The sequence below is a fragment of the Capricornis sumatraensis genome, chromosome 8, assembly GCF_032405125.1.
Source record: "Capricornis sumatraensis isolate serow.1 chromosome 8, serow.2, whole genome shotgun sequence".
Classification (NCBI taxonomy): domain Eukaryota; kingdom Metazoa; phylum Chordata; class Mammalia; order Artiodactyla; family Bovidae; genus Capricornis; species Capricornis sumatraensis.
Window position 1 is genome coordinate 76344492 of NC_091076.1, and position 70698 is coordinate 76415189.

Consider the following 70698-nt stretch of genomic DNA (forward strand, 5'->3'; position numbering starts at 1 on the left):
AATCACACATTCAGGGTATTCACTTACATCAGTTTCCTATTACTGATATGGACATGAATTTGAGACAACTCCAGGAGATCGTGGAGGACAGAGTAGCCTGGTGTGCTGCAGTCCATGTGGTTGCAAAGAATCAGACCCAACTTAGTGACTGAACAACAGCAACATTACTGCTATAACAAATTAGCATAAACTTCATGGCTTGAAGCAACCCAAATTTATGATCTTCCAGTTCTGGGGGGTCAGAATTCAAAATGGGTCTCCTGGGCGAAAGTAGGGGTGCCAGCAAGTCTGCATTTTTCCTGGAAGCTCCAAGGGTGTTTCTGTCACCTCGCTGCCTAAATGAACTTTTAAGGTGCCCCAGTTACCTCCAAGACACTATGATTTCTTGTACATCCTATGGACATAGGTGATGAGAGCTACCTTTGGGGTTCTTAGTCCATTCGATGAGAAACTAGGACTCGATTTTCAAGAAGTGTTCCTATATTTTTAGAACCTGCTTTTACCAGGAAGAAGCTAAAAGAGGAAGAGTCAAAAGTCTCAGAGTGTTTTTGCACAGCTTGTGTGATTCATTTAGAGCAACGGTGATAAATGAGGGAAAGTGGTAGAAGCTGAAGAAAGGCAGCAAATTCCTGCTTCGGGTTGAGGGAGTGGGGAGCAAGGCAGCATTGTTTGCACTGGATTGCTGGGGGACATGCTCCTCGCTGGTGAGTCGTTTGTAATTAACTCAACCTGGGATGAAAAATGTTGTGTATATGAAAATGTTATACTATCCGTGTAATAAATAGTTAGCAGATGCTGCCAGGACAAAGATTGTTATTAATGACTTTGGGGAGAAGAGGGGTTGTGGGAAATGTTTTATATACAGGGAAGTCATGGTTGCTTCCAGCTCAACTCCTGGCTGGCTGGCTGGCTGGCCCAGCATTGGAGGTTTAGAATATGGCACAGGAACCTGATCTGGTTTATTCAAGCTCATGGGAACGCTCCTCCCAGGATGGGGCAGTCTGGAGCTCACCTGTGCTCCTCCCACAGAGGATCTGCCTCCAGACTTCCTTTTCCAGGACTAAGTCCCCAGTCCTTGAAGACCTGAGACCTCTCTCCTGTTCTGAGCACTTGAAAGGCATCTTATCTGGGTGTAAGTGGGGCTCAGCCAGGAGGAACCACAGTATGATGGTTAACGCAACAGTGGAGGAGAGCCTGGTGGGTAAGCCCACAGCTTATTTATATTTGGCTGCATCAGGTCTTAGCTGCAGCATGTGGGATCTTTCACTGTGGTGCACACGCTCTTTGTCATGGTGTGTGGGCTCAGTTGCCCGGTGGCATGTGTGATCTTAGGTCTCCTACCAGGGACTGAACCCCCTCCCCTTACATTGGCAGGCGAATTCTTAACCATTGGACCACCAGGGAAGCCCCCAGGACCCTGTTTGCCTGTGGCTTCAGCGTGTGTTAGTGGCATGGTATGGTTTTAAGCAAATAGATGACTTCTCTGGTCCTCAGTTTCCTGATCTCTAAAATGGGTGACACCAATGGGTATCATCTCCGAGTACTTTTGAAGATTAATTAAAATACATAAAATACATAATGCATACATAATACATATAACACTTAGACCAATTCTTGGCTGGTAGTAATAAGCCCCCACATGTTTACAACAGTGAAGCTTCAAACTCACCATGACTATCTCCATGTTCAGACACTCCATCTCCCACTACCCTTACCTCTGGCACACCTGCTCCCTCCATAAGGCAGTGTAGCCAAGAACTTGCAAACACAAACTTGGGGCCCCACAGCACCGCCTCCAAGCTCTGCTCCTCCTCTCACTTTGTGATTATGAAGCACGTTACCTAATCCTCTGGCTGCCATGGCCCCACGTATAGAATGAAGTAATAGCAGTACCTATCACGTTAGTACTGTTGTGGGGGTTGAGATGAAGGCTCATAAGCCTCCACACAGCACCTAGCACACAGGGACTCTCTCTCCCTCAGTGCTAGGTGTTATTACCCTGCCAGATGCTGCCAGGCGGGGAGCTGAGCAGAAAGTGGCCACAGTCCCCAGAAACTCACCATCCAGGACTCTGTGCTGGCAGTGAGCTTCTACATCCAGGCTCTCTCTGCCTAGCACAGAGGTGATGATGCTACAGACCTCTGCGTTCTAGCACCGCTTACTCCACTGCCCTGCTCTCTCACTGCCATCCTGCCTCCGCCAAAAGCTGGTCTCTTGTCCTTTGACCCATATCCTGTTTCAGACCACTGAGCCTTGCTGGAAATTAAATAAGCATCATGTGCCACCCTTTCCCAGGCATATATTCTGCAAATATTTACTGAATACAGATGATATGGAATGCACAGGTTGACCAGAAATTAATCAAACGTAATTCCTGCTTTCTAAGCTCTCAGTCTAACAGGAGATCCATACCGTAAGCAAATAACATCAACACAGCATAAGTGACGCAGGATACAGCATGCTTGGGGCTGGTGCATGGGGATGACCCACAGAGATGTTATGGGGAGGGAGGTGGGAGGGGGGTTCATGTTTGGGAACACATGTAAGAATTAAAGATTTTAAAATAAAATAAAATAAATAAATAAATTAAAAAAAAAAAAAACACAGCATAAGAAGCCCTATGTCTAAAACCAATGGAGAACTACCCACTAGGAAAAGTGCCCAGAATTGGTGACTGCTGAGTTCACTCTTGAGGAATGAATAAGAATTTTAAGACTAAGGATATTCTAAGCAGAAAGTAAATGCACAGTCACTAGTCACTCAAAATGCAATAAATATTTATTGAACATCTACTAAGTTTCATGTGCCATGACAAGCATGGAGGAGATTCAACAAACGAAATTCTGCATGTTTATGTCCCTTCCCAGACAAGCCTCTAATCTTCCCCTTAACATAGTATGAAAAACCATGGCACATAGAGAGAGCTGTTTGACACCTTAGTCATCTGTGGATATTCCTTCTTTTCTCCCTCACCCTAGCCATTGATTCACAGACCTTTATATTAGCCACACTTCAAATGCATCCATGATATTAAGGGTCATCTTGTTAATTTCAGGCAATTCTGCCAATCTATCAAGATCTCTTCAAATGCCGAATAATCACTGGATGTGTTCACTGTCACTTCCCAGGTTTGCATTCCCTGCCATCAGCAAAGCATTTGCCCCTGGCACTTTCATCCACGCCCCTCCAAGAAGTATTAGGCACATCGTGCTGGAAATCATAAACCTCATTGGCCAGACGCACTGGGCTGACCAAGCACAGCTGTTCCCCCATCGACATCAAACCATTCTCTCACTTAAGAGCCCCAAGCTCTGACTATGTGCTTGACATTGTTTCATGGCTAGATATGAAGACATAACTAACTCTGCCCTTCAAGAGTTCAACATCCAGCCAGACTTACAAAGAAGCAGCTACTAACCCTGACAGGGGATAGAGGGAAATATTTCTGAGAGAAGGGGACATTTGGGATGGCTCTTAGCAGACACTAGGAATTGCAGGGTGGATAGGCAGAAAAGAACAGCCATACTGAACAGTACGTGCAAATAATGATTCATTCAACATTTGCAGCAATGTGGACCTAGAGATTGTCATATGTGTGAAGTCAGAGAAGGGGAAATATCCAAAGACATCCCCTATATGTGGAATCTAAAAAGAAATGATGTAAATGAACTTATTTACAAAGCAGAAAGAGACTCACAGGCTTAGAAAATGAACATACGGTTGCCAGAGGGAAGGATAGTTAGGAAGTTTGTGATGGTCATGTACACACTGCTATATTCAAAATGGATAACCAACAGGGACCTATTGTATAGCACATGGAACTCGGCTCAATGCTATGTGCCAGCCTGGAGGAGAATGGATACGTGTATACATTTGGCTGAGTCATAGTTTACCTGAAACTACCGCAAATTTGTTAATCAGCTATACCTCAATATGAAATAAAAAGTTTAAGGTTTGAAAAAAATTATGATACATTCAGGAATGTGTGAGTAGTGGGGTGTGGCTACAGCTTGGGGCATATGGGGGTTAGAAAGGTGGGTAGGGACCAGATGGTAAGGGTCCCCTGTATGGTTCTTTAACCCATGTCACCATTCGTCAGGGCCCCAAAAACATTTCGAGAAGCAACCCAGTTTTGTCATGGGGCTGAGTGTGCCTGAGGCTCCAAGTAGCATCCCTTCTTGATAAATAATTCAAAGCCCTGTCTTCATGGGTCCACACACATCTTCTCATTCAAGGAGCAGTGATTTATGGACATGGCTTTCAAACACAAAAGGCTCTGATTCCATTTTGTTAAAAAAAAAAAAAAAAAAAAAAGCAGAAGCACTCAGGATTCACTACACTGACAGGCATGTACAGAAAATGAGAGCCAGAAGGCACTGTGGGCTATTTGATAGACATATACAGAGATGCTAAAGTAGTCTACCTGGAGAGGAACTATCTTACCAGCTGCCTCCCAGTTACTCCATTCTTTCTGTCAGCCCCAGTGCTTCCCTAAAGTAACCCTGCTTCTCTGCCTCACAGATGGAAAAATCATCTAAATTTTACAGGAAGCACGACAAAAACTGAACCATTCAGAGCTCTGCAGCCTAGCCCAGTGCCATTTGACCTTCTTGGAGGCCTTGTTGGTTTCTTCAAGTCCAAAATATTTGTTTCTGTAAACCTCTACAAGCTGGCAGGGTGGTCGAACAAACAGAGCAGATCTTGACTTCAGGGAGACCTGAGTTCAGCTTCCAAGTTCTGCCACTCAACCAGCTGCCTGATCTTAGGCAAGTCATTACTCGATCCCTCAGTGCCTCAGTTTCTCATCTCTAAAATAGGGGACTATTATCCAGAGTGAAGTAACCCAGAAAGAAAAACACCAATACGGTATACTAACGCATATATATGGAATTTAGAAAGATGGTAATGATAACCCTGTATGCGAGACAGCAAAAGAAACACAGGTGTATAGAACAGTCTTTTGCACTCTGTGGGAGAGGGAGAGGGTGGGATGATTTGGGAGAATGGCACTGAAACCTGTAAAATAGCATATGTGAAATGAATTGCCAGTCCAGGTTCGATGCATGATACAGGGTGCTCGGGGCTGGTGCACTGGGATGACCCAGAGGGATGGTATGGGGAGGGAGGTGGGAGGAGGGTTCAGGACGGGGAACATGTGTGCACCTGTGGTGGATTCATGCTGATGTATGGCAAAACCAATACAGTATTGTAAAGGAAAAAAATAAAATGAAATGGGAGATACAGACTTCCCTGGTAGTCCAGTGGCTAAGACTGCATGCTCCTGAGACAGGAGATGGTGGGCCTCTGGGCCAGACACCTGGTGCTTGTCAAGTGGAGTAAAAGTCAAGTTTTGTTCTCACCCAGACACTCCAAGGACAAAGCTAGTGGTAAAACCTGAGCTTTGCTAAAGCAAAGAGAGAAAGTGACCACTCCTGAGGTCAAGGGAGACTTCCTTGTCTGCACATGCGCAGGAAGGCTTCTTGGCGATGAAAAATGGAGGGGACTCCACCCCATAATAAGTGTGGATATGCACCCATAGGCCTCTGCGGGGTGGGGGGGGGGTCACCTTAGCAAAAAGCTGTGCATGCATCTTGGGGCGCATCCTTGGACCAGGTGTGAACAAAGAAACAAGATAACTGGCCAAAGGTAAACAAACACCCAGAAGGACTGTCCTGTGTAAGTGACTGACATCACCTCCCGCCTGCGCTCCTCCTCGCTCCTCTCGGGTGTGTGTCTTGCCTAGTTTCTGACCTCCTGTGCTCCTCCTCGTTAGAGAGGATGTCCATACCCTTTCTCTCTGAGTGTGTATCCCTGCTCTGCTTCTGAGTTGGCTAAACACACTGTTTTCCTGGGTGCCCTCCCATCCATTGTGCTGTGTCTCTAACGATAAACTTTGTACCTGTTTTAACAGTTTTTGCCTCCTTGAAACATTCTTGCTTTCTAACAAGGGCAAGAGGAAGGGCTACTTTGCTTCTATTCTCTAGCCCCTGATGGTCTGGGGGCAAGGACTCCTACTTCTCATTCGGGTTACCCAAGTTTAATTCCTGGGCAGGAAACTAAGATCTCTCTTCAGGACCTCAGTGCTCTCCCTCCCAATGCAGGGAGTTGGGCGGGGGAGGGGGGGGGGCCTCTCTTTATTATGGAGAAAATTAGTTGACTATTTCTTTAATCCAGCAGTTATGAGTAAATTTAGTGTTGGTTAGGTTCAAACAGGTTTTCTAATCACTCTGTCAGTGAAAATATATTAATAATTGGCAATGTATTTTGGCAAAAATTTGTAAATTATATATATATACCATATACATAAATATATATATATATTTCCTAAAAAATCCTATGACTTCACCTCTTGAATGTGTATCTTACAAAAGCTCAAACTTGTAAACTTGTTTGTAAAAACAAAAGAAAAAGTGGAAATGATTTAAGCGTCTGTCCATATCTGAATGAATAGATTACTTCCATACAAATAAAATTCTACACAACCATTTTTGAAAGTGCCATATGTACAGACTTGGCACAAAGTCCACAACATATTGTAAAGTGAAAAGGGAAGTTTCAGCACAATATGTGTAGTGTTAATACTCATTTTTTATTTTAAAAGTCATATATAATAAAAATAGCTAATGATTTATCAAACACTTATTCTTTGCCAGGCACCTATCTAAATATTTAATCCTTAAACAAACTTATGAGTACCATTACACAATTTTTCAGAAGAAATTGAGTCATCAGGAAGTTAGGCAACTTCAGTAAGTGAAGTTAACTCCACCAGTGGAAGTTAGTAAGGGATGGAGTCCAGAGTCGACCACGACTCTACGTGTCATAAACATAAAAAGAGTCTTAAACCAGGGGGGAGGGAGAAGAGGGGCCTTTCTCCACACGTTTTATCCACTTTTGTGTTGTTTGGATTTGTTACAATGACCATGTAATTGAAAAATAAAAATTTTATAAAAGCACCTAACCATGTGGAACTCTTGCCTGGGACGGGAGCCAAGAGGGGATGGATGGAGGGAACCACAAACACTTTTCTCAGGCTGGGCTGAACTCCAACCTGATTTTACAGGACTTCCCTGGCAGTTCAGGGGTTAAGACTCCCCACTCCCACTGCAGGGGGCACAGGTTCCATTCCAGGTCAAGGAGCTAGGATTCCACATAGGGAGTTCTCTGGAGGTCCAGGGGTTAAGAACCTGCCTGCAAATGCAGGGGACATGGTTTCCTTCCCTGGTCTGGGAAGATTCCACATGCTGCAAGCAACTAAGGGCGTGAGCCACAACTACTGAGCCCACACACTGCAGCTACTGAAGCCCACATGCTCTAGAGCCTGTGCTCCGCAACAAGAGAAGCCGCCGCAGTAAGAAGCCTGGGCACTGCGACTAGAGAGTAACCCCCGCTCATCTCCAACTAGAGAGAGCCTGCACAAAGCAATGCAGACCCAGCGCAGCCAAAAATAAACAAACAGAAGGAGCCAAGCTAACAAGAGTGAGTTTCCCATTTAAATAAAGATTCTGCATGCAATGCAGCCAAAAAAAAAATTTTTTTAACTGACTTTACATGAACTCTTCTTACATACCTTCCTCATCAGCAAGGACAGATACAGGGTTGGAGGGACCAGCTTCAACATAAGACAACCTGAGTTCAAGTCAATTGAGTGGACTTGGTCAAGCATCTTTACCTCTCTGAGCCTCCTCGTCTCACCTGCAAAGTCCTAACTGCTACTTCTTTACAGGTTTGCTGTGAGGGCCAGAGGGAGCATGAAAGGTGCGTGCAGTGGTGGCTGCATCCCAGGCTCCTGGAAACCTTACATCGCTTTGGGCTGACATCATCTGGGAAGGTTTTCTTGTACCATGTCATCCACATCCAACTCTGGGTCCAAACTCAACTCAGAAAGAAAGAATTTCACAACAGTACAATGAATTTAAAAGCCCAATGGCTGCCCAGTAAAAGTCGCTCAGTCGTGTCTGACTCTTTGCAACCCTCTGGACTGTAGCCCACCAGGCTCTTCTGTCCATGGAATTCTTCAGACAAGAATACTGGAGTGGATAGCCGTTCCCTTCTCCAGGGAATCTTTCCAACCCAGGGATCGAACCCAGGTCTCCCACCTTGCAGGCAGACTCTTCACTGTCTGAGCCACCAGGGAAGCCCAATGACTGCCCAAGTCTCCCCCTAATTTCAAACCCAACCCATTCCAAAGAACAAATGAAATAGGAAGAGAGATTTCTATTCCCATCCTATCCCTTGATCTGGTCTCAGCCCTTGGTTTTCCAAGTCTGATCTCACGTTGGGAAGAAGTAACATCTCAAGGTTCCCTCCCAGTAGGTCTGGGAACCACAAGGACAATCTGAGGCAAAGCTGAGTCATGGAAAGAAACAAAAACCACAACACTCAGGTGCTGCCTTTAGAAACCCAGACTAGAGATTGCACTAGCGAATGGGGGACAGAAGGGCTGGGAGGTGGTCTGGCCCCTTTGAGGTCTCTGCTTCAACTTGACTTTGATATGACTTTACTATTAGCCCTCTAAATATGATTCATTATTACCTGCTTGAGTTGGATAATCCAGCTAATTGTTCCGGTTTCCAGCACCCCTCCCCCACCCCTTAGCTGCATACTGACTTCACAGCCTCAATTCTGAAGGTCCCTCTGAAGTCTGCGTGATTTCCCTGCAATCTCCCAAGCAGCTTCGTTTATCGCCATTGTGCATTCCTACAGATTCTTAGTTTAATGACACCCTTTCTGAAGCAGCAGCGATGGTGCCAAATGGCACTTGCATTTCCAGGAAAGCAGCCAAACTCATTACGTTAATAAAGGAATTTAGCTGTATAGAGAAGCCTCCTTCACATCCATTCCCGAAAAACCCGCACTCTCACCACTCATCAGCCGCTATTAAACCTCCGTCTCCACCTGCAAAGCACTCGCCCCACGGAGTCACAGCAGGTCAGACCCATGTCGACAGAGGAGGACAGAGCGCTCTGTGCACGGTCTTGGATGCACATCTCAGAGGCCTGGCCAGCCCTCACATTTCTTCCACTTCTGCCCTCAAAGCCGTTTTCCTCTCCCCAAGCCTGTATGAGCCCCATTAGAGTCTCATGGATGCTGCTCAGAGATAGGACCAGACCAAACCTTCCATTAGACTAGATTCTCATCACAATCAGCACCTGTTTGGTCTCCCTGCTTCAGTCAGACCCTTTGCAGCCAGGGTCACCCCTCTAAACCACGATCGGGGTCTATCACCCTTCTGCCATATTCTTATATCAGTTTATTGCTCACAGGAGAACAGTCCTCCAAACTCCTGGAGTAGCATCAGGCTTTTCTCTTTTATAATATTTATTTATTTATTTGGCTGTACCCGGTCTTAGTTGCAGCACACAGAATCTTTGATTTTCTTTGAGGGATGCAGGATCTTTAGTTGTGGCATGTGGGATCTAGTTCCCTGACCAGGGATGGAACTCAGGCCACCTGCATTGGAAGTGTGGAATCTTAGCCACTGGACCACCACGGAAGTCCTGCATCAGACTTTTCAAGACATACTCCACCATCACTTAGCTCTTCACTTCACGGGCTCCCCATCACCACTCAACCACCCACCTCCCTGCTCCACATTCCAGCTCCCCAAACTGGCCCTGCTCTCTCGCTCACTCCAAGCCTTTGAGTACCATTCTCCAGTTGCCTTCAACACCTTTCCCCACTCTCACTGCTTCCTCGCTTCCTGAATCACTGGAACTCATCCTTAAAGACTCCACCCAGAAGTCCCTTCCTCCTAGAAGCTTTCTCTGACTTCCCACATTAGCCTGGGTAGATGCCTGGGGAGTTCTTCCAACTTGTGTAGCAACAGGCATGCCAAGCATGAGAGTAATGCAATTATGACCATCTTTTTTATTATCCGTCTCCACAACTAGAGAGTGAGTGAGGAACTATGTCTCTTTCACCTCTTCATTCCCACATACCGGGCCTATGGTGGTCCCAAAAGATTCTGGGCTGTAGCATGGTCATCAGCGTTGAGTTCCAGTCTTTCCCGGAAAACACTCTCCACAGTGACCCTGGCAGAAATTTCCTTACCTTTTCTGGCCTCCATATCACTCGTCTCCACCTTCTCTGTGCTCTTTCTCTCTTCTGATCTCCTTACCCCATGAAGATCACGCTGACTTGTCAAACTGAAGCCTTCAGTATTTACACTTCTCCCCGCCTGCCAATGCAGGAGACTGTAAGAGATGCAGGTTTGGTCCCTGGGTTGGGAAGAGCCCCTGGAGGAAGGCATGGCAACCCACTTCAATATTCTTGCCTGGAGAATCCCATGGACAGAGGAGCCTGGCAGGCTACAGTCCATGGGGTTGCTAATTGTAGGGCACGACTGAAGTAACTTAGCGCACACTCCAAGAGAAGCTTGCATCTGGTCCCATCCACTTCTTTCAAGTGCCCCATCCTCTCCTCTCCAGCTCCACTATTCTTCTCTCAATCACATCTTTAACTCCCCTAAGGGTTGAAAGACTCTCTTCCCCTCCTGCTGTCTTGCAAAGGAGGGTGGGAACTGCCTACAACATCAGCCTTGGGTCCATTCATCTCAGGTCCTGGCTCCAGTGGGGTTCCCTACAACACATTACCACTGTTCCACAGCAAGGATACCACACGACAAGTTCATTCCCCTGATAATTCTACATAGATCAACTATTGAGTTCAGCCAGTCCTCTCAGGAAGGGTTTTCTGTTTTTGGTTTTTGTCTTGGGCGGGGGGTTTGACTGTGTGGAGTGTTCATTGCTGTGCGTGGGCTTTCTCTAGTTGTGACGAGTAGGGGCTACTCTCTAGTTGCAAAACATGGGCTTCTCATTGCGGTGGCTTCTCTTGTTGCAGAGCAGTCTCTATAGTTGCAGTGCAAGGGCTTAGCTGCTCTGTGGCACATGGGATCTTCCCAGACCAGGGATCGAACCCCTATCCCCTGCATTGGCAGATGGGCTCTTAACCACTGCACCATCAGCGAAGTCCCAGGAAGAGTTTTAGATATCAACATCGGCTCTTGGCATAATGAATTCCAGAAGTTTACTACCCTCTGAATGTATTTCAAAAAGTTTTCTTCCAAGTGTCAAGACACAGAAGGATATTAGCTTCCCAAAAGTAGGGGCTACTTTTGGGTTGTGATCTTTTTTTTTTTTTTTTTTCACTTTACAATACTGTATTGGTTTTGCCATACATCAACATGAATCCACCACGGGGTTGTGATCTTGTACCACCACCCCTACCGCATTCTTCCAGGGTCCAAGATCCTCCCTCATAGGAACCGAAAAGCATGGAAAAATTGGTTCAACCAAAGATCAGCTCTCCAAAATCACCCAAAGGGATTCATCAGGCATAGGACAGCCAGGCACTATTTTGGCTCTTATATGGGGACTAAAGGCTGCCTTCCAGGAACACTGCAGTCAAGACAAGGGACCCTTGTGAGTAGAAGCAAGGACAGAGGCTGGTTCAGGAACCCCAGAACTGAAGCTTCACCTGGTCTAAGTAAGACTTCAATGGACAGGGTGCAGTCAAGAAAACTGAAACCACTCTAGTATTTCAAACACAGAGAATTTTATACAGAGGATGGGCCACAGTGGGGTGAAAAGGCTAAAAAGCCAAACAGGAATGAGGAAGCCACTCCCAAAATTAACAAGAACAGGAAGCCAGCATCTTTCCAGAGCTGCAGGACCCAGGGGGATGATGGTGTCACCAAAAGCCAGAAGCCAAGCCATCTGGCCTGAGCCAGGACCACAGCAGAGTCTGCCCAGCAGGAGGTGAGACCACGGAGGAAGGAATGTCCATACCGGATGCGAACAGCCACGCAAATGGAGCCGTGGCCGGAAATGCCCTCCTCTGCCCACAGCTGAGAGAAAGGGAAATGCTCTGACTTCTCGCTTCCCCTCAGGCTCCAACCTTCTGCCAAAAATAGAAAGCAGTGCCAAGGGGCCTGAGAAACAGCCACAGGAGAAAAGCAGGTGTGGATCTGAAACCAAGAGACAGTGACCAGCCCAGGGACCAAGGGGCAGACGCAGCCCAGTAGTTCATGTAGCCCTCCCTTCTGTTCTCCTTAGAGTTTCACTGCTTTCGCTTGTGTCCTTTCTCAGCTTCTGTCCTTTTAGATGGAAAAATCTGTCCCCACAGGGCAGTCTCTTTGTCCATCCTATGGGCTCAGCTAATTCTCCAAATACTTATTATGCACCAAATATGTGCCAGGCACTCTTCAGGGCAGTGGAAGGAATTGAATACAAAAAGAAAAAAGATACAATTCTTGTTTTCAAGGAGCTCATGGTCTGACGGAGGGGATACAGAGGAGAGCACAGCTCTCTATAACAGGGAATGATTTATGTGAGACCTAAGGAGAAACTGTGCTTTCCTGGTAGCTCAACTGGTAAAGAATCCACCTGCAATGTGGGAGACCTAGGTTTGATCCCTAGGTCGGGAAGATCCCCTGGAGAAGGGAATGGCTACCCACTCCAGTATTCCAGGGCTTCCTCGGTGACTCATATGGTAAAGAATTCACCTGCAATGTGGGAGAACTGTGTTCAATCCTTGGGTTGGGAAGATCCCCTGGAGAAGGGAACAGCTACCCACTCCAGTATTCTTGCCCGGAGAATTCCATGGACAGAGGAGCATGACAGGCTACAGTCTATGGTGTCACAAAGACTGAGCAACTTTCACTTTTAAGAAGAAACTGTGCTTAGGAAAATAGAAGGTTTCCAGGAAGAGGTGTCATCTGACCTGGACCTTAGATGAGAATGTCACCAAGTAGAAGAAAGGCATCTCGGGTAGACAGCAGAGTCTGATCAAAGGTACCAAGTGGATGACAGAACATGGTGGCTTGAAGGACACCAAGAAGGTGAGGTTGGAGTGGAGAGCTCATGTGGAGAAGACACGGGTAAGACCAGAATTGCAGACCAAGATCAGAAGACCTGGAACACCACCCGCCAATGGGGAGCCATCAGAGGGGTTTATCCAGGGGTGTGGCATGATCAAGTTTGTGTCCTATAAGAATCTCTCTGGGTGCCTACATGGAGGATGAGTTGGGAGTAGGGAGATCAGAGGCACAGACAAGAGTTTGAGAGGTGACTATCACAGGAATACAGGTCAAAAGACCTTGATCTGCTGGCTCCAGGCCACACCTCCTTGAGAAAGTGGACCCCCCTCATCTGCTGCAGACCCACTGAGCAGCAGGGCCCTGTCCTGTGAGCTGACCGAACATGATCAGAGTAGGAGTCCAGGAGCTCCTTGGGAAGTGGGTGAGATGTCCCATGAATGGCATCTGCTTCCTCCTCCAAGTTTTTTATCACCCAGCATCTCTCTCTAGGACCTGAACTTGAATACCTACCAAGTTGCTTGTCAACCAGCACGCTCCACAGACCCACAGAAAGGTCTCCCTGTCTTGGTTTCAGAGCCTCCCAAACTGCCCTTGGTGCTTTCTCTCTCGTGGCTCAAAGAAGTCCTGTACAGTCTTATTTCTGTCAAACTATCACCACCTGTTGGCCAAGAAAAATTTTGTCAAGGAAAGAGAGCCTTGAGAAATGGAGTTTAATGACCAGTTGACATAGCAGATTTGTAGTTTTCTAAGGAGGCTTAGCAGGGCTGTCACAAGGGGCCTCATTAATTCTCCATGCTTAGCCCCAGATGGCTGAGGATTTGACCTGTTCTTAAAGGCTCCTAGAAGGAAATTCCATGCTTCCCTCCCATAACTTGTTCCTGCACTTAGCACCTCCCACTGGACAGAAGTCCTACCCCAGAGCTCATCCCAGGTCCTCCTCCCCCAGCTAAAGCCCCTTTGCTTTGATCGACATCAGTGAAGCTGCATCAGCTGCATTTCCAGTCAAAACTCCAGGGACAGGGAGGAAGTGACAGTCCACTTAATGTAATGAACACTGGTGTGTTCTGAGAGATTGAGGCTGCCCCAGTGGAGAGGACCAGAATTAGCTCAAGATGCACAGCCAGGGGACCTCCTTGGTGGTCCAGTGGTTAAGAACTTGCCTTCCAGTGCAGGGGATGTAGGTTCGATCCCTCGTCAGGGAACTAAAATCCTACATGTCTCAGGGTAACTAAACCTACGTGCAAGAAAGATCCAACACAGCCAAAATTTAAATAAATACATAGAAGTAATTTTTAAAAAATTAAGATATACAGCCAAGCTGTATCCCAATTGGCTTTTAGAAGCAGCCTTGGGACTGCTGAGCAGATAAGCTTGTTGGAGATGGATATACTCACCCATCACCTCTCAGCACACTGGAGGCAGCAAAGGGCATGGAGATGAAGACGCGGGTTTTGGAGTCTCTCGGGCCTGGTCTCATCTGCAAAAAAAGAACAATGATGCTCAATGATCCAGTTTTCATCTTAGAAAACTGCTGGGAAGATGAAGGGAGCTAGCTCCTCGAAGTGCCAGGCATGAAACGGATGCCATTCAATAGGTCCTGTCTCCCCACTCCCAGGACAGTTGTTAAAAAAACATCTATTCAACCACTTTATGTGCTCACAGCGCATCTTGTTCTGGAAGGACTCACTGTACAAATTTATACTCATATAAACTAAAATAGAATTGTATGAAGTCGCTACATCTATCAAGTGAAGTTACAATGAGAGCAGGGAGGGGATAAAATGAAATGAAAAGTGAAGGTGGTACAGGAAACATGGATTTTCAGTTATATTTTGGTTATGGATTTGAGCGATGGGTCAAATGTTTGACTCAAAAACTTCCCAGAGGACAAACCAAAGAGGCCCTATAGCTAGTTGCTAGACGGAGTGCTTGAAAGAGAAAACTAAGTGAGTTCCCAAGAAAAGCACATTTCTGAACCAAAATTTTTTTAACATATATTCCCTTTGATTCAGAAATGGCTTTCCTAGCAATCTATCCCTTAGAGGTTCTCATGTGTACACAAAAACATACGTGTGTATAAAGCAAAATGCAAATGAAAACCAGCTAAAATTCCCATCAGATTGGACTGATTAGATCAGTTGTTCCAAACTATGGACTACCATACAACTACAAAGCAGAAAAAGAATGATGGATTCCTGTATGCTAACATGGATGGAACTGTCTTGCTCAAAGTCTTCTGTTCCACTCTCCATCTTGGCTGTGCCGAGGAGAATTGGGGAGGGCCTGTCCCACCTTTCAGGAGTGGCCAGGGGAAGAGCAGTGCCCCTAGAACTTACAGGTCAGAGAAGACTCCTGGGCCCAGCATCTCAGACTGTGAAAGCAACAGAAGGTAGTAAGACAGGAGGGCAGGAAGGAAACTGAGGACCAGTTTCACAACCCCTGTGCGTCATCAGCTGGAACACTTTCAGACATAGCTGCGAGGAGGAAGATTTTAAGGAGGCCAGTTTTCAAAAGTTATCTGGCTTTGGGGTCAAGTCTTAGTAATTTGAATATAAAAAAGAAAGGTCACTTAACCCTAGTGGAGTGAGACGTATGATTACCTTCACACATTAAGTTTTAATAGCACCTAGTATTATTTGAGTGAAGTGGGTTTTTTAACATGCTCCTAAAAGGCCCTGAAGCATCAGGAAGGGAGCAAAGATCCAACGCACTGCAAACAGATAACTTTGAAAATTCAAACCTCAGAAGGAGTGCGTCTATGGGTTCTCTGCTAACCAAACAGGATGTTGTTTCAACACACAGAAAGTATTTGAGTGCCATCTAATGGCCAGAGAGAGCAGCTGCTTAGGAAAATAAAAGATACGCATTCCGTGTTTGTTATTGTTTAGTCACTAAGTCACATCCGATTCTGTTGTAACCCCATGGACTATAGCTCTCCAGGCTTCTCTGTCCATGGGATTTCCCAGGCAAGAATACTAGGTTGCCATTTTCTTCTCCAAGGGATCTTCCCAACCCAGGGATCGAATCTGCTTTTTCTGCATTGGCAGGTGGATTCTTTACCCCTGAGCCACCAGAGAAGTCCACTATTTATGACTACCAATGCCAAAGATGGAGAAGCTCTATACAGTCAACAAAAACAAGACCGGGAGCTGACTGTGGCTCAGATCATGAACTCCTTATTACCAAATTCAGACTCAAATTGAAGAAAGTAGGGAAAACCACTAGACCATTCAGGTATGACCTAAATCAAATCCCTTATGATTATACAGTGGAAGTGAGAAATAGATTTAAGGGACTAGATCTGATAGATAGAGTGCCTGATGAACTATGGAATGAGGTTCATGACATTGTACAGGAGACAGGGATCAAGACCATCCCCATGGAAAAGAAATCCAAAAAAGCAAAATGGCTGTCTGGGGAGGCCTTACAAATAGCTGTGAAAAGAAGAGAGGCAAAAAGCAAAGGAGAAAAGGAAAGATATAAGCATCTGAATGCAGAGTTCCAAAGAACAGCAAGAAGAGATAAGAAAGCCTTCTTCAGCAATCAATGCAAAGAAATAGAGGAAAACAACAGAATGGGAAAGACTAGAGATCTCTTCAAGAAAATTAGAGATACCAAGGGAACATTTCATACAAAGACGGGCTCGATAAAGGACAGAAATGGTCTGGACCTAACAGAAGCAGAAGATATTAAGAAGAGGTGGTAAGAATACACGGAAGAACTGTACAAAAAAGGTCTTCACGACCAAGATAATCGGGATGATGTGATCACTAATCTATAGCCAGACATCTTGGAATGTGAAGCCAAGTGGGCCTTAGAAAGCATCACTGTGAACAAAGCTAGTGGAGGTGATGGAATTCCAGTTGAGCTGTTTCAAATCCTGAAAGATGATGCTGTGAAAGTGCTGCACTCAATATGCCAGCAAATTTGGAAAACTCAGCAGTGGCCACAGGACTGGAAAAAGTCAGTTTTCATTCCAATCCCAAAGAAAGGCAATGCCAAAGAATGCTCAAATTACCGCACACTTGCACTCATCTCACATGCTAGTAAAGTAATGCTCAAAATTCTCCAAGCCAGGCGTCAGCAATACGTGAACCGTGAACTCCCTGATGTTCAAGCTGGTTTTAGAAAAGGCAGAGGAACCAGAGATCAAATTGCCAACATCCGCTGGATCATGGAAAAAGCAAGAGAGTTCCAGAAAAACATCTATTTCTGCTTTATTGACTATGCCAAAGCCTTTGACTTGGAGGATCACAATAAACTGTGGAAAATTCTGAAAGAGATGGGAATACCAGACCACCTAACCTGCCTCTTGAGAAATCTGTATGCAGGTCAGGAAGCAACAGTTAGAACTGGACATGGAACAACAGACTGGTTCCAAATAACAAAAGGAGTACGTCAAGGCTGTATATTGTCACCCTGCTTATTTAACTTCTATGCAGAGTACATCATGAGAAATGCTGGGCTGGAAGAAATACAAGCTGGAATCAAGATTGCCGGGAGAAATATCAATAACCTCAGATATGCAGATGACACCACCCTTATGGCACAAAGTGAAGAGGAGCTAAAAAGCCTCTTGATGAAAGTGAAAGAAGAGAGTGAAAAAGTTGGCTTAAAGCTCAACATTCAGAAAATGAAGATCATGGCATCTGGTCCCATCACTTCATGGGAAATAGATGGGGAAACAGTGTCAGACTTTATTTTTGGGGGCTCCAAAATCACTGCAGATGATGACTGCAGCCATGAAATTAAAAGACGCTTACTCCTTGGAAGAAAAGTTATCACCAACCTAGAGAGTATACTCAAAAGCAGAGACATTACTTTGCTGACTAAGGTCCGTCTAGCCAAGGCTATGGTTTTTCCTGTGGTTATGTATGGATGTGAGAGTTGGACTGTGAAGAAAGCTGAGCGCCAAAGAATTGATGCTTTTGAACTGTGATGTTGGAGAAGACTCTTGAGAGTCCCTTGGACTGCAAGGAGATCCAACCAGTCCATTCTGAAGGAGATCAGCCCTGGGATTTCTTTGGAAGGAATGATGCTAAAGCTGAAGCTCCAGTACTTTGGCCACCTCATGAGAAGAGTTGACTCATTGGAAAAGACTCTGATGCTGGGAGGGATTGGGGGCAGGAGGAGAAGGGGACAACCGAGGATGAGATGGCTGGATGGCATTACGGACTCAATGGACGTGAGTCTGAGTGAACTCCGGGAGTTGGTGATGGACAGGGAGGCCTGGCGTGCTGCGATTCATGGAGTCACAAAGAGTCAGACAAGACTCAGTGACTGAACTGAACTGAACTGAACCAATGCTACACAACGCATTGAGCTGCTTTTCTAGATACAAAAAAGACAAGACTCAGTTACTTCCTTTCAAGGAACGAATGATCTTAAGGAGAAGGGACACAGTTCTCTACCCTATGCTGTCCCAGGTCCTGTGCTCAGCACGTTCACTTTTGTTCATTTAACCATCACAGTACATTGAGACTTAGCTGTCCTTTCCTCACTTTACATACAGGATTCAGAGACAGGCATTGCCCGAGGTCACAGTCAGGTAGAAACCGAGCCAGCCTCAGGACCCAGACCCAGAAGGCACCGGAAGAGGAAAAATCCTTGGGCTGGGTATCCAGAGACCTGGCCCCCACCCCCAGCTTACCCACTGACCTGCTGTGTGATTTGAATTCTTCCTCTGCTGGCCTCCCATATCCCATCTGCTGGCCTTGTCAATCTGCTAGACCTTAAGGATGAGCCCAGGATTCTCAGCTTCACATCTGACAGCTTGGGGGTGCTAAAGCTCATGTGCTCACACCCCAAGACACATGCCCTGGCAGCCAAGGGGAGGTAACTGGTGCACTGAGAAAGTACCTAACTCTGTTCTGCTCCATCATCAATCACCCTCCCTCTGCCTGGCCTTGGCCTCCAAGACCTGGAGTCTCACATGTTACCCAGAATTCTAGAAGCCCTCCCATGATATAATAATAAAGATAAAAGATAACTAATAGTACTTGCCTGGTGGGCCAGTGGTTAAGAATCTGCCTGCCAATGCAGGGAACACGAGTTCAATCCCTGGTTTGGGAAGATTCCATATGCCTCGGGCAAGTAAGTCCCTGCCCTACAACTAGGGAACCTGCCCTCTAGAGCCTGTGCTCTGCAACAAGAGAAGCCACCACAATGAGAGGCCTGCACACTGCAACTAGAGAGGAGCCCCACTTGCCACAACTAGAGAAAGTCTGCAGGCAGCATCAAAGAACTGGCACAGTCAAAATAAATTAAAGCAAATAAATATTTTGAAAGGTAACTAATAAGGACCTACTGCATAGCAAGCACATGGAACTCTACTCAGTATTCTGTAATGGCCTATATGGGAAAAGAATCTTAAAAAGAGCAGGCATGCGAATATGTATAACATTCACTGCTGTACAACAGAAACTTATGCCACATTGTCTGTCAATTATACTACAATTTAAAAAAATTTTTTACTCCATTGTATATTCTTGCCTCCTTTGTCAAAGATAAGTTGTCCATATGTGTGTGGATTTATCTCCGGGCTTTCTATTTTGCTCCATTGATCTATATTTCTATCTTTGTGCCAGTACCATACTGTCTTGATGACTGTAACTTTGTAGTAGAGCCTAAAGTCAGGCAAGTTGATTCCTCCAGTTCCATTCTTCTTTCTCAAGATTGCTTTGGCTATTCGAGGTTTTTTTGTATTTCCATACAAATCTTGAAATTATTTGTTCTAGTTCTGTGAAAAACATCGCTGGTAGCTTGATAGGGATTGCATTGAATTTGTAGATTGCTTTGGGTAGTATACTCATTTTGACTATATTGATTCTTCCGATCCATGAACATGGTATATTTCTCCATCTATTAGTGTCCTCTTTGATTTCTTTCATCAGTGTTTTATAGTTTTCTATATATAGGTCTTTAGTTTCTTTAGGTAGATATATTCCTAAGTATTTTATTCTTTTCATTGCAATGGTGAATGGAATTGTTTCCTTAATTTTAAATCCACACACATATGGACACCTTATCTTGACAAAGGAGGCAAGAATATACAATGGTAAAGACAATCTCTTTAACAAGTGGTGCTGGGAAAACTGGTCAACCACTTGTAAAAGAATGAAACTAGATCACTTTCTAACACCACACACAAAAATAAACTCAAAATGGATTAAAGATCTAAATGTAAGACCAGAAACTATAAAACTCCTAGAGGAAAACTTAGGCAAAACACTCTCAGACATAAATCACAGCAGGATCCTCTATGATCCACCTCCCAGAATTCTGGAAATAAAAGCGAAAATAAACAAATGGGATCTAATTAAAATTAAAAGCTTCTGCACAGCAAAGGAAAATATAAGCAAGGTGAAAAGACAGCCTTCCAAATGGGAGAAAATAATAGCAAATGAAGCAACTGACAAACAACTCATCTCAAAAATATACAAGCAACTTATGCAGCTCAATTCCAGAAAAATAAACGACCCAATCAAAAAATGGGCCAAAGAACCAAATAGACATTTCTCCAAAGAAGACATACATATGGCTAACAAACACATGAAAAGATGCTCAACATCACTCATTATTAGAGAAATGCAAATCAAAACCACAATGAGGTACCACTACACAACAGTCAGAATGTCTGTGATCCAAAAGTCTGCAAGCAATAAATGCTGGAGAGGGTGTGGAGAAAAGGGAACCCTCCTACACTGTTGGTGGGAATGCAAACTAGTACAGCCACTATGGAGAACAGTGTAGAGATTCCTTAAAAAATTGCAAATAGAACTGCCTTATGACCCAGCAATCCCACTGCTGGGCATACACACCGAGGAAACCAGAATTGAAAGAGACACATGTACCCCAATGTTCATTGCAGCACTGTTTATAATAGCCAGGACATGGAAACAACCTAGATGTCCATCAGCAGATGAATGGATAAGAAAGCTGTGGTACATATACACAGTGGAGTATTACTCAGCCATTAAAAAGAATACATTTGAATCAGTTCTAATGAGATGGATGACACTGGAGCAGATTATACAGAGTGAAGTAAGCCAGAAAGAAAAACACCAATACAGTATACTAACACATATATATGGAATTTAGAAAGATGGCAATGATGACCTTGTATGAGAGACAGCAAAAGAGACACAGATGTGTAGAGCGGACTTTTGAACTCTGAGGGAGAGGGAGAGGGTGGGATGATTTGGGAGAATGGCATTGAAACATGCATACTATCATGTAAGAAATGAATCGCCAGTCTATGTCCGATGCAGGATACAGGATGCTTGGGGCTGGTGCACGGGGATGACCCAGAGAGATGTTGTGGGGAGGGAGGTGGGAGGGGGGTTCATGTTTGGGAACGCATGTACACCTGTGGTGGATTCATGTCAATGTATGGCAAAACAAATACAGTATTGTAAAGTAAAATAAAGTAAAAATAAAAAATTTAAGAAAAAAAATTTTTAACTGAAAAATAAATAAATATTTGGTGTTTGAATCTAGTTCTCAGCACACGGATCCTAAAACCCTTGGAACCTCTGTGTGATGTGTGTTTTTCATGCTAGTGAGGTGACTGGGGTGGAGGCCCTTTGATCACTTCAGAATGAGGGCTGGTCCCAGCACATGTAAGAATTAAAGATTTTAAAATTAAAAAAAAAAAAAAAGAATAGTAAATAGGTCTCCAGGGATAAAGGCTGAAGATTGAATTAACCTCCAAGGCCAATGACTTAATCAGTCATGCCTACATAATGAAACCTCTCTAAAAACCTGTCAACCCAGATGAATGGATAAAGAAGCTGTGGTACATATTCCATTGTATTGATGGAATATTACTAAGCTATGAAAAGGTATGCATTTGTGTCAGGTAAACTGAGTTGGATGAATCCAGAGACTGTTATACAAAGTAAGTCAGAAAGAGATAAACAAATATTGTTGATTAATGTATATGGAGCCTATTATACAGAGTTAAGTAAGTCAGAAAGAGAAATATTGTTTATTAACAGATATATATGAAATCCAGAAAAAGGTACTGACAAACCTATTTGCAGGGCAGGAATAGAGATGCAGACATAAAGAAGGGACTTGTGGACACTCAGTAGAAGGAGAGGGTAGGAAGAATTGAGAGAGCAGCATTGAAACATATTACCATGTGTAAAATAGATGGTGAGTGAGAAATTGCTGTGTAACACAAGGAGATCAACCCAGCACTCTGTGACAACCTCGAGGGGTGGGGTGGCAAGGAGGTTCAAGAGGGAGGGGATACATGTATACTTATGTCTGATTCATGTTGCTGTACGACAGAAACCAACACAACATTGTAAAGCAATTCTCCTGCAATTAAAAATAAATTTTTAAAAAAATGTCAACTTTACCATGTGTATCACTAATTGGCTATTCCCCACTTGTATCCTTTACAAGAAACTGGTAACTAAATTGTTTTCCTGAGTTCTATGAGTTGTTCTAACAAATGATCAAACCTGGGGAATCTCTTCAAACAGAAAAGTAGAGAACCCAGGAAACCCCATTTGCAACTGGTGTATGAAGCGGGGGGTGGTCTTGTGGGACTGAGCCCCATCAACCATGGCGTCTTCACTTACTCTGGGTAGTTAGGGTCAGAAGTGAACTGAGGACTTCCCTGGTGGCACAGTGTATAAAAATCTGCCTGCTAATGCACGCAACAGGAGTTCAGTCCCTGGTCCAGGAGGATCTCAGATGCCTCAGGGCAACTAAGCCCATGTGTGCCACAACTACTGAGCCTGTGTTCTAGAGCCTGGGAGCCACAGCTACTGAAGCTCATGTGCCTAGAGACCAGGCTCTGCAACAAGAGATGCCACAGCAATGAAAAACTCAGGCACAGCAATGAAGACCCTGGGCTGCCAAAATAAATTTTTTAAATCTTGAAAAACAAACAAAGAAAGGAAGAAGTGAGTTGAGTTGGAGGAATCCTAGCTGGTACCCAGAGCATTGGTGTTGGGGGGTGGGAAAAAGAAAACTCTTCTCTCTGGCTATACCTCTTGCCATAGAGTCCTCCACTGTGCTTATTAACCATTAAAAAAAAAAACTAACACTTATATATAACATTTTTAAAGGTTACTAAAAGCATCAAGGCTGTATATTGTCACCCTGCTTATTTAACTTCTATGCAGAGTAAGTACATCATGAAAAACACTGGGCTGCAAGAAGCACAAGCTGGAATCAAGATTGCTGGGAGAAATATCAATAACCTCAGATATGCAGATGACACCACCCTTATGGAACAAAGTGAAGAGGAGCTAAAAAGCCTCTTGATGAAAGTGAAAGTGGAGAGTGAAAAAGTTGGCTTAAAGCTCAACATTCAGAAAACTAAGATCGTGACATCTGATCCCATCACTTCATGGGAAACAGATGGGGAAACAGTGGAAACAGTGTCAGACTTTATTTTGGGGGGCTCCAAAATCACAACAGATGGTGACTGCAGCCATGAAATTAAAAGACGCTTACTCCTTGGAAGGAAAGTTATGACCCACCTAAGATAGCATATTGAAAAGCAGAGACATTCCTTTGCCAACAAAGGTCTGTCTAGTCAAGACTACGGTTTTTCCAGTAGTCACGTATGGATGTGAGAGTTGGACTGTGAAGAAAGCTGAGTGCCGAAGAATTGATGCTTTTGAACTGTGGTGTTGGAGAAGACTCTTGAGAGTCCCTTGGACTGCAAGGAGATCCAACCAGTCCATTCTGAAGGAGATCAGTCCTGGGTGTTCTTTGGAGGGAATGATGCTGAAGCTGAAACTCCAGTACTTTGGCCATCTCATGCGAAGAGTTGACTCATTGGAGAAGACTCTGATGCTGGGAGGGATTGGGGGCAGAAGGAGAAGGGGACGACAGAGGATGAGATGGCTGGATGGCACTACTGACTCGATGGACATGAGTCTGAGTGAACTCCGGGAGATGGTGATGGACAGGGAGGCCTGGCGTGCTGCGATTCATGGGGTCGCAAAGAGTAGGACACGACTGAGCGACTAAACTGAAATGATTGTGACAAAACCGCTTACGCCAGAACTCGGTAGCTTAAAACAACAGATATTTGTCCCTTTACAGTTTCTGTGAGTCAGGAATCTGGCGGCTGTTTAGCTGTCTCTGACTCAGTATCTCACAAGCTGTAGCAACTGTATCAGCTGGTGCTGAAGTCGTCTGGAGCTCCCCTGAGGCTGGAGGATTTACTTCCAACTTACTCTTGTGACTGTAGGAAGGAAGCTTCGGTTCCTCTTCTCACAGACTCCTGTATCAAGACACTGACAACTCGGCAACTGGTTCCTCCCAGCATGAGTAAGCCAGGAGAGACAGGGGCCTCAGTATGGAAGCCATCGTTGTCTTTATGAATCCTTTTATAATCTGAATTTAGAAGTGACAGACCATCATTACCTCCAAAATAGTCTCTTGGCCATACAGTCTAATCCTTGTACTACATAGGAAGGGGCGTGAAGAGTCACAAAGAGTCGGACACGACTGAGTGACTGAACTGAACTGAACTGAACTGAACTGAAGAGCTTTGGGGCTTCCCTTGTGGTTCAACTGGTAAAGAATCCACCTACATTGCGGGAGACCTGGGTTCAATCCCTGGGTTGGGAAGATCCCCTGGAGAAGGGAAAGGCTACCTACTCCAGTATTTAATTGGAGCCTCTTTGCAAACCTATGATGTCCTATTTGATAGATGAGCAAATTGAGGTTCAGAGAAAGGTATCAGTCACACGAGGAGTCAGTGAAGCACCTTAGGCCTGGTCGCCTCCAGCCCAGGGCCAGTTAAGGCCAGAAACCATTACACAACAGGAACTGAGTTAGGTAACATCGTGCCTCTGCCAGGAGTCTCCAACCCTGAGGATTCTACAAAAAAGGAAGAAAGTCCATGCCTACTCCCCAGAGGCCTGGATTTGCTGAGATGCGGCAGGGTTGTTCCGCTTTCAAGCAGAAATGTTTACTAGCTGCGTGCCAAGCTGTTCACAAAGCAGGCAGCCCCCTGGTCCTGGAACACACACCCTGGTGCCCCTCCTAGCGTGGCAGGATGTGCAGTGGGGTTCAGGAAGCCCTGAAAACTGAGAGGCTGCAGAAGATGCCTGTCCTGACCCCCCTCTCTCAGGCTGCACTCTCAAGTGGGTCCTTTTGGTGACTCCCATGCCTGCTCTGACATGGTGAGGACTGTTCTCCCAGGTCAGTGACCCAGGGCCAGGAGAGATCTGAGGAGACTTGAGGGCAGACAGCTCTGAACTCAACCCTTGGCTCTGAAAGCCCCTACCTCCTGTCCACATCAAGGCTTGGTCCCACGTGTCCAAGTCCCAGGAGAAGGAAGACTCCGAGGGACACAGAACAGTAAGTGCCCAGCGCATCTCACCCACCATCCCAGCCCTGCCCCTTCACCCTCCCGACCGACCTCACGCTCCACCCTGGCACCCAGGAAGCTGACCTCTTCCAGTGTCTCCCAGGCCCCCTCTGGACCCCCCTCTTCCTATGGCTTTTCCTCCCACTCCTTTTCCCCTCCCTTCTCCCAACAAAGTCTATCAGCAGATGCCCTGGGGTTTTATAAAACTGATTCTAAATGCTGAATAGGAGTTTGCCAGGTGAAGAGCAGTGATCCCCATGGGAGTCCTGCATTGGTAGGGGTCCAGCAAGTGGCTATTCTCTGCCTTCCTGACTGTCCTCACCAACCCAACATCCACCCTCTCCCCGTAAACATCCCTGCTGCCTATTTTAAAAAAAATGACCTGAGAGTTGCCAGTCGAGTTTTATTGAAGGCAAAAATGAGGACTGCAGCCCAGAAGACAGCATTTCAGATAGCGCTGAGAAACTGCTCCAAAGAGGGGGACAGAGGAAGGTCGGTACATATGTGATTTTGATAAAGGGGGGGTTCATGCAACCTGTATTTGCAGGCTTCTGCTCGTCACGAGGAGCATACCTCCCCAAGAAGGATTTTAGTGCTTTTCTAGATGTGAGGAGATGCAAGAATTGGGCTCATAAAAATCAGCTCCTGAAAAGACCTAACGCTCTGAAGACCTGTTGTGCCAGGTTTTCCTTGAGCACAGAGGGCCCTATTCCTGATCTCCGTCCTGAACTCCCTTCAGGGGATGTTAAAGGTCAGCAGCTGCAGCAGCCTATGATTTAATCCTTGTAGAGGTAGACAGCCAGTGCCCATGGCAAGTGCCAGTTTATAGTTGACACCCCCAGGGTCCCCCAGCCCGGCAGCGCTGGCTGGTGAAGCCCGGAGCCTGAAGGACTTGGAGGAAAAGAAGAAAGAGAGGCTGAAGGAGAGGGAAGAGAGGCTGAAGGAGCTCCGGCTTCGGCTGTTCAGTAAGGAGCCCTGGCTTCGGTTGCCTGATAAGGAACCCTGCTTGCAGTCTCCTGAGGTGATCCATGCTCAACCAGAGAAGCCAAGGAGCCAGAAGATCGTGATCAAGAAGATACAGCTGAGGTGCAAGGCCAGCCACACCAAGGGACCGCACATGAACAAGCAGATGGCGTGCACCAAGACCCTCGAAGAGACAGACTTGAATTCAGGTGCTTACAAAGCCTCCTCTACCCACTGTCGATCTCCTCACCCCCCCACCAGAGAACCCCCACACACACCTTCCCCTGGGCGGTGATTTAGGACTGCCCGATCAGGTGGCATCCAGACCTAGGCCAGCCTGCAGCTAAGAGGCTTACTGGGGTAGGGAGGGGAGGTTGCTGGATTCCTCTTCTAGCCAAGTGGATTCCTAGGATCCCGTGTGGTCCTCACAGGGCCTGGAAGGGGTGCTCAGAGGGCCAGAGAGGGAGGAGGCTGGAATTCAGAAGGGCAACTGGAAGGGAGGGTTGGGGGTTTCATGCCCGACTCCTAAGCAGGCACTTGCCTGGCCTTGTGTTATAAGCACGGACTTGGGAACTGGGCACTGCCACACTGGGCGAGTCACTTCACTGCTCTGTGCCTCTGTTTCTACATCTGTAAAATGGGAGAGTAAGAGCCTACCTCCTTGGACTATGTAAGGGTTAGAGAAATAGTTCATATTAAATATTTAGCACAGAGTCTGAGTCTAGTGGTGTTTTATTCCGACTCTTTGAGACCCCATGGACTGTACCCCACAAGGCTCCTCTGTCCATGGGATTTCCCAGGCAGGAATACTGGAGTGGATTGCCATTTCCTTCTCCAGGGGATCTTCCTGACCCAGGAACTGAACTCAGGTCTCCTGCATTGCAGGCAGATTCTTTATCGACTTTGCTATGAGGGAAGCCCCTAAGACGTAGTAAGTACTCAAAAACAAACAAACAAAAAAAAAAAATAGGAGCTCTGTTGCTACTGTTGCTGTCACTGCAGTTATTATTATTAATCAGCAGCCCTGGGAGGTGGGACTCTTCACCCCACCAAGGAGAGGCGCACAGAGGGGGCTCAACTTCCGTGAGGAGGTAGAAAGAGAGTCAGGACACAGATGCAAATCTTCTGGACCCCAAATCAGGATAAACCCTCCAGCAGCATCAGGAAATCATCCACCTACAAGAGGCAGGCTGCAATGGTCTCCCTCTTGACCTCTGTTGGTTGAGACAGAAGACCTCTCTTGTTCTTCTTGGCTGGAGAACCCAGGCCTCAACCCTGGCTCCTGCCCCTTCCCCTGGCAATCCTCCAACCTGTTTGTCTGCTCCCCACAGCCCTGTCTTCCTCATTCTCCCACTCACCAAGTGCACCCAACCTGGAGTCTCCTAGCTGGCCCACCTCCACCGAAGTGTTGAAAGTCTGCAAGCCTAAGCAACCAGTGCTCAAGCAGTCAAAGAAACGGAGTCCGAGCCCCCTAATTTTAGCATCTGGATATAGGAAAGGTGAGGCTTGCTGAGGGGCCCTGAGGCGTGGGGTGGAGGGCAGCTTTGAGGCAGCCAGTGAGCTTGTAACTCCACGTGGACCCAGTCAGAAGGAACTACAGAAGGCTGGAGGAGCCAGGAGCCAGGGTGGTGGGCACAGTGGGCCTAAAAATGATCTTTCAGGAGCGTCCCTCTGCTGAGACTGCACTCCTTCCAATTTGATAGACGGGGATGCTGAGACTCACACCAGTCAGACAGTGAATCTCCCCCAACCTGGTGCAATGTGGTCCTTGCCCAGGCAGAGCTCAGCTCACAACCTCAGTGGACTATGAAGATCCTGGGGCTCAGGGTGGTTTAAAAAGTTCCAAGGAGGACTCAGTTCTCCAGATAAACCCCAAGAGAAGGGTAGGCTCACCCCTCAGCCTAAGCCGGTTCCCTCTCCTAACTTCTCTTATTTTGGCCTCTATCATCCTGAGTCACCCAGGTTTCAAACCCCAGCCACGCCCCGGCCTCTTCCTCTTCTCATCTCAGTATCAAAGTGCAAGTTCACACAGCATCTGAAGACAGAGCCAGGGCTGGAGCCTGCTGCTGCTGCTGCTAAGTCGCTTCAGTTGTTTCCGACTCTGTGCGACCCCATAGAAGGCAGCCCACCAGGCTCCCCCGTCCCTGGGATTCTCCAGGCAAGAACACTGGAGTGGATTGCCATTTCCTTCTCCAGTGCATGAAAGTGAAAAGTGAAAGGGAAATCACTCAGTCGTGTCCAACTTTTAGCGACCCAATGGACTGCAGCCTACCCGGCTCCTCTGTTCATGGGATTTTCCAGGCAAGAGTACTGGAGTGGGGTGCCATTGCCTTCTCTGGGGCTGGAGCCTAGAACCACCCATTCCTGGTGCAGTCATCTCTCCCTCCATCTGCTGCTGCTGTTTGAACGTCCCCATCCCCAGCTTGGGCTTCCCAGGAGGCCCTAGCAGTAAAGAATCCACCTGCCAATGCAGGGGATGCCAGAGACATGGGTTTGATCCCTGAGTTGGGAAGATCCCTGGAGGAGGAGATGGCAAGCCACTCCAGTACTCTTGGCTGCGCTGGGTATTCGTTGCTGCACACTGGGTTTCTCTCACTGTGGCAAGCGGGGGCTACTTCGCATTGCAGTGCTCATGCTTCTCACTGTAGTGGCTTCCTTTGTTGCAGACTACAAGCTCTAGGTTCACAGGCTCAGCAGTCATGGCTCTCACACTCACTTGCTCTGCAGCATGTGGAATCGTTCCAGACCAGGGACCAAATCTGTGTCCCCTGCATTGGCAGGCAAATTCTTACCCACTGCACCACCAAAGAAGTCCCTTCCCATTCCTTCTATGCCTACTCTCATCACTCTACTCCCAAGCCTCAACAATGATGGTCACAAGCTCCACTGCCCTCAGTTTCCACCCTGACTTCACCCACTTGCTCTATGACACAGAACAAATCACTTCATCCTCCTGTGACTCAATTTCCTCATCTGATCTACTCAGTTTTCTACTCTGCACACCGACCCAGGCCACAGTACAGAATTTACACATCTTGAACTCCACACTAAAATAACCCATGTGCACAGAAGTTCAGATATATGATGTAGACTCTACAACATGTTGTAGAAGAAAAGTGTTAGACTTTTTACGTCTCTCTGCCCACAAAGGTCCCCTCTTGTGCCCCCACCAGCTTTCTTCTCTCTTGTCCTTCCCCACACACACTACCCAGTCTCACTGACTCTTCCGTTATTGAAGACACAGAGCAGTTCCCCTCTGCCCTCAACTTGCATATCCTGAGTTTCACTGTCTGGCAAAATAGTGTCTGAATAAAATGATAAAGCATTTAGCGACTTCCCTGTTGATCCAGCAGGTAAGACTCCACTCCCACTGCCAGGTTCTTTACTGGTCAGAGAACTACATCCCACATGCTATCACTAAGAGTGTGTATGTCACAACTGAAAAAACCCACAAGTTGTTATTGTAATTATCTTCTATTTTTTGTCTGGGTATTGATTGTGAAAACTGATAAACAACTTTTATTACTTAAAAAAAAAAAAAGACAAACCCACAAGCTGCAACTAAAACCCAGTGCAGCCAAATAAATAAATAAATATTAAAAAAAATTAAAACAGTGCCTGGCAATGAAAAGGACCCACCACTTTAGAATACCACTTAGTAACTATTTGTTGTTGCTTGAAATGGGCAGCTTAACTCCCTTTCCCAAGTGGTTTATCAAAATCTTTCTACCTGACAGAGGAAGTTTCAGAGCATTAAGAGGATTAAATTGTACCTCTATCTTTGTGATTTTAGAAATTGGATTACCAACACCATCTCACAGGATTTTTGTGAGAATTTAAAATGTATGAGCCTGAAATCGATGCTCAATAAATGGTCCTTTCTTTCCTGTCTTTCTCCCCTGAAGACCTTTCCCTAAGCATTCACCAAGGTTTTCCAAGTTCCCCATATCATGAGTCACCAAGCCAAGAGTTACCCAATGACCCCACATCCACCGCAGTTCTGAGAGTTTGTGAACTCCCACGTCCAGAGCCCAGAGAGAAGGAGGGTCCTGGGACTGTATGGCCACTGGTTGAAACATCTGGAAACAGCTGCACAGGTAAGGCCCTGCTGAGCTTCCGGAAAGGGGTGGTGAGGCAAAGACATGGATGGGGGCCAGGTTGATATACTGAGCAGAAAGGGTCTGGTAGACCTCTGAGACCTCTCTCCTGAAATCCTATTGCTGGGACTTCCCTAGTGGTCCAGTGGTTAAGAATCTGCCTGCCAACGAAGGGGACCTGGGTTTGATTCCCATTCCAGGGAGATCCCACATACTGCAGAACAGCTAGGCCAGTGCACCACAACAATTGAGGCCCACACGCCCGAGAGCCCATGTTCTACATCAAGAGAAGCCACTGCACTGAGAAGCCAGAGCCCCCCAAAATGAAGGGTAGCCCCTGCTTGCCGCAACCAGCAAAAAGCCCACCACGCCATGAAAACCCAGTGCAGCCGAGAATAAATCAGCACAACTAATTTTAAAAAAATTTAAAAAAGAAATCCTTCTGCCAGAATCTCTCCACCTGCCTAAGGCACTGTTTCCAGGAAGCCCCTGGAAATTAAAATGCAGGAGTATTATCCAGTACAGGAGACACATCACCTGGTTAGTGGACAGGCACTGGCCTAGAGTCCATTTCTGCTGAGCTTCTCAGCCCCCAGATGGCCTGGAGCAAGTCAGGTGCACACTCTCTCTGTGCCAGGCTCCGTGCCATGTGCTCTGCTTGCACAGTATAAAATTTCACGACCATTCCAGGAGATGGATGTTATTATTATTCCACCTTGGAAATAAGACTGAGGCTCGAAAATATAAACTCTCAGAATGGCAGAGATGGAATTCAGCTTCCACTCTCTCTAATGCCACTGCTGTTGTTCCGTCGCTCAGTCGTGTCCAACTCTTTGCAACTCCATGGACTGGAGCACACCAGGCTTCCCTGTCCATCACCAACTCCCAGAGCCTGCTCAAACTCATATCCATCGAATCGGTGATGCCATCCAACCATCTCATCCTCTGTCTCCCCCTTCTCCTCCTACCTTCTATCTTTCCCAGCATCAGGATCTTTTCCAATGAGTCAGCTCTTCGAATCAAGTGGCCAAAGTATTGGAGCTTCAGCTACAACCTCAATCCTTCCAGTGAATAGTCAGGGTTGATTTCCTTTAGGATTGACTGGTTTGATCTCCTTGCTGTCCAAGGGACTCTCAACACCACAGTTCAAAAGCATCAATTCTTCAGCACTCAGCTTTCTTTGTGGCCCAACTCTCACACGCATACATGACTACTTGAGAAACCATAGCTTTGACTAGATGGGCATTTGTCAGCAATGTCTCTGCTTTTTAATATGCTATCTAGGATTGTCATAGTTTTTCTTCCAAGGAGCAAGCGTCTTTTAATTTCATAGCTGCAGTCACCATATGCAGTGATTTTGGAGCCCAAGAAAATAAAGTCTGTCACTGTTTCCACTGTTTCTCCATCTATTTGCCATGAGGTGATGGGACCAGATGCCATGATCTTAGTTTTGAATGTTGAGTTTTAAGCTAGCTCTTTTACTCTCCTCTTTCACCTTCATCAAGAGGCTCTTTAGTTCCTCTTTGCTTTCTTCCATATGGGTGGTGTCACCTGCATATCTGAGGTTATTGATATTTCTCCTGGCAATCTTGATTCCAGCTTGTGATTCATCCACCCCAGCATTTTGCATGATGTACTCTCGGTATAAGTTAAATAACCAGGGTGACAATATACAGCCTTGACACACTCCTTTCACACACTTGAACCAGTCTGCTGTCCCATGTTTGGTTCCAAATGCCACTACCCACACATTTAATGTTCCGCTTCCTTTGTCATCTACGGGCTTCCAGGTGGTGCTAGTGGTAAAGAACCCACTTGCCAATAGAGGAGATGTAAGAAAAGCGGGCTTGACATCTGGGTCACGAAGATCCCCTGGAGGAGAGTATGGCAACCCACTCCGGTATTCATGCCTGGAGAATCCCATGAACAGAGGAGCCTGGTGGGCCACACAGTCTTTAGGGTCACAAAGAGTCAGACATGACTGAAGTGGCTTAGGACATGCACAAGGCATCTTCTTAACATTGATCTCAGTGATGAGTAAAGTCCCTTTTGAAATCTGAGAGATGTTTTGTTAAAATGATCCCTTCCACACCCAGGTAGGAGTATACTTGTAGAATTCATGGTCCTAAAATGTGACCCAGGTTGGAGATGAATTAACAGACTTAATTAATCATAACTTCTCCCATTCCGGGAAGGAAAGAAAGAAGGAAGAAAGGAAAAGAAGGAGGGAGGGAGGAAGAAAAAGAAGAAAGGAAGCAAGAATTTTGTAATATGTAAGAGGCATCTTACCAAAACATACAAAAGCAATAACCTTAAACATGAAGAAGTAAATATGAAAGCCAAGAGGCTAATTAGCTGTTACAAAAAAACATTCATTGATTCTGAGCATCCTAGCAACCAGGGCAAAAATGGAAAGACAATGGGTTGGTTCAGTTCAGTTCAGTTCAGTCGCTCAGTCATGTCCGACTCTTTGCGACCCATGAATCGCAGCACGCCAGGCCTCCCTGTCCATCACCAACTCCCGGAGTTCACTCAGACTCACGCCCATCGAGTCAGTGATGCCATCCAGCCATCTCATCCTCGGTCGTCCCCTTCTCCTCCTGCCCCCAATCCCTCTCAGTCGCTTGGTCATGTCCAATTCTTTGCAACTCCATGGCAACCACAGTCCATGGGATTCTCCTGGCAAAAATACTGGAATAGGTTGCCATTTCCTATCCCAGGGGATATTCCTGACCCAAGGATCAAACCCAAATCGTCTCCATTGGCAGGTGGATTCTTTACCACTGTACCATCTGGGAAGCCCTGCTCAATAGAATGGAAAAGACCAATTCAGAAGAAATACATCTTTTCCTAATGCTGAATTCTTTTTTGTTGGCTTTTCCAGCCAAGATTGAGGCATGATTGATAAATAAAATTATACTATGTTAAAAGTGTACAGATTTGATATACATCGTGAAACAATTATTACAATCAAGTTAATTGACACATCCATCACCTTGAATACCTTTGTGTGTGTGTGTGTGTGTGTGTGTGTGTGTGTGTGTGAGGGGAATGCTTGTGATTTGCTATCTTAGCAAATTTCAAACATATAGTATGGTATTATTAGCTATCATCATCATACTGTACATCAAAGCCTCAAAAATAATTCATTTTAAAATTGAAAGTTTGTATTCTTTGATCAACATCTCCCAATTTCCCTCACCCCCTCATCCCTGGGAACCATTATTCCTCTCTCTGTTTCTATAAGGTTAAAATTTTTTTGTTTTTAGATTCCACATATAAGTGATACCATACGTATTTGTCTTTCTCTGTCTGGCTTATGTCACTTAGGATAATGCCCTCCAGGTTCATCCATGTTATCAAAAATGTCAGGATTTCCTTCTTTTTATGGCTGAATAATATTCCATTATAGAGAGATAGGTAGATACCTAGATCAATAGACTGTATCACCTTTATCCATCCATTCATCCACTGAAACAACTTAGGTTGTTTCGTATCACGCTTCTATATCATGAATAGTGCTGTAATGAATGTGGGAGGGCAGATATTTCACCAGCCTCTCTACTGTTTTTCTAGTCTCTGTTTCCTTTATTTCTGAATCAGCAGCCAGCACAGCATGTGGCTTGAGCAGGTGCAAAAAACAGTTGTTGAGTATTGGAAGGAGGGACAAATGAAAAAACTATCCTATACCTTTATGTTTTATCTCTCCCTCCCTTACTTAGGAAGCAGAGAGAGATACCAGTATCAAAGGAGAGAGACACCTTACTCCACCTGGTCATGGAAAAATGAAGATTTGCACCCAAAATTTGTGCAGTTGCTACTTCTACACACTCCTTACCACAAAGACTACGAGTCCTTGAACCGGGAAAGCTGGGATCACGGGGTGGTTGAGGAGCAAGGGCATTTGATTGAGGTAAGAGACTTATTTGGCTCAGACCTGGGTCCCCAGGAAGGGCCTCACACAGTCGTATTGCATGGAGTTGCTGGAATTGGGAAGTCCACACTGGCCAGGCATGTGAGAAGAGCCTGGGAGGAGGGCCAGCTATACAGAAACCACTTCCAGCGTGTCTTCTACTTCAACTGCAGAGAGCTGGCCACGTCCAAGCTGACAAGTCTGGAGGAACTCATCACAAAAGACCAGTCCGCCACTGCGGCTCCCGCTGGACAGGTCCAATCTCAGCCGGAGCAGCTGCTCTTCATCCTCGATGGTTTAGATGAACTGGAATGGGTCTCAGAGGAGCAGAGGGCAGAGCTCTGTCTGAACTGGAGCCAGCAGCAGCCCGTGCAGACACTGCTGGGCAGTTTGCTGGAGAAAACCATATTTCCAGAGGCATCCTTGCTGATCACAGCTCGGACTGCAGCTCTGCAGAAGTTCATTCCTTCTTTGAAGCAGCCATGTTGGGTGGAGGTCCTGGGGTTCTCCGAGTCTTCCAGGAAGGACTATTTCTATGAATATTTCACAGAGGAAAGCCAAGCAACTAGAGCCTTTAGCGTGGTTGAATCAAACCAAGCGCTCTTGACCATGTGTCTCACGCCCTTGGTGTCCTGGCTGGCCTGCATTTGCCTGAAGCAGCAGATGGAGGCAGGGGAAGAACTCTCACTGAGGTCACAGACCATGACAGCCCTCTATCTGCGCTACCTTGCCCAAGCTATCCAAGCTCAGCCCCTGGGGACTCAGCTGAGGGGCTTCTGTACTCTTGCTGCTGAGGGTATCTGGCAAGGAAAGACTCTGTTCAGTCCAGGGGACCTCAAGAAGCATGGGTTAGATGGGGTCATCAACGCCACTCCCTTAAAGATGGATGTTCTTCAAAAGCACCCCACATCTCTGAACTACAGCTTCACTCACCTGTGTTTCCAGGAGTTCTTTGCAGCAGTGTCCTTTGCTTTAGGGGACATGGAGGACAAAAGTGACCATCCTAACAGCACTGGAAGCATGGAAAAGTTGGTAGAAGTATATGGGATCAATAACCTGTTTAGGGCACCAACAGTGCATTTCCTATCCGGCCTTTTGAGTGAGCAAGGAGCGAGAGAGATGGAGAACATTTTCCAATGCAAGCTGTCTTGGGAGAGAAAGCGGGAGTCACTGCTGCGGCGGGCTGAATTGGAACTCTGGTGTGAGCATTACTCTCTGCAATTGTTTCACTGTTTGTATGAGATTCAGGACGAAGAGTTCCTGACACAAGCAATGGCCCACTTCCAAGGAACGAGAGTGTACATCCGAACCAGCATGGAGCTGCTCGTGTTCACTTTCTGCATTAGATTCTGCAGCCACGTGCGGCGGCTTCAGCTGAATGAGGGCAGACAACATCCAGGAGCATGCAGGCCCACTGACACAGTGCTGTGAGTACCCCCACCCTCTCTTCTCTTCGTCTCCTCTGTTGGCTCCTCCTTCCTAGGCACTGGAATCACTTTCACTAAACTTAACCCCAGGGGTTCAAGGATCGGGGTCTGCAGTGACCACCACGGCAGATCCAACCACCATCCCCCATCTGCCTAAGATCCTCTGCAGGAGGGTCCATCCATGTGACGTGCCCTGCCTGCCTCTGGGTGGGCCCGCTGTGTCCTGCCACTGCTCGTCCTGTCTCTTTGATGACCACCATATTCTCCACCTCCTGTGCTGACCTGCTTTCCCCTCCATGAAGCCCACCTGCCTCTCTTTCTCCCTCATGTTTATCTGTAAGCAACCCCTCCCTCAGCTGCTTCAGACACTCCCCTTGACAGCTGTTGACCATGGCATTGGTCCAGAGATCTCCTCCATCACAAAATGTGTGTGTCTGAAAGGTACATTTTTCCCTGCACATCTGACTTCTCTGTTTGTGTCAATAATGCACTCTTGTACCCCAGGCACTTAGCCTAAAACCCACCCCCCACAACCTGAGTGTGACAGCAGAGTTTTCTCTAAACATCCTCCAACCCCATTAACTTCCCCACCCAGGTTCCCCCACCTCAGTTGCAGTATTGGTCATTTAGTCCTTTTATGGTTTGTTCTGTGAATATTTATCTGGCACTGCTTTTAGGCCAGATCCTCCAGATCACAGATGAACAAACACAACTCCTGCCTCAAAGAACTCAAAACCTGGGGTAGAAGACACACAACCACCCAGTAATTACAACTGAGTATGATGCTACGGTAACAGACGGCAAGGCATGAGGTTGGCTGCAGAAAGAGAGTGTGTGCATGTGTGCGTGCACACACACACGCACACTCAGTCGTATCTCACTCTTTGTGGTTCCATGGACTGTAGCCTGCCAGGTTACTCGATTTTTCAGGCAAGAATACCTGAGCAGGTTGCCATTTCCTACTCCAGGGGATCTTCCTGACCCAGGGATCAAACCCAGAAGTTCTCTTGTGTCTCCTGCTTTGGTGGGCAGATTCTTTACCACTAGCACCACCTGGGAAGCCCACAGGAAGGGAGTAATCACACACCAAAAAAGTGGGGAAAAAGTGAAAGTGTTAGTTGTATCCGAGTCTCTATGACACATGGGCCGTAGCCCACCAGACTCCTTTGTCCATGGGATTCTCCAGGCTACTGGAGTGGGTTGCCATTCCCTTCTCCAGGGGATCTTTCCAACCCAGAGATTGAACCTGGGTCTCCTGCATTGCAGGCAGATTCTTTACTGTCTGAGCCACCAGGGAAGCCCAATCACACACAAGGAAACCAGAAAAGAGAGGAAGAAACGCTGGATTTGGGTTTTTGCTTTTTCAGACTTTCAAGGTTTTTTTCTCACAGCAAAACCCATGTCCATTATAGGAAAATAAGAATATGCAGAGAAGCAAAAAGACATAAATTAATATCAACCAGAATGCCGTCACTCAGAAATGACCATCATTAAGAATTGAAGTATATGGTGCTGTTGTATGAAAACTGTACACATCTTAATTATGTTAAGTAATGCTTCTCAGATCTACTGTATCCTTCTACTTTTCTGTCTACTCATTCTAGTAATTTTTGAGAGTTTGACCTTGAAACTCCAACTAAAAATCTTAATTTACCTACTTAAAAAATAATTATCATAAACAGTGGAACTATATGTAACTAGATGTATTTGTTCTGTATTTTCCAAGTCTCCTGTAAATGTGTTATCATGCTTTCATAATTTAAAAACATAAAATTTTAAAATTTTTTTTAAAAAAATAAAAACTTTTTTTAAAACACTGAGGTATATGGAATTTCCCTGGTGGTCCAGTGATTAACACTCCATGCTGCCAATGCAGGAGATACAGGTTCCATCCCTGGTCAGGGAACTAAGATCACACATGCTGTGCAGAGCAGCCAAAAGATTAAAAAAAAAAAAAAAAAAGAATTGAGGTATATCATCTAGTCTTTTTTATGCTGGTTTTCATGGCAAAACTGAGCCACACTGGACATTTTATTTTAGAGTTGGCTGCCCCTCTGCTGCCGCCACCCTGGGCTGGGGGCCCCCCTTCTCTGTGGCTCCTCAGTCTACAGCCCTTGCCTACTACTCTGAAGTGTTCATCGTTTATGGAAGTTTCTTGAGGGCGGAGGGAGCCATTTTCCATCTCTTCTATCTGCGGTGTTCAGGGCAGTCAGGGAGGCTGGTCAGCCCTGGGGACGGCACTGCCCGCCGTGCGCCTCCACCCCTGCACACGCTGACCGCGCCTCTCCTGTCCCTCTCTCCCCCGCAGGTTGAGCTGGGTCCCGGCAACAGAGGCCCGCTGGCAGGTTCTCTGCTCCGTTCTCCAGGTCACTGGAAACCTGAAGGAACTGGACCTGAGTGGAAACATCTTGAGCCGCTCTGCAGTACAGAGTATTGGTGAGGCCCTGAGATGCCCTGGGTGCCAGCTAGAGACCCTGCGGTGAGTCTGGCCTGGGCTCTGCTCTGAACAGGGATGGACGGGAGATCTAAGACGGACGCTGACTCTAGGAGGTGGAACTGTCCTCGCATTCAGCAGATACTCACTGAGCCCCTCTCTGGCCCACCACTGCGCCAGATGCCAGGGTCACTATGGCAAACAAACACAGGCAGGTGTCTGTTCTCAGAGAGCTTGCAAAAGACCGACATTAATCAGGGAACCATGCTAATAAAGCTGTGACTACAGGGCCAGATAAGGGTCTCCAGTGGAAAGTGTCCCTAAGGAAGGGACACTTGGGGACTTCCCTGGTGGTCCAGTGGTTAGGACTCAGTGCTTTCATTGCTGTGGGTTTGAGCTTGACCTTTCATTGGGGAACTAAGGTCTCGTAAGCCTCACAGCACTGCCAAAAAAATAAAACTGCAATAAGATATCACTTTATGCCTGTTAAAATGGCTATTATCAAAAAGGTAGAAATCACAAGTATTGGAGAGGATGTGGAGAAAATGTGTGCTTTCTCATACACTGTTGGTGAGAATGGAAATGGATGCAGCCACCATGGAAAAATGGTATAGATATTTTTCAAAAAAAAATAAATAAGAACAGCACTATCATGTGAGCCAGCTATTCCACTTCTGGGCATTTATCTAAAGAAGATTTTACTTGGGTTGGGCGTCCTGAGGAACTATTCATCATTCAAGGCATTCCTCATACATTTCCACGTCCTTCCCTTGTCGAAATTAATCATTTCTTCTGCCTTCATCTGCATTTGACTTGTCCCTTGGGGCACCATCTACTTTTTAAGTGCCTACTGTGTGCCAGACACTACTGTGGGCACTTGGGTACAGCTAGCTCAATGGCACCCCACTCCAGTACTCTTGCCTGGAAAATCCCATGGGTGGTGGAGCCTGGTAGGCTGCAGTCCATGGGGTCGCTAAGAGTCGGACATGGCTGAGCGACTTCACTTTCACTTTTCACTTTCATGCATTGGAGAAGGAAATGGCAACCCACTCCAGTGTTCTTGCCTGGAGAATCCCAGGGACGGGGGAGCCTGGTGGGCCGCCATCTATGGGGTCACACAGAGTGGGACATGACTGAAGCAACTTAGCAGCAGCAGCAGCGGTAATGAAAATGGGCAAAACTTCTTCTTTGTGAAGCCTACATTCCAGAGGGGATGGGGACAAAAAGTCAAAAGAACAAGTAAAGTATATTGCGTGTGGTAAGGACTAGAGAGAAAAGTAAAGCAAAAAGTAGAGAGTTGGGGCTGGGTGTGCCATTTTAAATAGGGAGAGTAGTGAGGCAAGATTCCTGCAAGGGGACTTTTGCGCAAAGACCCAGGAGCAGGTGAGGGAACAAGCCATGAGCTATCAGGTAACAGAGCTTCTTCCAGGCAAAAGAAACAGCCAGTGCAGAGAACCTGAGGTGGGACCATGCCTGGAATGTTTAAGGAACAGTGTGGAGGCCAGTGGAGATGCAGCTAAAAGGAATATGAGATGAGGACAGAGAGGACAAGGAGTCAGACTGCCACTGTCTCACAGACAAGGTCAAAGACCATGCATTTCTCTCTGATGACCTGGGAAAACATGGGAGGATTTTGATCCAAAGAGATCCAAAACCTGACTTACTGTTATTTGTTTCTATGTCTATCCCCCAGTGCCTGTGCATTTCTGCAGGCCTGGAGGCTAAAGGGTCTTCCTGACCTCCACCTGGCCCACAGGTGTAGATGCTCAACAGGTTGTTCATGGGTGATTGTGGAAATCAACAGATAAGTAAAGGCAAGGCTGTGGTCACGTGTCTCCCACAGGTTGGCCAGCTGCGGACTCACAGCTGAGAGCTGCAAGGACATTGCCTCTGGGCTCTGCGCCAGCCAAACCCTGATGCAATTGGAATTGAGCTTCAACACACTCCTGGACGCAGGAGCTGAGCACCTTTGCCAGGGCCTGAGACAGCCAACCTGCAAGCTGCAGCGACTGTTGTAATTGCTCCTCGTTGGCACTACTTTGTAGGGTGGGCACGGGGAGGCAGAAGGAGCTTCCCTAGCACCACGGGGCAGAGAGAAAGCAAGGGCTCATGGAGGCCATGATAGATTCCCACTGAAGCCCTCATATTTCTCCTTAACTTTTATTCTTATATTAGAAGCTCGCTCTTTTCTCATCCTGTATTGTAGACGCCCTTAATGTTGAAACCCACAAAGTGCTGAAACATATGTCAGGTAACTCTGAGCATTTGGGAGGGCCAAGGTAGTTAACGATGAGATCCAGGCATCCCAGTGGAACATCGGTGTAAATTAATCATACAACATCAATACAGTGAGTGAGCAGGATTCATGGGAATCACACGGAAGTGAAAAGGGGATGTGGTCTCTATCCTGAGTAGCTCCTTGGCTGAAAGAGGAATATTTAAATCTCCCAGGTTCCTGCAAGCCAGGCATGCCTTTATCTTCCTTTAATGTCACACTTGGACTTCCCTGGTAGCTCAGATGGTAAAGCGTCTGCCTACAATGTGGGAGACCTGGGTTCAATCCCTGGGTCTGGAAGATCTCCTGGAGAAGGAAATGGCAACCCACTCCAGTATTCTTGCCTAGAAAATCCCATGGATGGAGGAGCCTGGTAGGCTACAGTTCATGGGGTCGCAAAGAGACACAACTGAGCGACTTCACTTACTGACTTCACTCACTCAGTGTCACCCTAGAACCCTCCTAGGGCCATAGGTACTAGAAAGGAAAACCAGATGCCAGTTAGAACATTGACTGGGGGCCCGCATGTGTCTTCCCTGCAGGCTGGCAGGCTGCGGCCTCACGTCTGGCTGCTGCCAGGACCTGGCCTCCGTGCTCAGGGTCAGCCCCAGACTGATGGAGCTAAACCTGCTGCAGAATGACCTGGACGACCTCGGCGTGAGGCTGCTTTGTGAAGGACTCAGGCACCCTTCCTGCCAGCTCATATTCCTATGGTGAGGCTCTGCAGGCCCCTTCTGGGGAGAGGGCAGGGAATGGGGGGAGGGGAGGCAAGTGCCGCGGAACTGGACAGAGGAAAGAAAAGGGACAGACAAATGCACAGTCAGCCAGGCTTCCTCACCAGCGATGCCGCTTACTTAGGCCTTGTGACTCAGGCAGCTCTTCACCTGAGACTTGGTTTCTTTAGACTTGGTCTAATGGGACCATCATATCAATAAAATGCATGTAAACACTAGGACAGAGTTCAGACAGAAATGGGCTTGGAGCACTGGAGTCGCCTGTGGCTGAAGCAGTGAGCTCCCAGCCCTCCTTGCCGCCCTGCAGGCCCTGAGGGCGATGTTCTCTGAGCAGCAGCCCTTCCCATGTGTCTCAGCCACTTCCTCTTTCCTCCACTTCCTGAGAAGGAGTCCACTGGCTGTTTCTGGCTGAGCCCTTGCTTACAGCTCCTGGTAGGGCTCCACACCCCACCTCACCCATCCTCCGTTGAGCTCCAGCAGCCCTTAGAAACACAGTGGGAATCACAATGTTAGTGGCTCAGTTGCATCTGACTTTGCGACCCCAAGGATGTTAGCCCATCAGGTTCCTCTGTCCGTGGGATTTTCCAGGCACAAATACTGGGGTCGGTTTCCATTCCCTTCTCAGGGGATCTTCCCAATCCAGGGATTGAACCAGGGTCTTCGAGGGGTCTGCAAAGTCTGGGCCCTGGCCACCCTCAGCCAGGACTCCCTCCTTTAGACTCTCAGGCCTAAAGGTGAAGTCGGGGCAAGACAACGAGATAAACATTCTGCAGGTGGGTTCCCCCAAGGCTAACCCTGACTGTTTACAACCAGGGGAACTCCAGCTCCATCCCCACCAAGCATTTCTGGCTACTTAGTGCAAGGCCTCTCCAGAGCTTGGCTGCAGCCAGGACGTCTGAATTTGTGACCAGCTCACTGGTTACTGGTCAGACCTGGGTTGCCTCAAGCAGCCTGTGCTCTGTGGGCCTGTGAAGGTTTCTGCTTCCTTCCTCCCGGAGTCCTGGGACTGGACTGGGAGGGACAACCGTCCTCGCAGGGGCCCCATCCTCTCCCTAGGGCACACTAGCTCTGATTGCAGCAATGAGTTCAGTGTGCCCTCTACAGTGTGTCCTGTCTACGGCTCATGACAGGTGGAGCACATCCATCTGTGTTAGAGAGGGGGACACGGGGGCCCAGAAGGAGCAACAGCTATCTGAAATCTGAAGCAGCCCAGAACACAAGGCCAGGAGAACGGAAACAGAGCACTCTCCTTTCCAGCAAACCATCTAGCCTCTGAGCAGGAAATCCCAGGACCTACCCCTGGGTGGTCATCTTGAGGCTCTGGGGAATGGGTGTTCTGTGGTGGACACTGTGAGCCACTGCCCAGATGCTCTCCAGGAATGAGGATGTAATCCTGAGCCACTGGGAATGCTACTGACAGCCAGCTACTGGGATGACGTTTGCCTACAAGGGTCCCTTCTCCCAAGATCTCATCCCCTTCCTGGAGTCACCTGCATCCAAGGCCTGACCAGTGTCAGGGTATAAAGACCCAGCCCCTCTCCCCAGTTTGGGACAGCTCTGAGGGATCATCCTGACTTCAGAGCCTCCAGTAGCCTTGGCTGAGGTCTCCACTGAGACGGCATCACAGCCCAACTTCTTCCTCTCTGCCCAGACCTGTTCCCCTCTCCCCGCCACCCTGGTGTTGATCCAAGAACACCCCCTAATAAATCTCACTCCACTTTCCATCTCAGAGCCCAATTCCCAGCAAACCCAACCTGCAATAGTTTCCTCTGGGAGGTGGTAGATTCCACCATCCTGAGCCCCCAAGGACCTCAGGATCACACAGGGGTCCCGGGAGAACCAGGCTTCCTTTGCGCTTGCAGGCTGGACCAGACTCAGCTGAGCAAGGAGGTGACCGAGATGCTGAGGACCCTGGAAAGAGAGAAGCCTCAGCTGCTAGTCTCCAGGATGTGGTAAGGTGGGGAGACTCAGAACCCCCTCCTGCTGTTCCAGGCCCGGCTGAGTCCTTGGGGCAGGTCAAGAACCAAGAGATGGGGAAAGACATGTGGGGCGGAGGTAGACACGGCAGAGCCGGGAAGAAACCAAGAAAGTACAGCAGCCAGAGAGAGGTTTGGGCGTTGATTTGTTTAGTGCGAACAGAATTGTGCCACTCCTCTGCTTAAACCTTTCCATTAGATGAATGTGCGTGTGCCAAGTCGTTTCAGTCGTGTCCGACTCTGTGTGACCCTATGGATTGTAGCCTGCCAGGCTCCTGTGTCCATGGGATTTCACAGGAAAGAATACTGGAGTGGGTTGCCATTGCCTTCTCCAATAAGAAGATTTAAAAAAAAAAAAAAAAAGATGAATGGGTGCCTTGAGATTTGGAACTTGGAAAGCAATGACCACCAGGGGGAGACAAAGACAAACAGAGAGAGTCTAGGAAGAGCCAGACCACCTCCACCTCGACCCTCACCCTCCAATACACATAGACACACAGCCAGAGAGGCTGGAGGGGTGAGCCCCAGAGATGGGAGAATCCCTCTTCCTCCCCAGGGAATCAGCTGCAGCGCCATTCTCCCAGTTTGGTGCATTTCGGCCTGTGACCAAAATTCAGGGCAACTGTTGCCTGAATCTCCGCAGCTGTGCCTCACCTGAAAAGGAAAGGAAAGGGCTCCTAGCTTTAGAAGGAGGACCTACTTGTCACAGAGCAACATGCCCTGCATCCCTCACACGACATGTGAGGCACAAGCAGCGAACAAGGGCCCAAATTCCAGGAGCTCAGCCCAGCAGGTGCAAATTATTCCCTCCCCACCCCCACCTCCACCCCCGCTTCCCACCTCCGCCCACAGAACTACATCTGGGTTTCTCTAAGGATACTGATGGGCCCACTGGATTCTGCAGAGCAGCTGAGCTGAGCTGTGAAGGATGGGAGAGGAGTGCTGGGCCCCGAAGGGGTTGATTCCAGGCAGAGGTGGGGCACTGGCTTTTGAGAAAAGAAAGAGCTTTATTGCAAAGTCTACTAGCAAGGGCACAGAGGGTGAGGCTCTCAAATCGATCGAGGATTCAGGGCGACATTTAAGGGGTTTAGAGAAATGTCAATCTTGGAAGCTGGTTGGCTAGTTTCGAATAAGCCCAACAAGCTACTTGCACTGCTGGAAGCCAGATCTTCCTTTTTTGAAGGACTTCTAGCCCCCAAAAGGGCTCCTGGGGCAACATTTCTATTCTTTGAGTTCTGTAGACTGAAGACACAGATTCTGTCTTGCGTGGGGGTGCTATCTAAATAACTCAAGGCTACATTAATCAATTAACTTATTTAAAGGCAGCAAAACCAGTTTAAGCTGGTTCATGTTTTACTTGCCGTTTCAGTAGAGGCACTGAGCTTAGCTTCTTTGAGGAATAGGAGGTCAGGGACCTGGAGCGGAGCTACTCAAAGTATGGTCCTTAGAATCAGCAGCAGAATCAACATCCCCTGGGAGCTCGGTGGGTTTCCCAGGCTGCACAATAGTAAATAACGACCTACTGAAACAGGAGACTCTGGTTCGATCCCTGGGTCAGGAAGATCCCCTGGAGAAGGAAATGACAACCCACCCACGTGTTCTTGCCTGGAAAGTCCCATGGACGGAGAAGGCCTGCCAGGCTAAAGTCCATAGGGTGGCAAGAGTCAGACATGACTTAGCGGCTAAACAACAGTAAGGAGCTCAGTAGAAAGGCCCCACTCCAGACCTGCTGAGTCAGAATCTTGGGGTGGGCCCAGGAATGCATGTTCTAGCCCAGGCCTTCAGGTGATTTTTAACACTGATTTACAGCCATGGGGGCAGCGAGACTGGCACAGGTGGGGCGGGGGATGGGGGCAGTACCTAACATCTTGTGGGCCACATTAAGAATTTCAATCTTACTCCCCAAATCAATAGACATTTCAGGGCTTCAGCACTGAAGTTCTGTGCCAGGTTCCCATTTTCAGATCAGCTTCTGAGTGGACAGTGGACCAAGGGTCAAGAGTGAAAACAGGGAACCCTTTAAGATGAGGCAGTGGTTCCAGCCACAGATGCCAGGGCCTGGGAACAGGGTGGAGGCCGTGGAGGTGGAGAGAAGAGAAAAGAGCTGTTTTGGCAGCTGTGTCAAGGTGATCAATCAGCTCTCAGATTGGCCAAGGGAGAAGTCAGGATGATGCCTCAGTTCTGGTATAAACAGCTGGGTGGATGGGGGCCGTTCATGGAAGCAGGGACTACAGGAGAAGCCCAATGGGGATCAGGAGTTCAGATTTCGATGAGTTGAACTCAAGTGGGGATGTCATGGAGACAGCCCCCAGAATCCTCCACGATCTCAGGGAGAATGAATTCTGTCCAGGAAGCCAAGTCTGAGGATCCTTCACAAGGGCCCAGGTGGAGCCGAGATGAGCAATACATCCTCACTCAAGCGGCAGAGACAAGCATCAGGTAGTCTGAAGGGGCCAGGCTGGGAGCATCATGATGTGGGCTTGCAGGGGTGGAGGGAGTGATGGCATTTATAAAAGGTCATTCCCTCCATCCTCCTGCCTCTGGAGTGGGACAGACACACCTAGGAGAGACTCCATGAGAGATCTTCTACTACCCGAACCTTGCAGGATTTCTGCTTCCCTCTCTTCCAGCCTCAGGGGGCTGGACTGTTCCTCTCCTAAATATCCACAACATGACTCATACTCTGAACCAGAGCCCAGTATCTTAAGGCCCACTCTGGGCTTCTAAAGCCTGGAATCCCGTCTCCATCCCTGCCTGTCCATCTTTGGAGCCATGTTCCCCTCAGAAGCTGACCACCCGGGGAGTGCTGGGAAGAGCGACAATTCTGGGGAGTGAGAAAGGGGAGGGAGGAGGGTTTGGGCAAGCGGAGGCAGCAGGATTGAGCCCCCTTGGATAGCAGGCAGACTGGCCTTGGGAAGGGCCCCTCTGTGGTCTAGCCTAGGGGGCCGGGGGCAGCCAGGCAGAACCTAAAGCTGGCCACTGCCCTGTCTGTTCCAGAGGGCAGCTCTCCTCAAGCAGCACAGGCGAGACCCTTCTGTCCGTCTTCTCCTACCCCTCCGGGGAACGAGCACATGGAGTCTCTGGGAACTGAGGATAACCTCTGGGGCCCCACAGGGCCTGTGGCTACTGAGGTGGTTGATGAAGAGAGGAGCCTGTACCGGTAAGTGAGGGGGCCTGGCCTGTCCCACCCCCTCCGTCCCCATGCCGGGTCCCCACAGACAGTCTGCACCCCATTCCTGGTCCATTGTATCCCCTCACCACACCACCATGCAAAGAAAGACAGGGCTGAGATGCTGGTTGGTGTTTTATTATGAAAAAAGAAGGGGTTTGGATGGAGGAGGAGGAACATAGGTTGGGATTTTTTTAATATTTATTTGTATCTATTTATTTTTGGCTGTGCCAGGTCTTAGTTGCAGCATGCGGGATCTAGTTCCCTGACCAAGGATCGAACCCAGGCCCGCTGCATTAGGAGCTCAGGGTCTTAGCCAATGGACTACCAAGGAAGTCACTGGAAAAAGAGAGTTTGTTATGAAATTTTTTAAATATACACACAAGTGGAGTCCAGGGAACTTCCATGTACCCACTATTCAGCTTCAACCTTCATTTTACCAACTTTGTTTCAACTATCCACTTTCTGCCCCTTTTTTTGCAATATTTTTAAGTCCAAAGAAATGGGTGCTTTTAGCCTTAAACTTTTTGATACCTTTCAAAAAGTTCAAATAAAGACCTTTTCTTCCATAACCCCAATGTCATTTTTCACATGTCAAAGAGTTTACAATTAAGCCTTTCATATCGTCCAATGCCCAGTCCTTATTCAGATCTGTTCAACTGTATAAAGTGTGTCTTTGCAGATGATTTGTTCTAATCATGATCCAAAGACAGCCCACTTGTTGTATTTGACTTGTTATGCTGCTTTAATCTCACAGCTTGCGTCTCCTGCATTGGCAGGCAGGTTCCTTACCACTAGCAGCACCCAGGAAGCCCAGTTCAGTTCAGTTCAGTCACCCAGTTGTGTCCGACTCTTTGCAACCCCATGAATCGCAGCACGCCAGGCCTCCCTGTCCATCACCATCTCCCAGAGTTCCATCTCATCCTCTGTCATCCCCTTTTCTTCCTGCCCCCAATCCCTCCCAGCATCAGAGTCTTCTCCAATGAGTCAACTCTTCGCATGAGGTGGCCAAAGTACTGGAGTTTCAGCATTAGCATCATTCCTTCCAAAGAACACCCAGGACTGATCTCCTTTAGGATGGACTGGTTAGATCTCCTTGCAGTCCAAGGGACTCTCAAGAGTTTTCTCCAACACCATAGTTCAAAAGCATCAGTTCTTCGGTGCTCAGCTTTCTTCACTGTCCAACTCTCACATCCATAAATGACCACTGGAAAAACCATAGCCTTGACTAGACAGACCTTTGTTGGCAAAGTAATGTCTCTGCTTTTCAATATGCTATCCAGTATTCAAATTCAAATCCATCTGACTTCAACATCTGGGCTTACAGCCACACTGTAGGATCCATAGTGCCCAGCATGGGGCCTGGCACCCAGTAGGTGCTCAGTGAGTCTGTGTACAGTAATCCAGTGTCCTGCTGCTGCTGCTAAGTAGCTTCAGTCATGTCTGACTCTGTGCGACCCCACGGACTGCAGCCTACCAGGTTCCTCTGTCCATGGGATTTTCCAGGCAAGAGTACTGGAGTGGGTTGCCATTGCCTTCTCCAGTGTCCACTTCTCCTCATTTTTCACAGCGTTCACTTGCCCGTGGCCGGCTTCTACCACTGGCCCAACACGGGTCTCCGCTTTGAGGTGAGAGGGCCAGCGACTGTTGAAATTGAATTCTGTGCCTGGGACCAGTTCCTGAGCAGGAATTTCCCACAGCACAGCTGGCTGGCTGCAGGGCCTCTGTTTGACATCAAGGCTGAACCAGGCGCTGTGGCAGCCGTGTTCCTCCCTCACTTTGTGGCCTTCCGAGGTAAGCGGGGGAGGAGAGGCAAGGTGATGGTGGAAAGAATGAGCCTGAAAGGGGCTTTGGAGGTGATGTCCTGAGAGGGACTCATGGCTTCCTTAGAGAGACTGAGAAAGGATTAACAGAAATGGAGACAGCTTTTCTCTCATTCCATGGTGCTCTGGGCATATCATTTTTGAAGCACTTTTGTCCCCAGACTCATAATTGTTTTTGCCTGAATTACTTAAAGGCTTCCCTAAATAAAAAGTACAATACAAGCCAACATTGAGCTTCCCTGGTGGTACAGTGGGTAAGAATCCGCCTGCCAATATGGGAGACGTGGGTTCGATCCCTGGTCCAGGAAGATCCCACTTTCCGCGGAGCAACTAAGCCCGTGTGCCACAACTATTGAGCCTGTGCTCTAGAGCCCATGCTCTGGGAGCAGAGAAGTCCCCACTTGCTGCAACTAGCCTGTGTGCAGTGACGAAGACCCAGGGAAAGCCATAAATAAATACAACAAGGAGGGGATATCAATTATTCTGAAAATAAACATTTTTAAAAATAATCTCACAGTCAAAAATTACAAACGGTAAACAAGGCATCACAAATGAGAACCAGAAGAAACACAGGTGCCAGAACTGGTCCCATTAAATGAATACATTAATTAATTAAAATAACTTAAAAATAAGAAAATAATAAGAATCAATCCCATAAAGACTTCACACTTTTTGTGTTATCAGAAACAAAACACAAAATACATGTGTTTCATATACTTATGGGGCTTCCCTCATAGCTCAGTTGGTAAAGAATCTGCCTGCAATGCAGAAGACCCAGGTTCGATTCCTGGGTTGGGAAGAACGCCTGGGAAAGGAAATGATAATCCACTCCAGTATTCTGGTTGGGTTACAGTCCATGGGGTCCCAAGAGTTCGACATGACTTAGCGACTAAACCACCATCAGTTCAGCTCAGTTCAGTTCAGTCGCTCAGTCGTGTCCGACTCTTTGCAACCCCATATACTTATAGAAATCACCCTGGGGAAAAATAAGCAAAAAGCAATAAATCATTAAAAATGACAAATCAAATTTGGAAACAAGCTAATTAAAGAAAATAGGAAAACATAAAAAAAATAAAATAAAAGATTAAGTGACATGGAGGATGGGATACTATGAGAAGGCCTAGAATATACCTAACCAGAATTCCAGAGGATATGGCAGAGAGAATGGAGAAGATGAAATATTCAAAGAGAGAATTTCCAGGAAATTTCTATGATCACTGAAAGATGTGACTTCTCTGTGCTGTGCTGTGCTTAGTCGCTCAGTCGTGTCTGACTCTTTGCGACCCCATGGACTGTAGCCCACCAGCCTTTTCTGTCCATGGGGATTCTCCAGGTAAGAATACTAGAGTGGATTGCCATGCCTTCCTTCAGGGGATCTTCCCGACCCAGGTCTTCCACATTGCAGGCGGATTCTTTATCATCTGAGCCACCAGGGAAGCCCAAAAGGTAGTACTGTAGTCTCCCCGTTGGGGAATTGAACCCCAGTCTCCCACATGGCAGGCAGGGATACTCACCACGATTCTAAGAGGAAGACACAATGATGAGAAGTCGAAAAAATCCATGGGCTATGACAGAAACATGAAAAGGTGTTGCTTCAAAGAAAGACTAGTGGAAAAGAGAAAGATGGTAATTATAGTTGTATTTAGTGAATTCTTCAGCATTTTGTCAGATGGTGTACACCACGGTGATATTATTTTCACACACACAAAAAGTAATGAATGTGCTTTCTGGGGGCCTCTTCTGGGATTAAAATCAGTCAGCAATGTTCTGACTGGTGCCCATCAGCCTAAGGTCCTTGCCTGGCTTGCTCAATGTCCCTCTGCTACCCAGAAACCACTGCATTGCTGCAGTTGCCAAGCAACACAGAGATGGAACCAGGACTCCTAATTTCTAAGCCTGTGTCTCTCCCACTACCAGCCTTCATCTCTCAAGCTGTCTCTCCATCTCAAATTCATCAGTGTCCATACCTTGTCAGACTTCTTGACTGCAAACTAACTCTGGCTGATTTAGGCAGGAAAGGAATATATAAAAAGATTCCTGAGTAACTTGTAGACTTAACAAAAGATTAGGCAACATTAAAACAACAACAACAAAAAAAAAAAAAAACAGGCAGTGTGCAAGGATGCTGAGAACCAAGAAAACTAGGAAGAGACCTGTGCTGCAGGCACAGCCATTGCAGGACCCTCCTGCCGAAAGAATCTCTCTTCATTCTCTCTAGATCCAGGTCCTGGTAAGGAGCATTCACTTACTCAAGTTTTGGTCACATGCCTGCATCATAGCCACCAGGGAATAGCAGCTTCCAGGGTGGGAGGCCCAGCTTGTCTCCTGCCGAGACCCCCCACACTGGTGGGGAAGGGGTTCTTCCCTAAAAGAAGACTATGAGTGGTGGGTGGCCCTTGGCTGCTCCATTTCCTCACTGTCCCTTCCTCCTCCTTGTCCTCCCTCTGCCTGGAGTCAAACCCGCCAACATCACTCAGTGGCCCTCATGGTTAGAGAATCCACACCAGCCAGTAACCATGGGGTGCATAGCTTTCCCGACTCCCAGGCCAGGGGCTGGTCCTCTGCATGGGTTTGGTTAAAGGGAGTTTCCGTGGTGCTCCCACCCTAGAGACAGTATTGCTGAGGCCCCCACAAGGTGGCAGGCCTATGCACGATGGCTTTCCTGGGAAGACCACTGAGCCTACACTCAAGGGCATCACTCCCCCAGCCAAGTAAGGCACTAAGTCCTTGCCTCTCATATCCATCCCTTGACAGGGAACGATGTGGACATCTCTCAGTTTCAAGTGGCCCACTTCAAAGAGGAGGGGATGCTCCTGGAGAAGCCAGTCAGGGTAACGCCATGTTACGCCGTCCTGGAAAACCCTAGTTTCTCGCCCATGGGAGTTCTACTGCGGATGGTCCACACTGCCCTGCGCTTCATTCCCATCACCTCTACTGTGTTGCTCTACCATTACCTCCAGCCTGAAGAAGTTACCTTCCACCTCTACCTGATCCCCAGCGATTGCTCCATTCAGAAGGTGGCAATAAGAGCCAGAAAGGTTGGGCCAGGGTGGGCTTGACAGCAAACAGGAAACACAACCAGAGTCCCCTAGATGGGTCAACTGGGAATTGGGATGGGCCGCTTATAAGCAGGAACCTTGACATGGGTAAATAACCATGCTCCTGCCCAGCCATGGACTAGTCTGGCTCCCTAAGGTCTCCTCCGGCTGACTCTGCCACACCATCACTCATGTCAGGACAGGTCTCTTCCCAGGAGTCAAAAGAGTGGGTGGTTTCCATGCTTATTGTTGTTGTTGTTTGGTCACTAAGCCATGTCCAACTCTTTGTGATGCCCTGGACTACAGCATGGACTCTAGGCTTTCCTGTCCTTCACCATCTCCCAGAGTTTGCTCAAACTCATGTCCACTGTGTTGATGATGCCATCCAACCATCTCATCCTCTGTCATCCCCTTCTCCTCCTGCCCTTCATCTTTCCCAGCATCAGGGTCTTTTCCAATAAGTTGGCTCTTCGCATCAGGTGGCCAAAGTATTGGAGCTTAGAACTGTCTCTTTTCCCCTGTTACCATGTCTTCTCCAACATCGCCCCAGTTCTCACCCTGAGCACAGCAGAGGCCAAGCATGGGTGGGGGGTGGGAAGTCAGCAGGGGTGGTACAGCCCCCATCACCCACAGAAACACACAGAAACATCATCTCACTTTGTTCAGACCAGGTTCTGTAGGCAGAATCCGAGTCAGGGTCCAGACATATCTGCTTTGATCCTTGTTCTGTACTCCTCAGGCCATAGACGATGAAGAAAAGAAGTTCCAGTTTGTGCGAATTCACAAGCCACCCCCGCTGACCCCACTCTACATGGGCTCCCGCTACATTGTGTCTGGTTCAGAGAAGCTGGAAATACTGCCTGAGGTGAGCAGCCCAGGCGGTCAGCCATCACTGGGGTCAGAGGTCTTGCTTGGAAATACCTGTGAGTGGGTCTCAGAGCTTTCCCAGGGACTGGGTGAACTGGGGTTGGGCAAACAGCAAGTGGGGCTTCCCTGGTAGCTCAGCTGGTAAAGAATTTGCCTGCAATGCAGGAGACCCCAGTTTGATTCCTGGAGAATCCCCATGGACAGAGGAACTGGTGTGCTATAGTTCATGGCATCACAGAGTTGGACACCACTGAGTGGCTAAGCACAACACAGACAGCAAGTGAGATTTAGGGTGAGCAGGAATGCTTCAAAGGGTAGGATACAGGAAGTTGGGGAGGGGTCACATTTGGGATGGGGGCAACATTGGGAAGAGCTGAGCTATAGACTGACTCCAATTAAACCCACCAAGGACTTCCCTGGCAGTCTAGTGGTTAAGACTCCATATTCCCCCACTCCCCCCAACCAAGAAAAGATTCCACACTCCCAGTACTGGGGGCCCAGGTTCAGTCCCTAGTCAGGGAACTAGCCCCCACTCTAGAAAGTCTTTGGGCAACAACAAAGACCCAGTGCAGCCAAAAATAAATAAAGATTTTAAAAAGAAAGAAAAAAGCAGGATCTAAAGATTGACTTCAATCCAGGAGATGGTCAGAGTTGAGCAGGGCCAAGTGAGGTATCAGGTAGGGAAAGATCTTATTAGCAGGCTGAAAGGTGGCTTCTCACTCAGTGATTCTCTCTCTCTCTCTGCAGGAATTGGAGCTCTGCTATCGGAGCCCCAGAGAATCTCAGCTGTTCTCTGAGTTCTACGTTCGCCATTTGAGGTCAGGGATCAGGTTGCAAATAAGAAGCAAGAAAGATGGGACTGTGGTGTGGGAAGCCTTGGTGAAGCCAGGTAAAGTCAAGTCCAGCGAGCACAGAGGTGGGACAAGAGAAAGTCAAAGAGAGAGAGAGAGAGAGAGAGAGAGTGTGTGTGTGTGTGTGTGTGTATGAAAGAGAATTTGTATTATCACAACTTGCTGGTGAAAAGAAATAGTCCACGGGAGTTCTGTGCCTTTTCCCAGTGACAACAACTGATAGGAGCAGAATTGGAACTCGGGTTCAGTTCAGTTCAGTCGCTCAGTCTTGCCCAACTCTCTGCAATCCCATGGGCTGCAGCACTCCAGGCTTCCCTGTCCATCACCACTCCTGGAGCTCACTCCTGGAGCTTGCTCATACTCACGACCATTGAGTTGGTGATGCCATCCAACCATCTCATCCTCTGTCATGCCCTTCTCCTGCCTTCCATCTTTCCCAGTGTCAGGGTCTTTTCCAATGAGTCAGTACTTCGCATCGGGTGGCCAAAGTATTGCAGCTTCTGCTTCCGCATCAGTCCTTTCAATGAATATTCAGGACTGATTTCCTTTAGGATGGACTGTTTGATCTCTTTGCAGTCCAAGGGAATCTTAAGTCTTCTCCAGCACTACAGTCCGAAAGCATCAATTCTTCGGAACTCAGGTTAACCTGACTGTAAGCCCCGTGCTCTCTCTCTCTCTCTTGCACCATGCATGTCCACTCTGCCGTTGAATAGACTTTGATACCCACAAGATTTTTGGAAGTTTCTCATGAGAGCTTCAGAGAAGGCAATGGCACCCCACTCCAGTACTCTTGCCTGGAAAATCACATGGACAGAGGAGCCTGGTAGGCTGCAGTCCATGTGGTCACTAAGAGTCGGACAGAGCTGAGTGACTTCACTTTCACTTTTCACTTTCATGCATTGGAGAAGGAAATGGCAACCCACTCCAGTGTTCTTGCCTGGAGAATCCCAGGGACGGGGGAGCCTGGTGGGCTGCCGTCTCTGGGGTCGCACAGAGTCGGACACGACTGAAGCGACTTAGCAGCAGCAGCAGCATGAGAATTTGGAAGGTAGATGAAAGAGGAAGAACTAGTGGCCAAACTTCCACTGCAGGGGGCACAAGTTCGATCCCTGATTTGGGAACTAAGATCCCACATGCCATGCGGCCAAAGAAATAAAAGCGTAACAACTAGATGCTAGATGGTTGTATGCTTGTGTGGATTAGGCCAGTTCTGGCAATTTCAGATACTCTAACCAGGATCATTCAGTTATTGTCAAGGCAAGCAAAAGGGAATCCAAATATCGAACTCTCAGAAACGGAAGAAACTTTACAGTCTCTTAATCCAACACCAACACCCCCAAGAAACAAAATCTCCTGGACAGTCCTTCCTAGGACAAACAGCCTTTGTCAGTTGTTGGTCACATTCCATCCTGAGCAGCACAGGCATCACAGTGTGGTAGAAAGAGAATGGACTTTACTTGGTCCCAGCTTGGGTGCAGACACAGGTGGAGAACTCACCAGCCCTAGCTAGGGCCCTTACTTGCTGGGTCATCTTAAGAAAATTACCTAGCTCATTTGAACTTGGGTTCCTCATCTGTAAAGTGAGGATCACAATGCCTAACCTATGGAATTGTTGGAAAGATTAAATAAAATGAGGTACGTTCATGTCTCATGCTGTGGTCCCTAGTAAAAAGTGAAAGTGTTGGTCAGTCAGTCCTGTCCAACTCTTTGCGACTCCATGGACTGTAGCCCACCAGACTCCTCTGTTCATGGAAGTCTCCAGGTAAGAATACTGGAGCGGGTAGCCATTCCCTTCTCCAGGGGATCTTCCCAACCCAGCGGTCGAACCTGGGTCTCCTGCATTTGCAGGTGGATTCTTTACCATCTGAGCTGGAAATAGTAAAGGAAAGCCCAGTGGTCCCTAGTAAACAGTAGCAATATTATTCTTCTTCCTCGTATTAAGCCAACATCCTTGCCTATCTTGAATCTGTCCCTTGGAACTGACAGATCTATTTCTATTTCTAATCTGTTTCTCCTGGGAGAGCCCAGGAGAAAGCATCAAGAAGAGTATCTCTTCAAGAAGAGATACTTGAAGACTGGGATCAAGGCCTCCCCTAAGTGTCCTCTTATGCAATTTAAATATCCCTACTTCCTCCCATCATTCCTCTTGTATTTTGGTTTTTAAGTTCTTTGCCATCTAGACACCTTCCTGGTAGATGTTCCCATTTACAGATGAGCCAGAATGGACTCCCTGAGTGTCCAGTCTTCGGGGAGGATGTGGAATACCCTCCTCCGTCCTCCAGATGAACCCGACGCTCCTGGAGCCACAGCTGGAGCTCCCCTGTCTTGTGCCCACCTGCACAGACCATCAGGTCACAGTGAATCTGAGTCTGCTCAGACTCTCAGGCCTTGTCCACAGGAGCTGCTGTAAACAGCCCCTTCCTTGCCTTATGCAAGTAACTGTCTAAGCCCCTTATTTCTGTTGTTTTGGTATTGAAATTATCCCATTACTCCCAAGTGCTAAGGTTTTCCTATTCCTTTTTTTAAGTTATTTATTTCTTTGGCTGGGCCAGTCTCAGTTGCAGCATTGCAAATTTTTAGTTGTGGTACATGAACTCTTAGTTGCAGCAGGTGGGATCTTGTTTCCCAAGCAGGGATTGAACCCAGGCCCTCTGTATTGGGAGCACACAGTCCTAGCCACTGGACCACCAGGGAAGTCCCTAATCTTCTGACATCAAAATTCAGAACAGATTTATCTGTGTGAATCTAGAAGGCCAAACATGGGCAAGGAGGTAGATGTCTGTTCAGAAGTTTAAGACGTCCTTAAACTATTTAAGGACATCTTAGATAGTTTAAGCTATCTAAACCCTGGTTAGTTCTCTATCAGGGTTCCCTTCAGGACAACACTGGATAAACCATGTCTGGTTTAACAACAGCTGAGAGAAACTGCTATTGTTCACTTGGATGCCTCCTATCTCTCTCCCACCCTCTTTCTAATCATGGCCTCTGGGCCTCAGTTTCCCCGTATGCATAAGGAAGGGATGCACCTGGATAATCTCTAAAGGCCCTTCCAGCCCTTATTCCAGATTCTATCAGAATTTATCCATAGCGTGTTCTCAGAATGAGAGATTCTCAGAAGTAGGTAGGAGTTTAGAGGAGTATCGTGTGTGTAAATAACCAGCACTGTTACAGATGCTTCTTCATCTCTGCTTCCCTCCAGGAGATCTCAGACGGGCAGTTACTCTGGTCCCTCCAGGCCTCAGAGGTCAGTAACAGCTGTTAGAGACCACATGAGCTACTGGCAATTCTGGGGTGTACTTTCAGGTCCCGGAGAGTTGGGAAGAGAGAAAGGAAAGACTCTCTCATCGTAAACCTCACAAGCAGTCAGGCCTTGGAGAGTTCTGTGTGCCCCAGGCCCCTTACTCCTGCCCATGGGGGCCTTGGCACCTCCCACCAAACCACCTTCAAATGCCTCCACCAAGAACCCCACCCCAAGCTCAAGCAGAATGGCCAGGTGCTGATGTGAGGGAGGGCAAAAGTGGCTTTCTGGTGGTCAAATGGCTTTACAGGGCAGAAGGAAGCCAGGGATGCAGATGAGCTGAGCGAAGAGAAGTGAAGATGGAGGGTCAGAGGAAGGGGCAGTGGTACGAGCCTTTCTTTGTTTGTTTCCAGCCTCACCTGACTCCCCAGCTGCCCTGAGATTGAGGCACTTTGTGGACCGATATCGGGAGCAGCTGGTGGCTCGAGTGACATCCGTGGAACCTGTCCTGGACAAGCTGCATGGACTGGTGCTGAGCGAAGAACAGTATGAGGGGGTGCGGGCGGAGGCCACTGCACCAGGCCAGATGCGGAAGCTGTTTGGTTTCAGCCGATCCTGGGACTGGGCCTGCAAAGATCGCCTCTACCAAGCCCTGAAGGAGACCCATCCTCACCTAATCATGGAACTCTGGGAGAAGTGGGGCAGTGAAGAGACCAGGTCGGGCTCCTGACAAGCTAGGCTGTGAGTACCAGCTCTGCCTGAGAGCATCTGGGTCTGTTGTTCATCGGGAAACAAGTTACCATCCGAGTTGCCTTCTAGGCCTAAAGAAAACTTTGATGATGATGCCTTTGCTGAGCATTACCTTGCCCTGCCCAGGAAAGCCACACAGGAACCCAGATAGCCTCCCTTGGCTTTCATGGACCAGCTGTCCAGGTGAAACAACAGCATCTCAGAGAATGTCCATCTGGAGCTGGCAGGACTTCTGCAGACCTTGTAGCAGCCTAGCCCAAGAGCCTGGTCCGCTGGCCACAGCCGCCAAACCCAGAGTCCTCCCTGTGCTCTCCAGATGCAGAGAGGAGCAGAGAGAACGTGGGCCTGGGGGCGTCTGGCTGGAGATAGGCAATGGAAATGGACACCTTGGGGGTTTTGAGTGGCTTGTGAACAGGAACAAAAACAGGTTGGTTTTTCACTTGTCCAGCCAGGGCTGGGGCACCCACGCTCCCCTCAGGGCCCTCCTAGGGTTCATTCCCAGGAGAACTCGAGCCCACCCACCAACCTGTAGACAGGCCAAGAAAAGAAAGGGACGCAGAGGCTCCTCCATGCAGAAGGTGCGACCGAGGGTGTCTCTACTTTCCAGGCTCCCCCAAACCCACAACCCCAGGCCCACCCATCAAAGGGGCCATGAAGAGGGAGGTTTACCCCCAAGGCTCCAAGGCAACCCCTCCTCAAAGACAGTGGCTGGAGGGCTGCGGTCCCACTCCCAGAACATCCTGTTCCACACAGACCAGCCAACTCCTGGGATAATGCAGAGATGTCTCCCCAAATCACAAAATATTTGAGCGCAGAAAGTGACTCGGCAACAACTCCCAAATAAAGTCAGGGGAAATGTCACGGTGCAAACCAAAACTTCTGGTTGATGTCAGCTGTCAGTCATGGGTTGTTCGTTTCTACAGGGAGAACAGATAACAAAGGTCAGACAGGCAGGTGCGCACACTATACACACTGTTCCCCCAAACCACGAGATAACAGAGTATCAAACACTCCAAAACACAAGCCCTCTATTTTCACTCACACCCGCCTGCCCTTTCCGCTCCCAACTGGCCCCAAGGCCTGGAAGAGCTGAAGTATGCATGAGTTCCAGAATGATGGAGAGGAAGCAGAGACCACAGCTGGGGATAGGGTGGCCCCAGGATACGCAAAGGTGCCCAGGCCGCCCGGTGTTCCCACAAGCTCTTGGAGGAGCTCAGGCCTCTGGCAAGAAGCCTCCTGGGGGCGCATCCAGCTGAGTTTTCTCCCTAGCTAGGAGGGTGGCGACCGGAGACCTCTGCAGACTAAGTGTGGGAAAAGCCCAGGTGCAGCACCACCACGGGGTGTGCTCCGGGCCAAGACCCGGGCTCACGGGACCGCAGGGAGAGGAGGCAGAGGTCAGGGGTGAGGGTGTGTGAGGAAGGGTCTGCCTGCTCTGCCCTCTCCCGCGGGGCTCCCCTACTCACTTCCCTCCCTTCCAGTGCATTGCATCTCTCATTCCGGAGGCCCAGTAATCTATTCCCAAATGGGGAGCCATCTTCATGGCAGCCAACTGAAAAGAGGGCCGGGTCTTGGGGAAGGAGAATGGCCCGAAACAAAGGCAGGTCCGGAACTGGGGGCAAGATGCTTGACTACTTTGGATCCGAATCCTAATCGCCAACAGTTGGGGTACTGAGGGAAAGCCAGTGAGCTGGGAACCAAATCCTGGCTTCACCCACTAGATGTGGTCCTGGAAAAGTCTAAACCGCTGTGAACTTCAGTTGTTGGGTCTGTTAAAGGGGGATAACGATACTTACCTGAAACGGTTGAGGATGGCATGGACTGATGCATAAGTTGAGTCCACAGCTACTGATTCAGTGAACAACTGTCAGTCAATCAACAAATCTTACCTTCATTGTACCTGAGGATGTTCTAGGTGAGCAGTTTATATTCCAGTGGTAAGGAAATATTCACAGAAATCATAAATCCATTTTGGACTTCCCTGGTGATAGAGTGGATAAGAGTCCGCCTGCTAATACAGGGGATCCGGGTTCAGTCATTGCTTGCGGAAGATTCCACATGCCTCGGAGCAACTAAGCCTGCAAGCCACAGCTACTGAAGCCCCTATGCCTAGAACCTGCGCCCCGCAACAAGAGAAGCCAGCACACTGCACCTACGGAGTAGCCCCTGCTTGCTGTAACTAGAGAAACCCTGAGAATGGCAAGGAAGACCCAGCACAGCCAAAAATGAGATACATAAACTCATTTAGAAGAGAATTTCACATACTCAAGTTCTTCTACGAAAACAAAAATTGGAGCGGGTGATAGTCGGGGGTGAGGGACCAGCATACAACTCTAGAATGCTCAGGGGGAAAGGACTTTCCTGAGGAAGCGACATTCATGAAGGACTTTCCTGAGGAGGTGACATTTGAGTCAGACCTTTGCCCACAGACATCCTTGCTGTTGGTAGTACTGCTACCGCTTTGTGCCCTAGAAATGGAGAATTCTGATAACAGCCTTAGGTATCTCCTTTCGCACCTTTTTCCTATCTCTGATGTTTGTCGTTTAGTCGAGGAGTTGTGTCCAACCCTTTTGTAACCCCATGGGCTGTAGCCCACCCAGCTCCTCTGTCCACGGGATTTCCCAGGCAAGAATACTTGAGTAGGATGTCATTTCCTACTCCAGGGGATCTTCCCAACCCAGGGAATGAACCCACACATCCTGCGTCTCCTGCGTTGGCAGGCGGGTTCTTTACCACCGAGCCACCTGGGAAGCCCTATCTCTGTAATCATATATATGTTTATGTACCCACTGACAAAATCTTTCCTGGACCGAACTTTACTTAGGCTCTTCTGAATCTTCTTCCCAGCTGGGCCTTTACTCTTGGACTTCTGTGTCGGTTTTTTTTTTGCATTGTTCAGGTTTAGTTAGAACCCTACTAATTTAGTTTATCCAGAATCGCCCACCCTTGATACCTGATTAAATTCCTCATCCTCCACAGGATATCTGATCACTCTGGCCTGCCTTCAGCAACAATCCTGTTGGCAAAGAATTACCCAACTGTCCCAGGAGTTTTCCACCGACAAACACACCACCAGCACCACTACCACTGCCCCATCTCCCAGCCAGCCCACCCTGTCCTTGGCTATAAACCCCCAACTTGTCCTTGTATTCAGAGTTGAGCCCAATCTCTCCCCTCTGCCGCCAAATGCTATCACAGAAGTTCCTATACCTATCACAATGTAGTTGTTGTTTAGTCACTAAGTCGACTTCAGCACTTTTGCAGCCTCATGGACTGCAGCCAGCCAGGCTCCTCTGTCCATGGGATTTTCCAGGCAAGAATATTGGAGCGGATTGCCATTTCCTTCTCCAGGGGATCTCCCCGAGCCAGGGATCAAACCCGCGTCTCCTGCTTGGCAGGCAGCTTCTTTACCACTGAGCCACCTGGGAAGTCCATCTATCACAGTAGTTCTCAATAAATTCTGCCTTACTATTTGAACAATTGTCATGAATAATCTTCTTTAAGAACACACACACACACACACACACGGTTTGTGACTGTCTTATGAAACCCCTCGTCACACATACACACACACAAACGGTTTGTGACTGTCTTATGAAATCCTCCCAGGTCGGGACGCATAGTATTTCGAGGCAATGCTGATGTGTCCTCATTTGCCTGGCAAAGCAATAAAGCTATCCTTTTCTACATCACCCAAAACTCAGTCTCTGAGATTTGATTTGGCACTGGTGTACAGAGAGGCCAAGCTTTCAGTAACAAGGGGAAGAGGCTTGCAGCGCGATGGACACTGGGTATTAGTCAAGAGTCCTGTCTCTGTCCCTGGTTTCTTAGCAACCACTGTTGAGCATGTGGTTGCTAGGCAATGTGGGGCCATCCAGACACTTGGGTACTGTCCTTAGTCTGCATGGGCACCAATCAGAACATTGCAGGATATTGTTAATCCGACAAGTGGCGATTGGGCCCATTTTTAGATTTTCTCATATTTTAATTGCTTTTGTTGCACAAAAAAATAGTATAACAATGGTAAACAAAGTCTGGAAAAATTAGAAATTGCCCTATGATCTTACCATCCAAACAATTCAAAAATGAACATCTTTACTCTTCCTGTTCTAACCTTTCTCTGTAGGAATACATTTTCATCTTGTCATCCTAGCACATGTGGTTTTAAATCTTGTTTTTCTGACTTTGATTTAGAGCATGACAAGCACCCCTCAAGCTACTTGAGAGTTTTGAGAATAATCTCTCTGATGTCTCTGTGTGACACCATGCAGTGGACTGTTGTTGTTCAGTTATTAATTCATGTCCAACTCTTTGCAACCCCATGGACTGCAGCACGCCAGGCTTCCCTGTCCTGCACTGTCTCCTGGAGTTTGCTCCAACTCATGTCCATTGTGTCAGTGGTACCATCCAACCATCTCATCCTCTATTGTCTCCTTCTCTTGCTGCCCTCAATCTTTCCCAGCATCAGGTCTTTTCTAATGAGTAGACTCTTTGCATCAGGTGGCCAAAGTAATGGAGCTTTATCCTCAGTCCTTCCAATGAATATTCAGGGTTGATTTCCTTTAGGATTGACTGGTTTGATCTCCTTGTTGTCCAAGGGACTCTCAAGTCTTCTCCAGCATCACAATCAACAGCATCAATTTTTCCACACTCAGCCTTCTTTATGGTCCAACTCTCACATCCGTACATGGTTACTGGAAAAACCATAGCTTTGACTATACGGACCTTTGTCAGCAAAATGATGTCTCTGCTTTTTAATATGCTGTCTAGGTTTGTCATAGCTTTTCTTCCAAGGAGCAAATGTCTTTCAATTTTATGGCTTCCGTATCCACACTATCATTTAATTAAGTATTCTCCTCTTGTTCCAACATTGAGTTTGCTCCAGTTGTTTGCCATGGTAAACAGTATAAATCTTTCTGCCGAAAGCTTTCTTTACCCTTTAGACTGTTGACTTGAAATCAATATGAAGGGGTGAGATGATTGTATCAAAGCACATGAATATCCTCATGACTTTCTGTCTTGCTAAACTGCTACTAGAGTTCCCTTTTTTCTACATCCTGACCAACATAGCCATTCTGACAGGTGTGCGGTGATATCTCATTTTTGTTTTCTGGACATTTCATTTAAATGTGTCATACAATCTGTGTCCATGTTCATCTGGTTTTTTTCACTTATTATAATGTTTTTGAGGTTCATCCACATTGTAGCATGTTTCAGTAGTTCACTCCTTTTTATTGCTGAATATTATCTGATTGCATAGATAGTCAACATTTTGTTTATCTATTCACCATTTGATTGACATTTGGATTGTTCCCAGTTTGGGGCTATTACCAATAACACTGCTATGGACATTCATATAGTCTCTACACAGACATATGTTTTCATTTCTGTTGGATAGAAACCTTGGGGTAGAATTAATTCCTGGGTTGTATGGTAAGTGAATGGTTGAATTTTTCATGCAGTTTACCAGACTGTTTTCCAAAGTTGCTGCACCATTTTACATTCCCAACAACGGTTCCATATACTTCACCTCTAGGCAACTAGGTGCTCTTTCAGCTAGACTTGCTAAACTGTGAGACTGCGATCCTGCTGCTGCCAACCACCATTCATTCACTGCGATTCATTCATTCAACAAATTTTATCTGAGTACCTACCACTATGCACTATGTGGTAGACTCTGGCCCCACAAGAAGTCCCTGAAAGCTCTGTGAGATGGAGAGAGATAGCACCCTGATGACATTGTTTCAGCATGCTAGTTCTGGTTCCCCTGGGCCTTTCAGTTGCAAGAGGGAATGAGTTCCTAACGGCAGAGTAGGGTCTTCAGCAACTGGCAGGGCCTGCCATGTACCCCTCCCAACCACTAGGACCCAAGTAACTCGTAGTGGCTGCTTTCCCCAGTTCCGCAAGGGAACACCAACCAGCTTTGGAAAGGTGGGTGCAACAGACATGCCAGAAGATGGTACTCAGCCATCTGTGGTAAACCAGTGTAACCCGTGGAAGAGTCTTGCAGATGCCAAGAGGACCCTGGGTAGGGGTGGCAGTGGGGGAGCCGGCTGCTCAGTTCAGGTGATCTAATCATATGTGATGCGCCCAAAAGGTGGGGATACTGCCTTCCTGGGTGAGGAGCAGGAAGAGAAGCACCACCACTGCTGACTGTACTACCTCTGGGCTTGAGACTGTGGGAGACTGTTTTGTTACTCTTTTTGCAATAGTGTTTTCCAACTTTTGCGTTTTCTACAAAGATTATGTATTAATTTCTTTATGTATTAAATGTTTTAATTTTAAAAGATCACATAATATTTCTTTTGAAAGGAGAAATAAACCCCCAGGGAGCTCCGCATTGAACTGGGATCCTGCATTTCAGCCTCTTCGGCCCCAAGTCCGCTTTTCTCCCTCCTGGGTCCCAGTTAGCAGCTCGCACCCCCACCGGCTTCCTGCATCACCCCTCACCCCCCCGCCCCCGGGTCATTTTGCCATGGAAACAAGACAGGTTACACAGAGACTCCCGAGGCGCCAGCCCTGGAGCATCCTGGAGGTTGAACCCGGACGGCCAACCTCTGCAACAGTCTGAGAGCTGAAGCGCGAGCCAGAAACAAGAGGTTCCACGACTGAGACAGACGTGGCGCAGACCCTGCAGAGGCCCCCGGCTCCGCCCCCACCCGGGTGGTTGAAATACAGCCGCAGCCCCGCCGTCGCCGCCCACTGCGCCTAGACCTTGCCAGGACCGGACCACTCAGAACCCACATACCCGTCTCCCCGCATTCCTCGCCAATGGCTGACCAACTCTTTCAGCGCAAACCCTGGAACCCCGAGCAGCTTCGCCCGGACCCCGACTCTGACTCCGAAGGCCTGTTTGACAAGGCTCCTCCGGAAGAGCCCCCCGCTGTCCGTGGGCCCAAGTCGGCGTGGGCCGGGGGCAGGAAGGCGGGTCGGCGCACTGGCGGGAAGGCGCAGGGGGCCCGCCCCGGGCAGCCCCCTAAGGGCGCGACGCGCCCCCAGCCCCAGGAAGAGGCCCCTCCATTGGACGAAGGCTGCTATCTCGACCATTTTCCGCACCTCTCCATCTTTATCTACGCGGCCATCGCCTTCTCCATCACTTCTTGCATCTTTACCTATATCCATTTACAGCTTGCCTGATTGGCACGGGCGGGACGGGATGCGCGCAGGGCTGAGGCGGGAGGGAAGGGAAAGGAAGTGCTCAGCATTTTGTGCCTGGAGACGCCCCGCACGCCCTTTGTCTAGCTTTTGACGCTTGTGTCTTTTCTTCTCTGCTTGTCACCACCTTTGTCTAACTGCCCATTAATAGAAACATCCAAAGCAGCTGTCGCTAATGAAATAAGCACCTGGGGACGAGGGGACGGGGACACAGTCAGACTCCAACGTTTAGAATCTTCGCGGTGAGATGGATCCCCATTTATAATGAAGATAATGTCTCTGGACCCTACCGCTGTGTGAGGTGGGGGCACGCAGAGGGAGCCTGTCGTTTATGTGTCTGGGGCGTGTACAGCGAGTCCAACCTTCTGTTTTTTAAGGGATGAGCCGACCCGAGCCCGCAGCCTTCCGGAGAGGGCCCAGAGGGGAGGGTCGGCGCCCTGGCCTGGGCTGGGCCGGAGCCCTGTGATGCATCGCCTGACCCCCCCCTCCCAGGAGCCAGCTGTGCCCCCCACCCTACCCCGAACTGGCGCAGACAGAACCCGGCGCGCGGGACCTGGCGGACCTGAGCGCGCAGCACCCAGTGAGTGGCGTTTGTCGGGGTAGCGCACCACCTCCCCAGAGACTTGAGTTCACCGGTACTGCGTTTTCCCTGCCTTAGGCTTTGATGACGCTATCGAGGTCGGGACCGAGCGGAAACAAAGCCGAAGGAGCTGTTCTGCCCGGAAGTCATGGTCTCGTCGTGTCCTGGACGCTTGGGACCAACGGCTGCAGACCTCCAGGGACACGCGGGCCCATAGCTTGCACGCGGCGCCGCGCAGAATGAGGCTGGGGACCCTGGCTGGGGGTCCAAGAGAGGATTGCCGTTGCGTCTTTAGGAATTGCGGGGGTGGGGGTTGCTTATCCTGGCCCGGAGCCCTTCCAGAGCCTCGCAAAAGGGAGTGAGATTTCTAATTGATGAGAATTCGCGCTAGGAAATCACCCAACCTCTAGGGGTTTGTCATCTCATACCCAAAAGGCCTAATACCAAAACCCACCGTGACAGGTTATTTACCCACATGCCATCTGTTTTCTCATGAATGTTTAATGTCAAAACATAGCTCTCTACTACAGCGTATACTTTACTTGGAAATGTCTGCAACTGTGGTACCTCTGATGGAATAAATTTTTTCAGTCTCCTCTTTCTGTCCTTTATTCACCCACCAAACTTCCTATTCCGCTTCAAATTTCACCCCATAATCTTCGTGTCCCTACTGTCCCCCCAAAACCAATTTCATCCCATTACCCAGCATTCCAAGATACAGCGTCTCTCTCCACTGCTGCTGCTAAGTCACTTCAGTCGTGTCTGACTCTGTGCAACCCCATAGACGGCAGCCACCGTCCCTGAGATTCTCCAGGCGAGAACACTGGAGTGGGTTGCCATTTCCTTCTCCAATGCATGAAAGTGAAAAGTGAAAGTGAAGTCGCTCAGTCGTGTCCAACTCTTAGCGACCCCATGGACTGCAGCCCACCAGGCTCCTCCATCCATGGGATCCTCCAGGCAAGAGTACTGGAGTGGGTTGCCATTGCCTTCTTCGCTAAATAGCTGTAAAAAGAAAATTGTTCAGTCTTGCCCAACTCTTTGCAATGCCATGGACTGAATTCCCCAGGCCAGAATAATGGAGTGGGTAGCCTTTCCCTTCCCCAGGGGATCTTCCCAACCCAGGGATCAAACCCAGGTTTCTCTCATTGCAGGAGGATTCTTTCCCAGCTAAGCCACAAAGGAAGCCCCCTGACAGTCCCCCCACTGAGCTCTAGAATTTGCCCCAATTCACCAGCTTGTACCTTTATAAGCTCAATGTTTGCTGACAGCAGGATCTTGTCATTTCCCAGTTCTATTTTCCCAGAATCCCATATCACTACCAGCCTTGATAGCTGCACCCTTTATTTCACTACCAAAACTGTAACACCTAACATTTCCCAACATCAGCCTGCACTGTGCAGCCAGTTTACTACAATAATTTACCCCCAATAAAAGGGACTGTTCTCCAAAATTAAGTCTCCAAGGTACAATATGTACCGTTCTTTTTTTTCCAGTTTACAATCTTGGATACTGGATCTTTACTGTCCTTTGATACTAAGCACTGAATCCCAGTACATGGCCTAGTGTTCTAAACATGTGGTCCCATTGTTTCCCATTTACACAACCCCATCCCTTATTTTTTTTGGCCACACCACAGGGGATGTGGGATCTTAGTTCCCTGACCAGGGACTGAAACTGCACCCCTTCCCGTGGATGCTTGGAGTCTTACCCAGTGGACCAGGGAAGTCCCAGGAGATTTCCAATAAGCTCCAAATGTAATAATAATAATGATGATGACTTTAAAGGCTCAGTTGGCTAAAAAGCCATACTGAGACACACACCATGACATTAAATACAGCAGAATATCATAAATCAAAGCTTTTTAAATATACATATTTAATGTACAGGATTGTATTCCAGGTAAACACAGGCTTCTTATAGTGATGAATATTTAATTGCAAATATGAATACCCTAAGTTACACTTCTATATAAAGGAGAAACTTCAAATTCTGTTCTTTAGGAAGACATGGAAGCCAAGTAATACCTTAGGAGCAGCTATTGCCATTTCTCCCCTTTCCATAGGTGATATAACATTTTACATGGATTAGTTACAAAAGGAAATATTAGGTCCCATCGAATTTAAGCACAAAATACAGCTAAAATTTATCACTCAGAGTTTCTATGAGTGTGAATAAATAAGTTAATTAAATATTAGGGTTCAAGGCAGATTCCAAAACTAACTGAAGTATGACCAAAAAAAAAAAGGTATATATACCTAATAGTCAGTTAATATAATCTTTGCAATTCAGTATGTTCCAGGCTTTCTTTTCTATGCCAGTAAGATGCTTCCTTTTTTGTCCAATGTCTTCCATTGCTGGGCTCTAAGACATTAAACTCTTTAACATCATCAAGGATTTATCTTAGAAACAAACAACTTCTTTCTTCTTTCTAAAGGTCATGGTTGTTTTTTCTGCTACTTGCTTCTTTCAGCTAGTTATTAACTTCCTCATGTAAGAAGAAAACTTACTGAGCAAGAACAAGCAGTCTGTGTTGGCTGTCCCACAATGTGGTGGCTGGTTAATAAAGAAGACACCCACTTAACCTTTGCGTCATTTCGTTTCATCCAAAGAGTAAGTCAAAAAGGTCAAGGTTACAAAGGACTCATGACCAAGGTACAACTTTTACAAATATCTTTGAATGGCCAGGGAAAGCTTTACTTCTTCAGTCATGTCCCCAAATGAGTTCTTAATGAACCAAGAATCCCTTCCCACCCATTACAGACCTCTAAGCACAGATGCTTCAAAGATTAGTTCAACATAAAACACAGATGCTTCAGGAGAGTGGACTAAAACAGGAGGATGTGGAATATAAGAAAGCGTGAAAAAAGAAACCCTCCCCAAAATATGCAGTTCACTAGGATTAAGAATATCATCAATATAAATCCCGTACCAGTCCACCTTCTGAGAAACTCCTTTTCCTATTGAGAAATCAAGATATTTTCAATCGTTTGCTTTCCCTTTCCACATTCTCTCTGATATTCTGGAGTTTTCTGGAGTTCTGGATCAGGAACACCAAGCCCTCCCTAAAATCACTAGCCCCATGGTCTCTGCCAACATTTTCAAGTTCATCAAACAAAGACAATGTCTGTTTGAGTTTGGCCTGAACGATTTTTTGCTCTTCTAATTCTGCAAGAAGGGCCTGCTTAGTGCACAATTCAGTCTTATACTTCTTCTGTAACTGTTCAATTTCTTTTTGGAGAAAGTGGAATTCTTCCTCACTGTAAGAACGTGTCTCCTGAGATTTATCTTCTGGAAGCAAGACGTTTGGGGGAATCCGCAAAATCAACTGTAAGAAGAGCTGCTCCATTTTGCCAAAAAGGTTATCAAAACGTCCTTTCATGAAGCAAAGAAACTTTTCTGTGCACTTGCGAATCTGGACTGGGCTAATCGCACAGTCTGGGATGCCATCCAGCTTCTTTAGAATAACCTGTTCAACAGCCTGCATCACCTCAAACAGGTAGTCTTGAAAGGCAATGTAGATCCTAAGCATGCAAGTCTGCGGTGTGAAGCCAAAGAACTGGGCCTCATAGGTCATTGGATCAACAGACATCTTGGTGTTTGGTTTTGTTTTTTGCTTTGTTAATTTTGACTGTGAACAACCTGCAAATGTAGTAAGAAAAATTTTCATTTGTTTAAAAAAAGTAACAAATTACATTATAGACAGCAAAACAAACAAAACAAACAGCAAACAAAAACTATAAAGTTTATGTTCCTTGACACTTGATGCTACTTCCAGCCTCACACATCCACAACAGGATACAAATCCTGCCTCTCTGAGACTCTCATCAGCCTATCACCTCCCTTCTTCCTCCTCTTTGTCCATTTCCCTCACCTCTCAATTACTGAGGATTCTGGCCTGTGGCTCAGCCTTCTGAATTCTGTTATCACCCCATGTAAACGTTCAGATTTATATGGATGATATAACCAATGCCCTAGAAACTCAGTTCTTCATCTCCACTTTTTCAGACCTTCATCTCCACTGTTTTAGCGACCTGGGTATTGACATTTGTAACTTCTCTCCCCAACTCTCCTACTTTTTGACCACAACCTCATATGCTAGTCTTCCAACACTCATTCCTATATTCATATTATATCTTAATCTTCAAGACTTTCAGCCCTCTGAGCCTCTCTTTTTAGTCTCTCCCACTTCACTTCCCCCGCTGCACTTTAGGCTTCACGATCTATCACGTCAACCACTCCTTTGCCAATGTCCTCAACTCCCTGTCCTTCCAATCTTGCCATCTGAAAAAATACCAGTAGAAGGTGAGGAAGCCTCCAGTAAGCTTTACAACCCTGGCATTTTCTTAAGGGTCTGGGAGTCATTCCTTTCAAATGTAAACATCTAAGAAAATAGCATTCCTATCTCCCTGTCACTGTGGGTGTTTAACCTAGGGACCTTTTTTGGGCTGTAACCAGATAGTTGTCATAGAAATAAAAGAAGTTTCATTATTCCTGCAGACAAATTAGCTAAAACAAATGGCTACCTCAATTACCAGGCAAATTTGGGATGAACCTTATCAAAGAATCTGAAGCAAGTGGTTCTGTCAAATCTTTTTATAAGACTGTGCTGTTAATCTTGATAATTTATGTAATGGCTAAAAATAGAATGGTTGTAATAGCTTAACAGTATAGATAGGGTAGAATTTGTATCTCTGTAATGCCATTTACAGATTATCTCTAATGCATTATAATCTGGATATGCTTATTCTGTAACAGAACTGCTTTCTCTTCTTTGTCTTGTGGAGAGGATTCCGTGGATTAACAGGATTTTAACTTCCTCAACATTTCCCTATGCCTTCAGGATCATTTTTTAAACTTTTTCATATGGCTTACAAGGACCTTCATCATCTGACCTTTACTAACCACTGTCCCCCTTTAAGTACCTTCAGTTTAATTCAGTTCAGTGGCTCAGTCGTGTCTGACTCTTTGCGACCCCATGAATCGCAGCACACCAGGCCTCCCTGTCCATCACCAACTCCTGGAGTTCACCGAAACTCATGTGCATCAAGTCGGTGATACCATCCAGCCATCTCATCCTCGGTCGTCCCCTTCTCCTTCTGCCCCCAATCCCTCCCAGCATCAGAGTCTTTTCCAGTGAGTCAACTCTTCGCATGAGGTGGCCAAAGTATTGGAGTTTCAGCCTCAGCATCAGTCCTTCCAATGAACACCCAAGACTGGTCTCCTTCAGATGGACTGGTTGGATCTCCTTGCAGTCCAAGGGACTCTCAAGAGTCTTCTCCAACACCACAGTTTAAAAGCATCAATTCTTCAGCGCTCAGCTTTCTTCACAGTCCAACTCTCACACCCATACATGACCACTGGATAAACCATAGCCTTGACTAGACAGACCTTTGTTGGCAAAGTAATGTCTCTGCTTTTGAATATGCTCTCTAGGTTGGTCATAACTTTCCTTCCAAGGAGTAAGTGTCTCTTAATTTCATGGCTGCGATCACCATCTGGGGTGATTTTGGAGCCCCCAAATATAAAGTCTAACAGTTTCCACTGTTTCCCCATTTGTTTCCCATTAAGTGATGGAACCAGATGCCTTACATAAGCATAAGTGAAGTAATTAACGCTTCTAATTTTTGCCAATCTGGTGAAATGGTTTTACAGCGTTGTTTCTTGAAAACCAAAAACATCTAACCCCCCCGCCCCCCCTGCCCCACCCATACACACACACAGGTTGAACACTGAGGACTGAAACTACCAAAGAGTCTCCTTGCCCCACCCAACAATTTACTGTTTACATTAGCATGACTCTACTATTCTAGACCAGAATAATATTTTCATTGTCCAAATGGTTGGATTGTTCATTATGAAACCCCCAGCCAAAGACTGATGAACTCTTTACTGGGATGCGTGGCGTGCGTGCTCTCCCCCTGTCTGACTCTTTGGCTCCCATAGACTGGAGGCCGCCAGGAGCCTCTGTCCATGGAATTTTCCAGGCAAGAATACTGGAGTGTGTTGCCATTTCCTATTCCAGGGAATCTCGCCAACAATTTGTTACAGCAAGATTCTCTGAAACTCTTGCTTCAGCAGTTTCTACCAATACTGGACTGCTTTTCATGAGCTCTATCCAATCCTAAACAAGCCTCCAAACTAAAAAATCCACCTTAAACCAACAGGGCCTCTCTTCGGGAACTGATCAAGTTCTGCTTTCAGTTCAGTTCAAGTCGCTCAGTCGTGACCTACTCTTTGCGACC

The 70698-nt window shown here is 47.4% G+C and overlaps 3 protein-coding genes across 3 annotated transcripts in view; 2 read left to right on the plus strand and 1 right to left on the minus strand.

Annotated features, from left to right (window-relative positions):
• Positions 1-24854: 24854 nt before the first annotated feature.
• NLRP1 (NLR family pyrin domain containing 1) lies at positions 24855-56704 on the plus strand. The gene is made up of 16 exons (XM_068977444.1): positions 24855-24942; positions 26012-26341; positions 27464-27631; positions 33952-35569; positions 37878-38048; positions 39847-40017; positions 40821-40991; positions 42875-42961; positions 45339-45440; positions 45930-46148; positions 47728-47951; positions 50735-50997; positions 51758-51883; positions 52633-52774; positions 55936-55980; positions 56388-56704. The coding sequence occupies exons 1-16, from the start codon at positions 24855-24857 to the stop codon at positions 56702-56704; spliced, it is 4242 nt and encodes a 1413-aa protein (XP_068833545.1).
• Positions 56705-63492: 6788 nt separating this feature from the next.
• On the plus strand, positions 63493-63858 carry LOC138082662 (uncharacterized). The gene has a single exon (XM_068975876.1). It carries the CDS (start codon positions 63493-63495, stop codon positions 63856-63858), a length of 366 nt encoding a protein of 121 aa, XP_068831977.1.
• A 2557-nt stretch (positions 63859-66415) lies between these two features.
• MIS12 (MIS12 kinetochore complex component) overlaps positions 66416-70698 on the minus strand; it is a 4761-nt gene continuing 478 nt past the window's right edge. The window contains exon 2 of the mRNA XM_068978525.1: positions 66416-68095. Coding sequence (XP_068834626.1) covers positions 67425-68045 — 621 coding nt within the window. The 5' untranslated portion in view covers positions 68046-68095 and the 3' untranslated portion in view covers positions 66416-67424. The remainder of the gene's footprint in view (positions 68096-70698) is intronic.

What these genes read in the sequence shown, in the direction of transcription:
- NLRP1 (XM_068977444.1), top strand. Translation starts at nt 24,855, where the DNA reads ATGTGCAGTGGGGTTCAGGAAGCCCTGAAAACTGAGAGGCTGCAGAAG. An exon ending in GCGATTGCTCCATTCAGAAG is followed by an intron (nt 50,998 to 51,757) that starts GTGGCAATAAGA and finishes TGTACTCCTCAG; the next exon opens with GCCATAGACGATGAAGAAAA. An exon ending in AGCTGGAAATACTGCCTGAG is followed by an intron (nt 51,884 to 52,632) that starts GTGAGCAGCCCA and finishes CTCTCTCTGCAG; the next exon opens with GAATTGGAGCTCTGCTATCG.
- LOC138082662 (XM_068975876.1), top strand. Translation starts at nt 63,493, where the DNA reads ATGGCTGACCAACTCTTTCAGCGCAAACCCTGGAACCCCGAGCAGCTT.